Source organism: Protomyctophum bolini, assembly GCF_963924005.1.
Source record: "Protomyctophum bolini genome assembly, chromosome: 4".
Classification (NCBI taxonomy): domain Eukaryota; kingdom Metazoa; phylum Chordata; class Actinopteri; order Myctophiformes; family Myctophidae; genus Protomyctophum; species Protomyctophum bolini.
Window position 1 is genome coordinate 12,168,060 of NC_137865.1, and position 72,089 is coordinate 12,240,148.

Sequence of the window (72,089 nt, forward strand, 5' to 3'; positions counted from 1 at the left end):
ATTCCGCGAGGAGGAAGCCCAACAAACCCACGTGTCGTGAGGCCTTTAGGAGGGCTATTCAAGCCTCAAACAGAGCCTGCAGCACCACCGTTGCTACCAGGTGGAGCCTGCAGAACCATTGCGGCTCAAGAATCCACCACTCCTGAATGAAGTTTCTGGTGCTGGGAGGGAGTCTGGTGCAACGCACAGGTCCTGGACCTGATGAGAGCAGGAGTGGACCTGGTCAGACGTAGGAGGGGCAGGGACAGGAGTCAACCCACAGAGCCTAGTCCTTCCACACGCCAGATTGATCTACCTCCCAGTCCCTAGAGTTAGTTCCGGAGCAACGGATTGTGTGGCCCTGGTCTTTCCCTAATGGGACTGATCGAGGGTAGCTACTGGGACGTTAAGTTGGGACTTGATCACCCCGGCTGGGTCACCTGAGTGACCCGGCCGGGTCACTCAGTTTTTCTCTATGGATCTTAAATAGTCTCATAACAATTGTGGTCCAAAAATAAACAAACTGTCTCGGCGATATTGTCTGGGAGGTGTTGTCTGTATCGTTTACATATCATATGTCATATTTGATACAGTCTGAGGCCAGAGGAGCGGGGAGGCGGATGGGCGCGGGACAGCTCACGGCAACTGGCACGAGAATTAGTCACTCGCGTTGGGGAGGTGTCTCTGTAGTCTGTATCGTTTACGATAGTCAGTTCTTCATATTTGATAGTCTGTCGCGTGGTCGCACAAATGCGTGTTGTTCGTCTATTACATTATCATAGGTTTGTTAGGTCTGCTATTTACAATAGGGGGGGGGGGTCACAAATGCACAATGGACGGACAGGGCTCCATGTTTATCATCCTATACTTGTTCATTTAACGCCATTTACATCGACATCATGGTATAACTTCATGTTGTGATAATATCATAATAATATAGCAGCAGCAGTCTACTATACTGGGCTACAAAGTATAACTTCCTCATGCTATCGTAGCCGTTTTCGGTGTGCAACAGAGACAACTCACTGAGCACTGAGCGGCCCGGGCAAGTGGTGGAAACCTTGTATGACCAAAACCATTCCTTTACTAAATATATAATAATAAATAAATAAAAGTTAAAATAGCCTATCTACAAGAGCTCACAGTGCACCATATTCATAGATCTGCTATTTTCTACTGTGGACCACAAACACCGCAAATATAAAAGCAGCTGGTAATAATATGACTACCTGTATGTCATCAATTTTTTTTGAGTGGTGCAACCAGCCAACCACTCCCTTACGGAGCTGTGTGGGTGTGTGGGTGGCTGGGTGGCTGTGTCTGAGCACGAAAACAGCATTGTTGTTTTTCACCACCTGTACGCAACCTAACACACACACAAACACAGTAACACACATGCACATATTAACTGTATATATGATGATTTTGGGTGTGCCAGTACAGTACAGTACAGTAGAGGGACCCCCACACGGTAACTCTGTCATTTCTCAACTGTTTCGGACGCGGGCGGCACACCGGAACCGCCCCGGCCCCCTGGGCGCGTTCCTGGGGGTCTGGATGTTCCAGGGACCCCCCCGGGACCCCCACATGGTAACTCTGTCATTTCTCTACCGTTTCGGACGCGGGAGGCTCAGCACCCTGGATGGCTTTTACTGTCTTTATTGATAGGTTGAAAGTAATCCGACAGGAAATGGGGAGAGAGATGGGAGGGGAAGACACACGGCAAAGGCCGTCGGGATCGGGATCGGGAGTCGAACCCGAGGCACGGCGTCAGGCTGGCTCAGCAGCCTAGGCAATGTTCTTTTGTTCTAAACATGGTCAGAAGTTATAAACGCCACCATTTTGCATGTGACAGAATAAATAAACAGGTCTTATTAAACGTTTGCGCAGCTGAGCAGAGTTGTGAACTTTTGAGCAAGCCGTGAGAAGTCTGGGGTGGAAGCAGAAAAATAATCTCGCAAACTAAACCGGAGGGAGCAAACAACAATAGACTTCCTGTTCTACCGCTGACGTCATGTCACTTGGGAAGCTCCTCCCACTCTAAAAGCACTGACTCACTAAACTGCTGTTATCAATGGAGAGAGGGAGGGAGAGGAGAGACGGTAGTGAGTGAGTGTGTGTGTGTGTGTGTGTGTGTGTGTGTGTGTGTGTGTGTGTGAGACAGATGTTGCTACATTCAGTTCTTGACTAGACAATTGTTTTGTAATTGATGCTGTAAAGAAGGGGAAATTGAAGAATTAAGAAGAGGCGATGGAATTAGTCCCTCATCGAGCTTGTTACTAAGAAGTCACATGTGTGTGTCTATGTGCGTGTTTATGTGTGTGTGTGTGTGTGTGAGAGAGAGAGAGAGAGAGAGAGAGAGAGAGAGAGGGGGAGTGTGAGTGTGCACAAGGTGGTCTGTTGCTTCTTGCCAATATTGACTGTGATGCTGCCCACATGTACAATTGTACACGCAAATTGCTCAAAAATCAAGGCAGAAAATCAGGTAGGCCTATAAGCATTTTTTCAAACTGTTCAAAATGGCAGATGTGTTCCCCATGAGTCAAGGAACACACAAACAAAGCATTTTAACTGTTTTTCCATATAATTCAAAATGGCAGGTGATTTAAAGGTCAGAGGTCAAAAGTCAGAACACGAAAGTTGTTCGGCATGAGACATATGTGTATCAAAGTGTCATTGCCAACGTCCAAACCTTTCATGAGCTATGCATGTTTAAAGTTAGCATTTTCAATGCAGTGCTATAGCGCCACCCTTTGGCCAATGGTCATGGGCTTCGCATCGCCCCGCTTGGCATGGCCCTCTACCATGTTGCCACATTTCGAAAAGCGACTACACCGTTCAGCCAGAACAGCTATTTTTGGCGTATAAAGGAGAAGAAAAAAAACAAAACAATAAGTGACCAAAGTCTCTTCGTGACTTCTTGGTCCCTTAATAATAGAGAAAATATATCATAAATTAATACTGAAAGTAACCAGATCTAATCATTAAGGAAAGTTTATGCATGTACTGTGTACTATGTAAACTCTTCATTTCCATTTCCCAGCCATTCAGTTTTTTTTTAATAGTTTGGGGACCCCCAAAAATACTTTGGCGACCCCCAAAGGGGTAACGACCCACGGTTTGAGAACCCCTGCATTAGTGAACATCCAACCTAGCACAGAATTACAGTTACATGCAGCAGTGTGGTAAATTTCAGATGTGTGGATCATGTGTCATGCATTTCAGACATGCCACGTTGCAGACGAGACCGAGAGCTGCTTTCTTAGAAGTCTTGTGCTAAAACATTTCCTTTGAACTTGGGACAGACCTGAATAAATTGTCTGTGCATGTGGTCTGTGGGTGATGTGATGTATGCATCATGCCGAGCGCATTGCAGAAAGCCACGTCCAGTTTGTCAGACGGCTTCCTGGAAAGTGATTGGTGTGTGGTCCATGGTGAATTCTCAGTCATTACCACAAACACAAGTGTCTGTGATCACTTTGTCAGGTCCTTCCTATCTTTTCTCACATGTGTTATCTTTACCTTGCTTTGTTGTTCCGCTCACTCTCCTGTTCTCTTTTCTTCTTTTCAGCCGTTTCGTTCTTTTGTACTGTTCCCTCTCCACTCTTCTTGTCTACTCTTCTCTCCTTTCTCAGAATCTATCATGGGTGTTGGTAATGAACAGATAGGTTAGTGGTTAGTGCCTGGTTAAAATGGTAGGCACATGTCTGCCACAAAGCCCCCCCCCCTCAAGCTATCAGAGTTGGTAATGGCAGGTTAAATAATGACAATGAATGGCTAGCTTTGAGTGTTTGTGCAAACACAAAAATGTAATGCCATGGACAATGAATGGCCAGCTTTGAGTGTTTGTGTCAACACAAACATTGCGTAAACGCAAACATTGAAGACGAATGTGAGGACGCAATTTGTGAGAGGCCAGAATGAGATGTATGATAGGAGCAGTAGAGCACCCCTCACGGGTGTGATTTTTGAGGGGCGCCAGCCCCTCCTATATTCAGCTATAGTGTACTGTAGATTTTCATCTTACAATGGAGTAAAAATTGGGTTTGAAGTTACAATGGGTTTGTATAGGAAGGGGGCGGGGCAGCTAAAAAGAACATAAAATCTCAAAATATTGAATCAAGCAACAAACTGTCTGGGGTGTTCACATAAGCCTGAGTAGAAGTTTTTTTTTATAGTGGAAAAACCCCTTTAAAGTGGTTAATCTCTCTCGTGTTACTGTTGAAAATATGTTGTGTTCGTTGAGTATAAATAAGGTTTTACTGCTCTTTGGCTATAGAATGTGTGTTTACAAAGAATGTGTGTTTACAAATGACAGCATAGTAAAAAAAACCTTTATTCAGAAACATTACACTTGAATACTTCAACATAAGCAGCATTGTCAAACAACACATCCAAATTTAAATTTAAAAACATGATTAGAAAAACAAACATGATTAGAAAAACATCCATACCATATCAACACTGACTTTTCATTCAACCTGGGAACATTTCCCAAGTCCCGAGTAGTCCTCAGTGAAACAACTACATGCAGACTGGATTTATTTTCCTGTGGAGACTACAGAGACCTTCACTCCTCCCTCTCACATTATGAGTCTGAAGTGAATTATTCTTCAATAATGAAAACTGTTCTCTTCAAGAGACATTTTTATAGTTTCTCCCTGGATTCCTACTAGGTTGTGTTTAAATGAAAGCGTTATGAAATATAGATGTGGAATTGACAGCCATTCAAAACGTAAAGATTTCAAATTTTCTTGTCTCCGAGATTCTGAAAAGAACAGATCTTCAAGCTAACAATGCATCACAGTTAGATTGAAGGACTGCTGTTGTACAATGGAGAATAATTAGGCATAATTCTGCACTTCTGAAAATAGCCCAAGGGAGCAAGGGAAAAATTAAGGTGATTTGAAGTGTTAAAGGTGACAAAGTGATCATGAGAAACAGACTGAGCATCTCACATTTCCAACTGTTTCCAACAGCTCTCATTTTACGTCCTGCCCCTCTCATTTTGTTAAGCATTGTGAAATGACAAACCATGACAAAGTAACTAATGGCACAATACGCAGATCTTCTCAGATTTCTCACCACAACAGATGAGGAACAAATAGTGTCCATTTCCCATGAGTTTACTGTAAGTCAAACCTGATTTATGGAGAATATAAGGTTTTAACTTGCGAAGATAATGAGGCAATCTCCCTCAGAACAGAGTGACTGTTGAAATTTGAATGGTACGTCATGGATGTTTTGAGGTCTATTATCCTTAGTCATTTTGTGTCGATCGGTCGTCCCTGCATTGCTAAACATTGTCAATCAAGTGCCAGAGAGCTGTTCCTAGCCTCGGGTTCTCATCTCTGCTGCAGCTATGTGTTTTGTCAAAGGCTTCCAACCTCCTTGCTTTATACTGCATCACCCTGGCTGGACAACAGCAGCCAAACCGCTAAAATGTAAACCAACACCATGAAATACCCTGTTCTCAGTCTGCAGCTTGCTAAAGCCTGAGTTAGACTTGGTTGTGTGCCATGTTGAAAATAACCAAGCTACAAGCTCACACCGAGTTTGTAGATCTGTTATTTTCTGTGCAGACACCAGCGTGCAACTAAGTATAAATCACCCATAACCACTTGAACCCTGGCATCCGATATTCTGGTGGGAAGTTGGGAACATTAGCCAAAAAATAGCAGATCTACAAGCATTGGAAGCTTGTAGATTGTTTTGGTGTAGATGGGAAAAAAGAGGTCCAAGTAGATAGCCAAATCAACTCTAGAGGGTTTAAGTGGTTAACCCTACCGGTATCGTTCACCTCTGACCGTCTCTTCTCCGTTCAGTTCTCCATCTGAGCCTCCTTTATGGGCTTCTGGGGCTCTGCGAATGTAGGCCCCCCATCTCCGCTGTCCTGGCTAGGCGTGGACAAGTACTCCAGCTCGTAGCGTCCGTTCCACTCGACCGGTCGAACCTCGCTGGAGGGTTTCTTGTGTTCGCGGATCTGCTGGAGCTGGTGTCCTGCATAGGCTGGCTTGGAGGTGAGGGGCCCCACGGGGACATCCATACCTAGGATGTCAGCCACCATGTAGGGTCGCAGCCAACCCACCAGGGGGGTGCTGCCGGGGGTGTAGTGGGTCTGCCGATGGTAGAACAGAACGCCATCCACCTGATTGAAAAAACACCACAACAACAAAGGAGGAAATAAGTCTGTTGTAACATGGGCTTCACGCCACTTGTCAAGGACACCTTTAAGAGACGATTTGTCAAGATTTCTCAACATCTGCATTACTACAACAAGAAGATTGTAGTCAAAGTCAGGTAACAATGTGTTTATGGTACAATATGCATGTTATATGCTACTTGCAAAGTCACTGAACTGGTAGTGTGGGTCTCCAACTCAGCTCTCCTACTGTCTAATACCTTAGCTTTCCTACCGCCTGTCACTCCTTCACTGTCTCCCTGTCAGTTGTCCTGTCTCTCTCTCCCACATTATCTCCCAGTCAGCTTTCTGTCTCTCTTACACCGTCTCCCTGTCAGCTTTCCTAACGGCTGTCTCTCCTACACTGTCTCCCTCTCAGCTTACCTACTGTCTGTGACTCCTACACTGTCTCCCTCTCAGCTTACCTACTGTCTGCGACTCCTACACTGTCTCCCTCTCAGCTTACCTACTGTCTGCGACTCCTACACTGTCTCCCTCTTGGCTGCTCCAATAAGACAACATACCTGACAGTGACCTATGAAAACAAGGCACACATTCTGTTTCCAATTGAACTGTTCAAGCTGAAATTTAAGTGACGATATGAATGGTAGAGAAAGTGGCATGCTTTTCTTACGTTGAAGCTGTAGTCTGTGCTCAAGGCTTTCTGGATGGATTCTGAGGCGCAGTCAGAACTCTGGAGACTGACAAAGCGGAACTGTCCAAAACAAAACAAAAACATGTTATCAGTAGAACAAATAGGCATTAAAACACAAGGTCCAGTGTTCTCTCAAACACACACACACACACACACACACACACACAAGTGGAAACTTACAGGGTTGCGTTTGGCTATCTCCGTCAGGCCCTCTGCCTCCTCGACTTTGGTCTGGAGCCAGTAGAACCGGAACTCTGTCTGTTGATGTGAAAATATCAACATGAGCTACAGAAGGCAATAAACAGGCACATATGTGCTCCAGACATCACTAGTTGCTACCAAATTAGATAAAAGATTCCAGGGGGATAGATTTATTCCCTTCCATTTCAAAACATTATTTAATTAGAAATGTGTGCTACTTGGAGCACAGCCAGGCCAGGTTGGCTACCCACATTTTGGAAGTCAATCATAGCCAACTGGAATGGAATATGAAAAATCGGTCTGGCCTGGCATAGATAATTAAGCTATTACTGAAGATCTTTAAGAATGATGCTATATAAAACAGTTACAACTATTACCATAGTAAGTTGTATGTACTCAATTCTACCAAGTAGTTAGATGCCATAGTCGTTCTCAAAGTGGTGTCCGGGGGCCCCCCCAAGGTTTATTGACAAGAGTTCCAGGGGGTCCCCACCAAAATTAGGAACAGAAATGTTGGCAGCAGTGTTTCAGGGGTAGAGTGGCCGGTAGAGCAGCCGGGTGGGAACCCATGAGGTTCCCAGTTTGAACCCGGGCTCCCCCGCACCGCTGCGAGCAAGCATTTACCACCGGCGTACCGGCAGCCTCGAAGCGACAACAGTCAGCTGCTAATGTTATGAGCTGGACAGCATCGAACCACGCCCCGCACATTGTGGGTTTGAGCTGAGCCCTTTTTGATGTCAATCAATCAAGTCAACTAAATTCAAGTGGCAGATGCCAAAAATGCCTTTTTTATTTATTTAAATGATATATCTTTAGGGGCATGTCATGTGGTCTCCTGCACAGCCGAGAGACAGCGAGATTAATTCGTGGCGGTGACGACTCGCCACGACGTATTTTTTTACGCCATGACGTATTCTTCATTATCCGCCATGGCAGAACAAAATCCGCCGTGGCGAGTACAGAATCCGCCATGGCGACGACTCGCCACGACCTATTTTTTTACGCCATGACGTATTCTTCATTATCCGCCGTGGCGAGTACAGAATCCGCCATTGTTTATTTTTTTTTTGCGTGCCGTGGTGCAGGTTTTATTGTCCTAGTAATACTATTCTCGGAATTATTTCATCCTCTTGTAGCGTAACGGTTAGCGCTCTCGCCCCTATAGTCAAGGCACTGTGCCGGGCCAGGTTCGATTCAGGCAAAAAACAAACTTTTTTTTTTTAAAGTTATTTTTTTACCCGTACATACAGTGTGTGTGCGTGCGTGCGTATACAGTGTGCGTGCGTGTATGCGTGCGTGCGTATACAGTGTGTGTGTGTGTGTGTGTGCGTGCGTGCTTCATCGTATTTATTATTATTATTATTATTATTATTAATATGCAGGTAATAATAATAAATACGATGAAGCACGCACGCACGCATATACAGTGTGTGTGCGTGCGTGCGTATACAGTGTGCGTGCGTGTATGCGTGCGTGCGTATACAGTGTGTGTGTGTGTGTGTGTGCGTGCGTGCTTCATCGTATTTATTATTATTATTATTATTATTATTAATATGCAGGTAATAATAATAAATACGATGAAGCACGCACGCACGCATATACAGTGTGTGTGCGTGCGTGCGTATACAGTGTGCGTGCGTGTATGCGTGCGTATACAGTGTGTGTGTGTGTGCGTGCGTGCGTGCGTGCTTCATCGTATTTATTATTATTACCTGCATATTAATAATAATAATAATAATAATAAATACGATGAAGCACGCACGCACGCATATACAGTGTGTGTGCGTGCGTGCGTATACAGTGTGCGTGCGTGTATGCGTGCGTATACAGTGTGTGCGTGCGTGCGTGCGTGCGTGCTTCATCGTATTTATTATTATTACCTGCATATTAATAATAATAATAATAATAATAAATACGATGAAGCACGCACGCACGCATATACAGTGTGTGTGCGTGCGTGCGTATACAGTGTGCGTGCGTGTATGCGTGCGTATACAGTGTGTGCGTGCGTGCGTGCGTGCTTCATCGTATTTATTATTATTACCTGCATATTAATAATAATAATAATAATAATAAATACGATGAAGCACGCACGCACACACACTGTATACGCACGCACGCATACACGCACGCACACTGTATACGCACGCACGCACACACACTGTATGTACGGGTAAAAAAATAACTTTAAAAAAAAAAAGTTTGTTTTTTGCCTGAATCGAACCTGGCCCGGCACAGTGCCTTGACTATAGGGGCGAGAGCGCTAACCGTTACGCTACAAGAGGATGAAATAATTCCGAGAATAGTATTACTAGGACAATAAAACCTGCACCACGGCACGCAAAAAAAAAATAAACAATGGCGGATTCTGTACTCGCCACGGCGGATAATGAAGAATACGTCATGGCGTAAAAAAATAGGTCGTGGCGAGTCGTCGCCATGGCGGATTCTGTACTCGCCACGGCGGATTTTGTTCTGCCATGGCGGATAATGAAGAATACGTCATGGCGTAAAAAAATACGTCGTGGCGAGTCGTCACCGCCACGAATTGATCTCGCTCCACCTGGCACAGCCTTTGTGATCTACTGGTAGTAGCTTGGTTTGTATGGCCCCTTAGTAAGTAAAGTGCCTTAAGTTTACACTAACCATGCTTAAAGGCGACATTTGCCTTTGACTATACAGTACGTTGCAACATTAAGAAATAATCTACATATATTATGTATTGTTAACTGAAATATAAGCTTCATAAAGTGAATTGAGTCTTACAGGGCAGTCATACACAGGGTGTCCTCTCCAACACATGACGTCCAGAATGTAATATGTTCTGTCCATCTCACTGAAGATACAGTCCAGGATGGTATAGTCTGTACAGAGACAAAGGAAGACATCATTATATTAGAAAACAATAAATACAACAGCAGAATATAATTAATTATTGATAATAATAAGTGTTATTCTCTTTTATTGTTTGTGTGATGAAAGCTCATTATCACCAAGATATGAGACTTGTGAACCATACTAGTCCTTACCCGTTCTGAATATATGAACAGCAAATGATGTTCGCCAGATGGGGCCGTAGAGAATACTCTCTACTGCCCCATCTGGCAGAGTCAGGTTAATATCAAGGACTGTCTAAAGAGGACGAGACGCGAAGACCGTACGGGCGACGCCATGTTGCTCCATGGAAGGAAAGAAACATGCGCAGTTGAGACCAGGAAGTTGTACATGTCCAAATGTGTGCATGTACAACTTCCCGTGTTTCTTTCCTTCCATGGAGCAACATGGCGACACCTGTACGGTCTTCACGTCTCGTCCTCTTTAGACAGTCCTTGGTTAATATAAGGAAGTGTAGGCTACAGACAGACAGAAGGACTGACTGACAGAAATTTTTCGGTGCATTAACAGAAAGATGACTACTGGTGCAATTAAAGTAGCTCTTACTTACTTACAATGATGTACTTAGAATATACTTCATATTACCTTTACAATAAATCTTAACACCCTGAGTCAATGGCCGTGTCCGTTAACATGTTCACGTGGCCCCGCCTACCTTTCCCCATGGCTGAGTTGTGTCTGTTTCCTCCAGGAAGCAGCGATGGGAAGCGGTTCACGCAGTAGCCACTCTTAGTGTACGCTGCCGTTGAGCCCTGGACAAGAGGAGGAGCACATAACAGGGATGAACGGACCACAGGGACACACACAGGACACTAGTCTGTGACCCACAAATCAATATGACAGCTGATATTTTTAAAAGACTACCAGGCCAGTGAGGTCTACTTGATATTCACCACTGACCTATTCATCATTAAAAACACAATCCCTATTATGCTTTGCCATACAACCAATAGTGCAAATAGCCAAAAATAGCATTTTTGTTATTTTCTGAGGGGACATTATCACCTATAATGACATTATAGGGATACTCCAAATAGGGATGTCAGTTTGGAAGTGGTTAATACACATAGTAATTCAATCAGTGTGGTCACCGTTTTGCAAAAGCAGGAAAGATGTCTGCCCCGTAACACTTATGACATTTCCAGTTATAAAACAGGAAATGACACACACACACACACACACTCACACTCACACACACACACACACACACACACACACACACACACACACACACACACACACACACAGGTGTCGGTCACAAGGGTTCATCCAGAGTTCAGTCAGCGTTCAGTGGTTGAGGAATTCCGTACAACAGGGTTGAGATCTTTGCTTCTTTTGTAAAACTGCAGCCACATTTGTGACTAAATTACAGACTGTGTCATCTGTCATCTGCTAAGATGATACACACTCACACTGGCATGCCTTTCTGAAGGTTTGTCACAGCTCTGAATAATTTTTCTGGTGCAATATCCTTGTTTAGATCAACAATATTTATAAAAGTAATGGCTCACAATTATTTAAAATAAGAATTTAGCAGATACTGATACAGATATTTGTTTATTTCATTTTTGGTGTTCTTATTTCCCCCTTTTGTGCCAGGGAAACGTAATTGCCTTGATGCAAGTAACAACGACTGCTCTGAATGTCAACGAGCGTCAGCTGGACAGTGACACACACACCTCAGCTGTTAGTATAAAATATGAATATGACTTGATGTTTACTATGATTATGATAAACTTACATTTCATATCATATATCTGTTGTGACAAAAAGAGAGCTGAGCCAGAAGGCAAAGCTCTATGTCTACCGAGCAATCTTCGTTCCTACTCTCACCTATGGTCATGAAGTGTGGGTCATGACCGAAAGAATAAGGTCACGAATACAAGTGGCCAAAATGAGTTTTCTTCTGCGGGTGGCTGGCATCTCCCTTAGAGATGGGGTGAGAAGTTCAGTCACGCGAGAGAGACTCGGAGTAGAGTCGCTGCTTCTTCGCTTGGAAAAGAGCCAGCTTAAGGTGGTTCGGGCATCTGGTTGGGATGCCTCTCTGGCTCCCCCAGGAGGAAGTTACTAATGTTGCTCTGGATAAATATTGTATGAGGGTCCCAGGCACAAAATATTTTCTGATGGGGGTCCAAATACATATTAATTTGGGACATTAATTGGTCATTAAAAGGAGAGTGTTTGCCATATACCTTGGAGGCGACAATGAGGGATCGTTTCCCGACAGGACAGACCACCAGCATCCAATCAGAACTCAGGTCTGATGGAACATCTACCAACCACTCTGACAACATCAGCTAGAGAAAAAACAAACAAATATGACAATGTTTTAATATGTTAAAGCTGCACTATAACGTGTTTGTTTTAATGACGTGATGATAAATTACATTACCGGTACATCTTTTTATAGGCTGCTAATTAGAATAGAAGTATCAATAATGTTATTATAATATAACAAAGAATGAGACAATTTAATATGAATAATAAAAGGTAAAATAAACTCTGGAGAATGGTCATGAACTGTTCATGAACTGTTCATTGAATGAGTGCAAATCTCAATCAAAATCATATTAATTGCCATGGACAATGAGGGCAAGGCAATCTGTGTTGTGATTCAGTTTCAGTGCAAACAAACAATGTAGGGACAAAAAAAGAAAAAAGGCACACTATCATCCTAAAGACACGTGTGCCCTCTTGTGGACAAGACAGGCAACTGAAACAGCCAACATAATGGCTTAATGCACTGTGCTCATTGAACAGCAAATTCAAGTACATCTATAGAGAACCTTCGTAGACAACCTTTCTTACACTAGGTAAAGAAAACATACTGGTACCTGAAACATATGATAAATAATACATAATACATTATTGCTTCAACCAAAAATGACCAAACTAGTAATTATCATAGACTCCTTACACGGATGTCTGAATGATGTTGGAAAAACAAGTTAAACATGCACACTCAATAAACCGTCATTGGATCAATTAGGTTTATATAGCGAAATTAGCAATTTTTCCAAATGTCCGAAGCTTCCAACCACTCAAATTCACTTTGATACACATCACACTGACCAATGCCGCAATGACAGAAAACTGTTACACATTACTTGCTACTACTAGTAAAATGATTGAGTTTGCACATAACTGACAGGCTACAGTGGAGGCAAATATACAAGGCACCAACGCAACCTACTCAATGTATGACTTTATGCACTTTAAGAAGTTTTGGTATACCACTTTGTGATAAACTGTGAACTTTATTGGTATATTATGCAGTGGATGTACATAACACTCACTTTACTGAAATGGTTGTTATTTTTGTTTTCCATGGCAACATTACTACTCTATTTTATATAATGTCACTGAACTCGTTTCCTTTTGTCAGCCTTATTTGTAGTTTTTTTTTTTTCTTTGTTTGAATTTTGTTGTACATTAACCCATTTAGACCTGGTGTAATCTATACGTTGTTATACCTTTCTCTATCTCTGTGTCTCATATAGCAACATCATTTATTTTTTTAATACAAATTTGAAGGTTTTCGGGAAAACCTTAGGTTAGGTTATAGAAGACATTTTTAGAATCAGCCTCAAGGCCTAAATGGGTTAATAAAACGTATTTGGAATAATAATAATAATACAACCCTCACCTGGTTGGCATAATGCTTTGGCAGCTTCCTCTTCTCAACCTCCATCCCTTCATCATCCTCCTCCTCCTCATCGTTCTTCTTCTTCTTCTCCTCCCCCTGCTCCTTCTTGTCCATCCCTTCATCCTCCCCATCGCTGTCTGCTCCTGTCCAGTCCCCATCAGCCAGGTGCCGGCAATGGTTCACATAGTTCAACCGCTTCCTGACATTTACAGAGAACGAGTGACATTGTTCAACAAACCTAATGAAGGTTAATTCATTATCATCATCATCATCGTTATTATGAGACTAAAAACCAGGGGTGACCGTGCCTTTGCTGCTGCTGCCACCACACTCTGGAACAGCCTACACCTCGCCCATTAGAAGTGCTGAGTCTCTCTCTCCTCAAGACTAATTCATTTTCTCTAGCTTTTAATGTTGTTTGAAATTTAATCTTTGTAGTTTACCTCGGTTTCATGTTTTTAGTTTGCTTTGACCTGTCACTAATCACTATGTTGTTGCACAGGCCTTTTCTGTTGCCTTCCATGTACAGCACTTTGATACATTTCGGTTGATGTAAATGTGCTGTATGAATAAAGTTTGATTTGATTACCCTGCCCGCAGCAATGAATGTGAATCTAGGGATGGGACGATAATCATGTGAAACACTCACAATAATCGTATTGCAGAGATTTATAATTATCATGAAATTGTCCTTTGTGAAATTGAGTACCTCTTGGCTTAAAGCCTTAAACCCTCTAGTATATACTAGATAAAACAGACTTGCTGCTTCTTCGCTTGGAAAGGAGCCAGCAATAGGTTGTTCGGGCAACTAGTAAGGATGCCTCCCTGCACGTCCCACTTGAAGGAGACCCTGGGGCAGACCAAGGACCAGATGGGAGTATTATCTCCAAACTGGCCTTGAAACGCCTTGGGATCCCCCAGGATGAAGTTACTAGTGTTGCTCTGGAGCTCTCTGTTGGAGCTGTTGCCCCCGCGACCCGACTCCAGATAAGCGGTTAAGATGGATGGATAATATTGTTAATCGCAATTATTTTTGCCATTTATCGTGATGTGTAATTTTCATATTGTAAAAAAGGAGGAGATCCGCACACCGCCCTAAAAGCTCCCAAAATAATCCACCGACAGAGCGGACAAAAAATACAACGTTTTGGCCTCTGGAGATTTTTGGGCGGTGTGTGGAACTCTCCGTTCTTGGTCCTGCACCTGTTGCAGTTTGTGGATGTGTGTGCAGTGCACCTCTTGACCATTGTAATGTTCATATTGTCCCATCCCTAATTGTAACAGAGATGGACTTGAGTCCAGAACTGGTAGTGTAAGTGTGCTGCTGACGTTTTCTGCAGGTCAAGGAAGCGGCGGCGCCTCTCGCTCTGCTCCAGAACGCTGTACTTGGTCTTGTACTGGGCCAGACGAGGGTGGGCACAAGAAGTACTGTTGGGCTCCTTGGACACAGCGAAGCTGGCCGACAGGGTCTTGGTCAGCTCATCCATGATGGGGGAGTCTGCAGGACAACACAGCAGATTAGAGATGAGGTGAACAGTGAAACTACTAACAAAGCACTCTTGTTGTATACTCAAATCTATGCCCACGGACAATATAATTAATCCATGTAATTTCCAGAAATTATAAACACACTGATCATGTGATATTACATTAACAACTTTCATTATTTGGCTACTTTTCACTACTCATAACGATTATTATTATTATTATTGTTGTTGTCACTCCTCAAAACATAACTGGGGACTGTAGCTGAACTAGCCTAAGATTTAGGCTCTCGTAGATGTATTTTATCGATTGAAAATCAGAATCGATCAAATACATAGACATTCAAAAGTCTAAATCTGAACTACAGTTCTGAGGGTTTTACATAAGATAGTTTATCCTTTAACAACCATATTACTTTATATTATTATTCATGAAACAGCAAGCGACATAAATGAGTTACTAGTCAAGAAGAGTTGGATGCACATTGCACACTTTGCTACATCTCTGCTTATGTGGTAGCCCCGCGAGTCAGAACCCAATGGTAGTGAAGTTTCTGACATTGTTAAGACTTCGGCACGATAGATTGAGCTGACCTAGCCCTGATACATGACTGCCATGATGATTATCATGAATACGAGAGTCAAGAAACAGGGCTAGAGCTGACCCAGGGAGTTCCGAGAGGGGCTACTTATGTGGCTAACATGACGTTAGCACAATGCTAACTAAGGTAGTAGTGCAAAGAATAAAAGACAGATCCACGTTTCGAGTCGACCAGACGACGTGGTCATTTTAGATGTTTAGTTTTTACATGCACATGCACCGGCGTGTATAAAACAGAAACCTTCGTTAAATCTTCAGATAAACAGCAGTTTATGATCCAGTTTAATGTTCGCTACCTTGCGTTGTTTGAGCAGAGACTAGCGCAGTGACGTCAGGCTGCAGTCATATTTCCCTCCACTGTTCTTTTTTTTAGTTGGCCGATAAAAAGCGACAGAAGTTAACCCGGGGTTTTGCAGCTGCTGCAGCAGCCCTGCTGCCTCGCTGTTGCATGCACAGGGCTTTAGTTTTGATTCACTGTTCACGGAATACTTTATTAACAGAATTAACAGGTTGCAAATAGTACAGTGATTATACAATGGTGCTAAAAGTATAACACAAAAAGCCCTGAGGTCCAGTGAGGTCTTATTATTTCCATTGTGGTGGTTTTCCTGTGTATGCTTCAGTTCACATCTGTAGGTTTGAGGGCAACATTATGGTGCTTTTCCGCCACCTTCTGCATCGGAGTGTGTATTAGACTAATATAATTCTATCTTGAACAATAACCATGCTTCTCGTGCTATTTTCATCATCATGCATAATAATCAGTCCACTATACACACACCACCATAATAACATGTGCCAGTCAGTCCCACTGACTTCGCTGTCACTCTCACATAGACATGCATGAGGCTTTTTTTTATTGATTGATAGAATACTTTATTAACAGTTTGCAAAAAATACAGTGCTACAATTATAAAATGCTAAAAAGGACAACACAAAAAGCCACAAGGGCTTGTTTCCATTTTGGTCCTATCCTGTACATTCAATTAACTGGACCCCAATGGAAACAAGCGTTACAAGCCAATAGGTTTTGTTGGCTCCATCATTTTAGCAGACCTTATTACCGTATTATACCGTATTATAGGCGACTGTACTTTCCTGTGCTTGTCCATGAAAACTCAGATAAAGTATAGGCCTATTCAATCAATCAATCAATCAACCAATCAATCAATCAATCAACCAACCAACCAACCAAATTGAATCAATCATCCAGCTGCAGCCAGAGTTTCTGCTCACTGCTGCCTGTCGTTGTTCAGAATAATTATCTTCACATAATGATAATTAATTATAATAGGCTATTTGTGATTGATTTGGTTGGATCTACACAGTAAAATTCTAAATAAATCAATACATTCAGTAGTAGTATTTGCACAACAATCGGTTTGTCCCATAGGGGGCAGTGTGGAGACGGTTTCCCCCCTGCTTTCAAAGAATGAGGAGGAGATGAAAAGAGGGGGAACTTGCTTCAATTGTGTCCAAGAAGCCTCACGTCATGGAAAGAGTTACTTTGTTGCGGAGAGAGCGCATGATGGATACATTGTGAGAAAATAACACAGGTCTGTGTGGTGGCGTGTTGATGTTTTGGAATCGTACATCATCATCATCTGCATCTGGCAAGTAATTCCCTATTTTACACGCCAAGGGCCCGCGAGGGAAGATGCGCAAGAACCTGTTTACAAGAGAAAAAACAGGACAAGTTTGTCTGTGAGGGAATGTGGAGCAGCACCATTATACCCATCTATTGCTGCAAAAACGGACCGCTTTGTCCTGGGAATATGTGCGTCAAGGAGTCACTTCTAGCCATCTGCGGCGATGTGAAAACTAAGCCGATGATTGAGGAGTGAACCGCGCAAGGTCGCAAAACAAATCACCCAGGATTACACCACCGACCATTGGATTGTTTTAATGACTCAGGCTTGGCTTTTGTTTCTTAACCTGCGGTGTGTTTTTGGGGATGTGCACGGAGCGGAGGACGGGAAATATCACATTGTCATGCGCTATGACGCCGCTATAAAGTTATCGATACGCTTTTAAACAAAATACGCGTGAAAAGGTAAGCTTTTTTTTAGACCAAATGGGATGAGAGATAGTCACTGTTGCACGTATAGTTGATGCATTTGAGCAGTTTGCTTTTGTCATTTGACTCTTGTCTCCTGTGTCAGATAATTACCATATCATTAATTTTGAATACTCTGTCACGCCATCGCGAACCCAAAAAACAGCTGTCATGTAATGAGAGACAGCGATAGAGATGAACAGATACAAAATGTATCAAGATACAACAGCGTCGCACAATAGGTTGTAGAATTGTTTTTTGGGGGGAGGGCGAGGGCTGCTTTGGGTGAAATTAGAGAGCATTAACAGCGTTATTAATTATCAAGATGTCGGGCAAAGCCAAAGCCATCTACACATTCCAAAGCGAAAACAAAGAGGAGATCAGCATCCAGGAGAACGAGGAGCTGGTGATCTTTGACGAGCACTCGGTGGACGGCTGGCTGCAGGGCGAGAACAGCCGCGGCCAGCGGGGTCTCTTCCCGGCATCCTATGTGGAGATCATCCGCCCCCGCTCCAACTCCAACCTCACCGACTGCTCCATAAGCCCCGCCGGCTCTCTGGGACACGACTCCCCGTCGTCCTCGTACTTCCCGTCGGCGCCCAACACGCCCTACCATGGTGCAGGTTACTTTGACGACGAGGATGACGATTGGGACGACTGGGATGACAGCTCCACGGTGGTGGAGGATGAGGACCACAGGAGGGGGAACGGTAACGGCGGGGGAGCCAACGGGCATGCTCATCCCCAGAGCAGCCCCATCTCCACCAACCCCAATGTGCACTACAGGGGCAAGCCCTTCATGGAGCGGCAGGACAGCATCTCCAGCTCCAGGAAGGGAAGCATGGTGGGGAGGAACTTGAACCGGTTCTCCAGCTTTGTGCGGTCCGGTGTCGAGGCGTTTGTGCTCGGAGATGTGCCCATGATGGCAAAGATTGCAGAGTCGTACACCATCGAGATGGGCCCCAAAGGGCCCCTGTGGAAGGAGAGCCCACAGCCCTTCACCTGTTCCATCGAGGACCCCACTAAACAGACCAAGTTCAAGGGCATCAAGACGTACATCTCCTACCGGGTCACGCCGAGCCACACGGGTCACCCCGTGTACAGACGCTACAAGCACTTTGACTGGCTGTACAACCGCCTGCTGCACAAGTTCACCGTGATCTCCGTCCCCCACCTGCCGGAGAAGCAGGCGACTGGGCGCTTCGAGGAGGACTTCATAGAAAAGCGCAAGAGGCGGTTGATCCTCTGGATAAACCACATGACCAGTCACCCTGTCCTCTCCCAGTACGAGGGGTTCGAACACTTCCTGATGTGTGGCGACGACAAGCAATGGAAGCTGGGCAAGCGGCGAGCAGAGAAGGACGAAATGATCGGTGCCCACTTCATGCTGACCTTCCAGATCCCCAACGAGCACCAGGACCTGCAGGATGTGGAGGAGCGCGTAGACTCCTTCAAGTCGTTTGCCAAGAAGATGGACGACAGTGTCCTGCAGCTGACACACGTGGCCTCGGAACTCGTGCGCAAGCACCTTGGTGGGTTCCGCAAGGAGTTCCAGCGGCTGGGTAATGCCTTCCAGAACATCAGCCAGGGCTTCATGCTTGACCCGCCACATAGCTCGGACGGCCTCAACAACGCCATCTCACACACGGGACGCACATACGAGAACATCGGGGAGTTGTTCGCAGAGCAGCCCAAATACGACCTCTTCCTCATGCTGGACAAGCTGTCTCTGTACCAGGGTCTGCTCTCCAACTTCCCTGACATCATTCACCTACAGAAAGGTAAAAGACCAAAGGCAAAGCATCAGTGCATTGTTTGTGTTTATGTTAGGGTGTAGTGGGTGTTACAGGGATGTTTCAGAGTCAGACTTAATGAGGAATAGCATATAATAGTCAATAGTCAATTCAAGAATGAGCTCTCCATCCATCCATGAGTATTAGGGCTCCAGAGTGCACCCATTTTGGGCACATATGCAAAAAGTTACATGAAAAAGTTAGGCACACCAGTTCAACCAACAAAGAAGCTTGTCTTCGACAATTTATTTAAACTTACCAGATGTTATTAATCATTGGAGAGGTAATAAGAACTAAGTCATAGTTTTTGTGTTTGGAAATTTGATTGTAATTGTCTCTACATGTCATGTAATATATTCAGTGCCAAGATGAATAAAACAAGCAATGGAGTTGCTATGCACCAGGCCCCATTGCTTGTTTTCAACATCAATCTTCACCAAGGTAATAAGCTCTTCCCTCCAGGGAGTTCGCTAGTGATCTGGTGATTTTGCTTAATACGATGTGAATGTGCTTTTAATAGAAGTTGAAGGTGAAAAACATCCACCATGGCAAACTACCATTAACCACTTCCTGTAGATGTCTGGAACAATTTCAGCTGCTCTTCTTCTTCCAACATTCCTTCAGTCTTATCTCACAATCACATTATGAATTCCATGACCAAGCAGATTGTACAGTAGATGTTTGTGGAAAACAAATGAAGGCTGTTCGTCGTCATATTATCAGCAACTAGGTGTAGTCAGTCAGTCATGTTTAAAGGACAGTAATCATGGATTATTGTCGCTGATTGTGACTGTTTGTTACTCAAATGAACCTCGATTGACTGAAATGTCAACAGTGATCACTCAGTAACATTGTTACTGCAGTGGTCGTCTGGAGTTGAGGAAGAAATGAGAACAGCTCTAGTGGCGTGCACATAGGGGAAAATGTGGCAAATGCTGCATACCATTCTATTTATTATTTATTTATGTAACCTTCATTTATCCAGGTTGGTCCCACTGAGATCCACGATCACTTTCTTTCCAGTGGGAAACAGCTGCTGTGCATTTAGTTAACAGACAACAGAACAGCAATGTTTACTGTTCTGATAAAGAAGAGACAGTCTAAAAGAAAAGTGAAAGGAGAGACAGAAAGTGGGAGAGTTAGAAAGGGTAGACAGAAGTAGGAGATTTTGTAAAACTCTGCCACAGTAAGATCTGCCCTAAAATGTTTACAGCTCAATAGATTCAACTGCTCCAAACAAATGTTGTTTTTTAATTCCAAGTCAAGAATAACACCAATAGTTTGTGTCAACGTGCTGACAGCCTGTTTCTTAAAGACATTTTTCGAAAGTCCTCAGTGTGAACAAGCATTCTGTGTCAGTCTGTAAGTAATGCCTGACATTTTAGGTCAAAGGGTTTTGCCTCCAGCATCTCAAGTCCTGACACACACGCACAAGCGCACACACAAGCACGCATGCACGCACAGACACACACAGACACACACACACACACCCCCCCCCCCCCAGTCTGGTGGTGATATTTTTACCAGCTGGCTGAAGTAAAGCCATACTGTTTTGCTTTCTAGTTGCTGATGTACATATTTTCTTACACAAAAGGAATTTTGACAGTAATCTGAAACACTGAAACACACTGGTAGTGTGGGAAGCTTCAGCAGTTTAAGAAGCCCAATAATAATAAAGCTATGATAATAAGCTAATAATAAAGCCTGATATACTGCAAATATGTACATAACTATTCAAGTTCATACATTGTTCTGAACGGGAAATTTTGCAGCAGGCAAAAGACAATCCATGTTCACATTCACAATAGATACAATATTCAGTTTTAAACACAATTAGAGATTACACTCAGAAAGGAAGGTCAATTATTATTATTTGTCACATTGTAGATGATCAGGATTACGCAAATCTGACGGTGTTACTCATTCGGTGTAAGAACTGATGTGTCATGTCCAAGTCATAAAAAAGTGTATGTTTGTGGTTAAAGGGATTGCCTCTACCATGTAACAACCTTTATAAGCATCAGCGCAGCAAATGGGCTGCATTATATTTCTGACATCTGAGGGTAACGTATGGGTTTTATAGAAGGTACAGGAATGCAGGACTTCAGGCCAACAAACCAGCATTCTCAGACCTTTGGGGTTCATTTCGGTATTTGCCACATATGGAGCATCTATATAATCAGTGCCATATTATGTTTCAAGCCTCTCTTGGCAGTTAACTTAATTCAGTCCTGCGCTAATGGCTCTCAGGGATGTAACCCCTTTGCCTAGTGGCCTCATTGGGAAATCATGTAAGATCTATTCTAGACAAAGAAAGCCGTAGCTCAATAACAAACCATGAGGATTAAGTGACAAGAAATGACTTGACATGAAACTGCTACACCTGACAGAAAGGGCTATATAGGACTTTAGAACTGTTGAGGTCATGCATGGGTCCCAGTTTTAACAATAAACTGAATGTTTCTCCAAAAGACAACATCAGGCATTGGCACACTAAGGGTTGCCCAACTGCCCCTGGCAGGTAAATAAAACTTTCGGGCAGATGGAGTTTGTTTTCAGATTACCTGAACGGGCAAGTGCTCCATGCTTGTTTGAGAGGGGACGCAACCATCTATAAACACACCACGAGATATCTGTCTAAACTGAACGTGGCCAGAACGCTCTGTCTTCTGGTCTGTGGAATGTAAAATAAGAGCACAATTTACCTACAATGTGCTGTTTTAACTGTTGCTACATATAAAATAACAAGTGTGAACCCATAGTCATATACATTATATCCAGGCATTTGGCATACACATTTTAGACATGCCATTTTGTATTGCACGGCCCCAGAACATGACCGCCTCTGAGACCTTAGTGTCAACCCTTGATGTAACATATTTGCCATGTATGCACACTAGCAAAAGTGGAATTAAGGTTTAGCCTAAACACTGCTATCAGCAACTGCTATCATTCCAGGAAAAAGCATGGTTAAGATTTGTGCTTAATGCTTTATATTAGATGAAGCTGCTGCCTGCTGTGAAGGTTATAGCTGAGGATGAAAATAAAATAAAGAGGAAATTATGAGGCGGTTCAAAACTTTGTTTTGCCATCAAAGCTAATGGGGACATCATTGAGTTTAATCTCTTTCGAAATGCTGTGATTAAAGTAACCTAATCTGAAAACATCTGCAGCATGCAGCTGATGCTGTGGACTTTTCATCCCTCCAGTCAGGTGCACTGGCTTAGCTCTCCCTCGTACAGGGAATCTTGGAAGGTGCATCTGTCTGTATCTCAGGTCACTAAACTTCCCAAATCCCCTGAAAACTTGACCTCAGTGTCCTCAATAGAGGGTATGCGCATGCTTAAAGTGAATGGCACATCGAGTGGCAAAGCAACATGCAAAGTGAGTTTAACATTGTTTAATGTTGTTTAATGCAATCAGAGAGGACTTGGACGCATGGGTTGTCAAGGCCAGAAAGTAGTTTTTTGACACTTTCGGGTTTGATGATGATGTCACGCGCATACCCTCTATAGTAGCTATATGAGCATGATGCATGTCTTGACAAACAACAGTAATTTTATAATGGTTAAAGTCAACATGGACTCCACCTCAGTACCCGCAAAACAAGACAAAGTAAACACTGAGGTCATTGTTGTGTATTCTACTGTAACTGTACTAATAGTTACTGCTCTTTGACTTTGTAGGCCAGAGGTGTCTAACGGCTTTGTTCTTCTCACACGACATGTCACAAGCAGCCATGTCTTGACATGGTACAGTATCAGTGGTAGGGAGTGGCACCGATACTGGTTTGTCAGAATGAATAGCATGTTATCTGACTGAATCAGTGAGTCTGTGTGGAAACGGCCTGCATTTCCAGTAATCCCAGTCTCACTTTATGCAAGTATTCCCAGTGAGGGACGCAGTCACCGCACGCACCTGAAAACTCAACAATCTCCTGTCCTATCCTCTTTTCCTCATGGTGTTGATAAAGGTCAGCCCAATCAAAACATTTTGCTCGTTTTTAAAATAAACAAGTGCTGCCAAAAAATTAAATCGCTAACGTACCATTTGAATTCAGTCACGGTTTAATAAAGCCTATTGTTTATACAATAAGTATTGTTTTAACTCGCCGCCAGCAGCTGTTAGTGATAGTAAATTCATTTTCTGGGCCAATGGCTTCTCTATGGCTTAATAGCATTCGTTTGACCAATTACAGCCCTAAAGGTTATGTAACGGTTTAGGCTGATACAGCCCTTTTTTCATATCTCTGACAGTAAAATTTAGCCCCGTTGGTGGTGGTGATGTCTGTCTTTCTGGCCCTCAAGTCAAAATGTCAATGTTGAAAATGTATGGTTCTCAACCAGTGGTCCAGCTAAATGATGGAGAGTAAGTTGGCAATGGTAACAAAATGGATCCTTAAAGATCTTTAACTTCTGAGAGCGTAAAATGAAACCAAATGGTTTGGTTTCATTTTACAGTCAAGAGTTTGTTAAACATCTGCATTACTTAATTTACTTGAAGTCTACACAATTAGAGAATGTAGAAGAGTTATTTTTATCAAAGTTTACTCATTATTCCTCCTATGGTACCACATCAATACAGCATGTATATAATGATAATGGTATTGTGGACAAAATCTTATCGACGATAACAACATATTCTAAGGTTTGGGTCTGAGAGGCTAAATCTCATTAAATGGTGGTCCGTGGCTCAAATGCTGAATAATGTGCCCCAGTGACGACGACTCCGTGGGGGCGGCGGTGAATTAGACCTGAATATGTAGGCCTACAGTATATTCGCCTAGTCGGTTCGTCCCATTTGTACCGCGCCAGGTCGCGCCCGTTCGTGCAATTCTCGTCTTTGCATTGACTTTGTATGTAATCGCGCAGCTCTAACCATCCAAATCTGAACGCACGTTAACACCTCTTTTGCCTGTCCCCTTGTAGGCTACTTGTTCACAATGAAAAGGAGTAGCCTACTTCCAGATGACTCAGTGCTGCAATCATGGCATTTAAACAAACATGCTCTTATAATCTAAACACTGTGACACGTTTAAAGAGTTACAAATAAGTTGGGGCTTAGCGGGGGGAGGAGAGGGGCGCCCCCATGACGATTATAAAAACATTTCGTCTCTGATGTGCCCCATGGGCATTTAGATTATTTGTTAGTACTCCTACTTTTAGAGATGTTTCTGTTGGAGTGATCATGACCGCTTGTGTACTTGGAGTCAGCTCAAAACACGCTGTATTTGTTTTTGGGGCGAGGGCGGCTAACTTAATTTCGAACAGACTTCTGAGAATCTCATAACAAATCGCTGTAATGACCAAGTGGCTATACCACTGAAGACGAAAAGGCGACCAGGCCTTTAATTGTCACCAGGGCCCCCAGACTTTGGAATGACCTGCCTAAGGAGATCAGATTGGCAAAATCAGTGTTCGCTTTTAATCCACTTACCGGGAACATACATAACATAACTATACCTTTAACTCCAGGAACCCCTTTTGAGGTTGTTGCTAGTATGTACAGTACTTAACAACATATATGTTTTGTAATTTTTAAATCAATATTTGAAGTTTTTCAGTCAGGTTTAAATTGGCTAAACCTGACTGACTTTTTAAACCAGGCAAAGCTGACTGAGGTCAGATGCGCTTACAGTCTGGTACAGCCTCAGTCAACCATGCAGAAGTATGCTGAAATGAGAGTTAAGTGCCTTGTGCAAGGGAAACTCAACAGCATTTTCCATGTGTGAAGTGAACATTTCGTATTTATTTCTGCAGCTCTAATTGTCCCACCAGTCTAGGGATTAGTCAAAATCCCACTTTTCTAATCTCTACTGTTGCCCCATATCAGGCAATTGGAGTTGGGTAGGGACTCAAGGGAGGCAGGCACATTAACCTTGTGGTCAGCCTCCCTAGGTCAAGGCCAACCTGCCCCACACAGACCGTGAGGAATCTAAGTCAGTGGATAATGCCATCACTGTCTTGATTTTACAGGACAGTTCTGTCTTTGGTAACACATAGTAGGGAAACTCAGAGGGAAACAGTGTACAGTAGGAGTCTAGAGACAGACACTAGCAAAGACTTTAGGCTATAGGAGAGACAGGCTGTATGAAAGCCAAGAAGGAGGATGTTGGAGAGAGACAGTGTAGGAGAGAAAGACAGTAGGATAGCTAAGTGGGTGACAGTGCTTCATAAAGATATTAAGAATGTTCTACAGATCTAGGAACAGCTGTGACAACAGAACAGACACAGGCCCATTACAAGATCCTCCTGTCTCATCTTTCTCTAGAGAATCTTGTCCTCTCTTCACCCCTTCCTTCAACCACCTAATAATCTTCTCAGTTTTATTATTATTATTTAGTATAATTTAATATGAATATGAATATTATTTAATAATTAATACAGATCATTTGGCAACAAGCATCTATCTCATGAGTCTATCGACCAACGTAAATAAATAAGTAACTGGCAAGCAGATGTGAAATGCTTGTTTGTGTATCAATATTAAGATTGTATCCTTAATCTTCGGACAGACTTTGAGTTTGTGGGTGGTCTTACTATGTTGAAAATCATAATAACAACAGAAGGTCTTGCAGAACTGAGAAGATATAGTTTTAGGACCATTGTCCAATAGTAAACCAACATTTCCACATTGTTCTACACAGTATCCAATAACAATTTCTCATTAAAATAGAGTTCACAAATATTTACTATGGAATGGAAACACAATTACATTCCAATGAATATGAATTGAGTACTGTACATAAGTAACTATAACAGACGGTTGTTTTCATCTAACATGCTTCTGGACACCCAGGGTCTCTGGTGTTGAACCTGTGACCTGCAGGTTTGGGGTGTTTTAGAGAGGCGAGCTCCATCTGGACTTAATAAATCAGATTTAAAGAGAAGATTCCATAGGGGTGTATACGGCACTTCTCTAGCAGACACTGATATATGTACAATGAGTGCAACTGTAGAAGAAGGTCACATAGTTTGATAAGTTTATTGGCAATAATTACAAGGAGGAGAGCAAAGGTCAAGGAGGGAAAAGCTTTAGGTAATAGATGAAACTACATGTTCTTTTTGATGACATGAAGCAGTAGTTTTCAACCTTTTTCATATCAAAGTCCATTATGTATTCAGCATTTGAGACACTGCCCACGATTTGATGAGATTTAGCCTCTCAGACCCAAAACTTAGAATATTTTGTTATCGTTGGATAAGATTTTGTCCACAATTCCATCGATGCTGCATTGATGTGGTACCACTTGTAAATTTAAACTTCTTGTAAATTAAGTTATGCAGATGTTTAACAATGATTTAACTCTTGAGAGTGTACAATGAAACCAAATGGAGTTAATGGACCAAAGGGTCCATTTGGTTACCAACTCTCCATCATTTAGCTGAGGATCACCTGGAATCCCTTCAAGGACCACCTCTCTTCTCTTGGTCTTTTCTTATGTCTGCCTGGGTCACTGTTCTGGTCTGTTCTGGTTTCAATAAGAAAAGAGTAAATCTAGCCTGAAGGTATTTGGACTCCATACTGCTTCACCTCTTTCAGACTCAGCCAAGGCACATACATTTATTTATGACCATCAGGTAGAGACGCTTCACGCAGGGTTGACCGTTGGCATTGACCAGTGGTGGAAGAAGTACTCATATTTCTAACTTAAATAAAAGTAGCAATACCACGATACTGTAAAAGGCCTGTATTCAAAAGTCTCACTTTAATTTCCACCACTGCCATTGCTTAAAACGTTATTAGTTAGTGCAAGAGTGAGGTCTAGCCAAAACCAACTCGGGATTCCTGGATCGCTGCCCTCCACAATTTCCTATCTAATAGCTCTGTAGTGTTGTTAGCTAAGCTGTCGCGCCCCAGTATGTCTACATAGGTGGTACGCTTCTTTCCCCTCCTGGCTTTGCCCTGGGTTGGCTCCCATAGGGTCCAATTTCTTTGTCTCCAGTCCTCAATGTCATTGATTGCGAGTCTCAGTGCATGGTCCATCGCTACAATGAACAGGAAGGGGGCCAGAGTGAAACGTTATAGGCCTGCCCTCCATCACAACCGTGTGTGTCCTTGAGTGAAATGGTGATAGTTATGAAAACAACTGATTTGGAACCGAAAATGTTTTTCATTTTTCATCTGGGATGAAGTACACTATGAAGTATGAATTAGTACTATCTTGCCAAAAACAAGGGCAAACCAGATGTTGAACATATAGATACATAACCCAAGTTAAATGTATTGGGGCCCTGTCTTGCCTTACTCCTTACCCCTAAACTTCTTTGCCATTCTTTACAAATTTTTAAAAGCTTTTTAAATATTTCAAATAGCTGATCTACAAGCTCACAAAGTGCCGAAGTAGGACAATTTAAAAATGTTTTTCAAAATAGTAAAATGTGGCTACTAAGGATAATGGGTAAGGCAAGATAGGGCCCCCAATGTATACATTTAACTTAGGTTACGTATCTACAGTATATGTTGAACATCTGGTTTGCTTTGACACCTTGGTCTCGTCTGAATAAAGCTGATGGAATAATGTACTAGTATTATTGCAGAATAGAGATGCAATTTGTGAGACAGATGTGAGACGTTGTTGGTACTGTCATCGATGCACATTAGTTTTTGTTATTGTATGAACATTTTTAAGAGATATAATGCACTCCACTCCATTTGAACCTGTTCCTATCAGTGTTATTGTTTGAGTGGTGGAGCAGGCCAGTCTGGCCAGGCTCCCTGGGCGCATTCTTGGAGGTCTGGATGTTCCGGGGACCCCCACACGGTAACTCTGTCTTTTGATCTTAGTCAACAAAATTAACACTGGTTCCTATTTATAGGCAGTATAGGAAAGCTGAGGGAGAAAGTGGAAGAGAGACAGACAGAAGCTAAACTGAGAGGGAGACACTGTAGGATAGACAGACAGTAGGAATACTGAGATGCCTAAAACATGGAAGCAAATGAGACACTGAACGACAAGATCCTTCCTCAAATGAATGTCGATGAAAAACAATACGTTTCCTTGACGACAGCACTCCTGCTAATCGACCGGACAAAACCACCTGTTGAAAGTTTGAACGAGCACAAAAGGGGAACAGAGTGATGTGAAACATGATCGTGCTGATCTGGGAACCCGTTATGTAAGAGGTAGGCGTTGGCCTGCAGGAGTGCAGGTCACCTGCGGAAATGTGCTCAGAGTCACATGGGGAAATTATGATGCCGTGTCTGGCTCTCAAACTTCTTTCATTTCAAGGACCTCCATAACTCTGAGTGTACAACAATTGTTTACAATAATTGGAACAAAATGGACCAGGTCACCCCTGTAAAAACGTTTTCATCCACTTATCATATTCCCCCTGAGATGTTGCGAGGAAAACGTAGCCATTTTCCATTGGAAACCTTAACCACTTGAACCGCAGCATCCCTATTCTTGGATAGGGATAATAGCAGATCTACAAGCTTACAACGGGTCCATTTGGTTCCAATTGTACTCTCTGAGTTCCAGACCTTGTCCATGTGGAACCCCCTCAAGGAACGCTGAGTGTCCGTGGACCGCATTTTGAGAAACTAGTTCTGGATCACAAAGTGAGTTGCAGGAATCAAGCGTGCCTTCGTGCCAGATAACTGGCAGACGCGGATGCTGATCTCCGAAGCTCTGAATAATCGTGAATGATACAGTTCCAAAATGTAGGCTAATTCATTTAGATAGCATTCACGGCTTGCGGCCATCTATGTGCTCCGACTGGAGCCCCCCTCCTTCCTTGTGTTCCATAGTGAAGTCCAGTTGACCCTCCGGGGAGGGCTCTGCTCTGGCAGGCCCTCCACACTGTAATCTGGACAAGAGGTTAGCTGTCTCCCATATGGCAACGCATTAGACAGCCACATGCAGCTGGGATCGCTTAGAAAGGGAAAGATGCGTGTGTGTGCCCAGATGTGATGCCAAGTTATACCTCTGTATCAACAGCCGTGACACAAAGTGTGGGGGGGGGGGGCTATATCTTACTGGTGTACGTTTGTGTGTGTGTGTGTGTGTGTGTGTGTGTGTGTGTGTGTGTGTGTATCTACTATGTATTTCCCATGGGTCAATATTACACCAGAAAGATTCCACCCAGACTTATTGTCCTTTCACTAGGCATTACAAAACACTCTGTTGTTGTCTCACCATAGACACACACAGTACAAATAGAATAACATAATGTACTACTATGTAGTAAAAACAAACCAAAACATTTATTTTGCACACCTAACCATATTTAGTGGAAAACAAGGTAAATTTTGTTTTAAATCTTTTGAACAGTTAAACATGTTTTTGACTTTAATGACATGCCCAAAATGGTAATGCTGCTAGAAGTATTTCCCTCTACACAACATTTCTTAACCAAAAATAATAGCCAATCTACAGGCTCACAACTTGTCGCATTGGGATGTGTTGTGAGCTTGTAGATCTGCAACTTTCGAGGAATGTTTTCTGAAGACTAGGGATGCAAGGGTTAAATAAATGTAATATATTTTAGTAACATTGGCAGGCTTATACACATAAACAACCACTACAATCTAAGTGGCACAACATTGACTGCGGTCCAAGTTGTCAACTTGCACAAGCTACAAACCAATGAGTGCTCATATATTCTCTCTCACACACACACACACACACACACACACACACACACACACACACACACACACACACACACACACACACACACACACACACACACACACACACACACACACACACACACACAAAACACTGTCCAGTTAATTATCAGGTAGATAAACCAACCTGTGTCACACAGCTTGGGTTTAAGACCTATGGAGTAGGTAGCTACACACACACACACACACACACACACACACACACAAACGTCTGGGCAGAGCAAGTCTGGCTGTGCTGTCACACTGTGAAGCAGAGTACAGATGTCTGACGGTACGCCATGTTTTCTCCCCCAGAAATACAAATTTGAGTTTATTTTACTAATGCCGAATTATCAACATTCCGACAGCTACAAAAATAACTACCGGTAATCCATCTTTTTTGTCATGATCTTCATATTTGCTTGCTTATTCCCTTTCTTTATTTTTCTCCCTTCCTTCCTTCCACCCTTCCTTCCTTCCTTCCTGGTTCTGTCATTTGATCAGTGAACATCAGTTGCATAAGCTTCTGAAATGAGTATAGGCCTAGCTGGACGACGGTGTTTGGCCATACTATAGAGTCGACTCCACCCTGAATCTAGCTGGTCTCTGAAAACAGTTGAAGTCACTGATGTTTCAGTCCCCCCCACAGTTTTGTTGATTAATTTCTTCATTCATTCAGATTTTATGCTGCAAAAATTGTTCATAAGGAATAACTCAAAAGCTCCATACATGTCCTGTATCCAGTACTGTCCATGTACACTACCTTTTCAGATTGAACCGTTTCATGAGAACATGCTTTCAAGTGTGGCAATTTAATGCTCGCCGCTAAATAGATTATTCATTCAGCTTACAGCCCGACAACCAACTAGCAAACCTTGGTGCGACCATCCCAATCCCTGTTCATACGGGCTGTGATTTAGACTCTCCTAGAGAGTCCAATTGTGTCTGACAAGTTTTTATGATAATAAAATAATAAACAAATATTTACTGGTCTAATTTGGCTGTTCTGGGAGTTATCCTACAAGTCATTCTGCACTATATAGCACCAGTAGAGTTACTTTGCTTCTGATTTGGCTAAAAGCTGCATGGTGAGGTATAGCCAAGACCATTACTTTCAAACTGTATACAACCTCTCTAACTACTTCTCTCCCATCTCTCTCTGTCCTCCCGTTCCTTTCACCTCCCTTCTCATCTCATTCCTGCTCCAATTCTTCCACCCCATTCACCATCGTTCTCATATAACTCTTTTCCTCTTTCTCCCCTCTTCTCTCTCTTTCTCTGCCAGTATTACCTTCCTCCAAACAATCTTACTTTCCTCTTCTCCTTTGCTCTTAATCTTATACCATCCCTGCAATCTCTGTCTGTCTGTTCTGTCTAGCTCCGGGTTTCTCAAAGTGGGTGCCATGGGAGCAAGTCCAGGGGTGCCACAGAATACTTTTAACCCTCGATACTTAGTAAAAACGGACCTGAGTTGCACTGTACTCGGTGTGTTCTATTTCAATCTACACCAAATATCTTCGCCACAAATAAAAATAGCATATCTACAAGCTTACAAAGCGTTGTAAGCTTGTAGATATGCTATTTTTGGTGAGTGTCCCCCCCAGAATAGGAATGCTGGGGTTCTTGAAGTGGTTAAGGTTTCTATTATGGAAAATGGATACGTTTCCTCGTGACATCTCAGGAGGAAAGATTTTACATATTTACGTACCGTAAAATAATATGCCATAAATGTAAGGTGCTATAAAGTAACAATAATAATTCAGGGGTGCCGTGAATGAAAAAGTTATTTACAGGGGTGACTTGAGCCAAAAACGTTTGAGAACCACTGGTCTATAGCTCTCTCTCTCTCTCTCTCTCTCTGTGTGTGTCTCACTCTTTTACTCGCTCGCTCTGTCAAATGTTTCCTACTTGGCTTCTGTCCTATTCTGCCTGATAACGCTGACAATGCACCCACACACCACCATCCATCAAACACAATGGAGCCGACTTGTCTTATGTGTGACATCTCTGCACAGACGTGTGCATAATGTCTCCTTATGTGTCCCAGATTAAAAAGATAAACACAATGTATAATTATATGGTTGACAGTTGGCTAGCATAGTTGGTGAGGTAATGATTGATGTAAATTTTAGCTACTGTAGTGTGTGTGCAGTGATTTATGACATCATATACATACATACATAGCAATCAGCTCAAGTGTGTTGGCGTCGTTGCTCAGTCCTTGACTGCCATCCTTGAGGGAGTTTTACCACTGGCAAATCCTAGCCAGTAGCCATACATGCTTTTTATTAATTGAAGGAAGGTTTGATTTGTTGCATCATGATGTTGAAGAAGATATATTATCAAATTTAGCCAAGCATAGCAATAGTGTTGCCAACAGCCAACTACAATATTGAACCCTGCAGCTATTATTGAACAGTCCAGTCCCGGCTCCAACACAGAATTATTTCTTTTAATTCCTTTATTTAGGCCACATCCAGACAGAGACGTTTAAAAAAAGGTCAGAGTCGCTGTGAAAAACTTTACCGTACACAGTACACACAGAATCATCACACAAAAACGCCCAAAACGCACTAAGGACGCTGTAATGTTCCTTCCTTCCTTCCTTCCTTATGCCCGGCTTGTAGGTGGCACTGCAAAGCTGCCACAAAAGCACCAAACAGAGAGAAGAAAACATTGACCAATGCGCATTCACCGCATTGACAGCCGTTTTCATCCGAAGCCGACATATTGGCTGACTAAATACGCTATTAAAAAAAAAACAGGTCCCAAAGTGAATGCAAACCTCACGCCTCCGTGTGTATAACCAAATATGCATATTTCCTGAACCGATGACGCCATAGCTCGAACTCTCATTTAACGCACATGCGCCACCCCCGAACAACAATGACAACAAAGATGTTGGCTCCTTCGTTTCCGGCAGGCTGTATGCAATATGATTAAAACCCTTTGCGGATTCACCTAAAAATGTCTCTGTCTGGACAGCACCTTGGAGTAGTAACTATTTTCCGTCCTCTTTTACTCCCTAATTTAGTCATTATGCCAATTAATTCATCCCCCCACACACATGTTGTTGCTACTGTACCCTACTGGCTCACCTGGCTGTCAGTGAGGAGTCCCCACCTCCGTACAATGGGTACTCTGACTGACGACAGTTACAACAGGTAGCCTATAGCATAACCTAGTCTTGCATCATTCTCGACTCACATTATTCCAGAGTAGGACGTCGTCCCAACGGGCAGAAACAAAAAGGTTCATGCCGCACAGCGACTATATTAGAGCAGGTGTAAAAGTGTCAGCAGATTCAGTTACCAGAAACTCTGCCATGTCCTGGCCTACTTTAATCTCCCGGGCAGGACAGGTTGATGTCCTCCTGTGGGATTATTGGCCGTGGTTCCTAACAAGTGTTGTTCCTCAGTGCAGGGACGTGAACATTCCAGTCAGACTTTTGTTATCCCTTAGCTTTTCCGCTCCAAAGCTCGATAGGATCCTTAATTAATTTATAAGCACTCATCTGTTCAGCAGATGATGTGTTATATACATGCACGGACACAGAGCTGACACAGGACTAATACCTTTTACTGGCACATTACCGCAGATGTCTGTAAATCAGTTTCTCATTAGTGAATATTAGGATTATGAGATCTGTTTATTACAAAAGTATTTGACCTACGGTGTTGTTGTACAGATTGGGAGGAATGGTTATTTTACTGCTGGCCAAAGCTGCTGGTTTGACTTGAGGCACAAAGGTTTGTGGTTCCTTTGATGTATTCCCTGTTTAATGTTAGTATGCCTCAGTGTATATGGAGGGGATTATTATGAGGACATAAAAATAAGTTTAATGAAACAAGTATGGATGCATTTGTATTTCAAAGTTTATTCTTGACTTGGACTAAAGGGATTACAAGCTAAATTGTGTTCTGCTGTTACTGAGAATTGAACTATTGCCAAAAGAAACCCACGACAATGTTTGCACAGATGCCATAAAACCCTGACATCATGCAGTATCAGCTAATAATAGTGAAAGAAGCTATAGAAAACCGTTGAGCTACACAGGGAATTAAACCCTTAACCCTGTTCGTGCCATATTCAATTCTATACAGTGTTTATCCTGCAGCAGAAACTTTGCATCTTGTAAATGATAATGCCCTACATCATACACACACGCAAAAATATTTACAAAAGGGAATAGAGCCTGCTGTATTTTTACAATAATTCAAATACAGCAGAGCTTTTTCAGCATCACATTCACCTGTATGCATGCAGACTCTATTATCTTTTGTGACTTTGCTTGTGTACTTGCACCTGGGCCACGTATGTGCATACACTACCTTCCTCATGCGTCCTATAAATATTTAACCAGTGAAAAGCATTAACACAAGCTTGTGGCTAAATAACAGTGGATCCACTCGAACTCGGGTTCTTCTAAGGTTTCCACACTTGACAGAGACGACCTGCATTAACCTTTAAAATGTCATGTGAGTGCACACTAATACTGTGCAAGTGCCAAAGGAAACAAAATCATCAAGTGTAAAGAGTTGCGTTATACGTAAGCAGCCAGCTGTGCTACCGAGTATGTTTATTTTTCCAAATACAATATATTCCATATATATTGCAGGGCTTGACATTCACTTTTTGAGGCACTTAAACGTTAATGTCCCATTCACTTTTCCGGAGCATGAGCACACACAAATACATTATTTTTTTGATAGACATGAAAGAGGGAGAGAGAAGGGGAGAGACACGCAGCAAATGTTGTCATGAACGGGACTCGAACACGCAACATGCTGTCAGGCCAAAGCCTAAATGTGGCATGCACCTGAACCACTTGGCCAGCGGGTGCCATGCGCCCACATTTTAAATCAATTAACTGTAAGTTGGTTAGGTGAATACATTGAATATTAGATGAATATTCTCAGTTTTCTTACATACATTACATGTATTCCAAATACACAGCCTATGCACACATGGTTAGCAGACTGACCTCATCTCTGGTAGCACTGCGTGTGCACTCACCCAATAGTCGTTTTGGGGACTAGTGTAATATTCATTTGAAAGTGCTGGTAAAAACTGTGTATTTCGCAAAATATGTCCACTTTTCAACGAGCTGCACACAGATGACATTCTCTCCACCAAGGTGCGTGGAATGAGTGCTATGGGGCGCACAACCTAGGTGGTGTGATCAATAATGAGTACCACAGACGAAAAACAGTCTAAGTCCAAATGTAATTCTGACCCCTCCACGAAAAGGCCTCGTTGTCCTGACCCCTTATCTATCATTTATGCATTATGGATAGATAGTGTGGACTTAAGACTGTTTTTCGTCTGTGACATTCACCCCAATCGCAACACACCTGTCAATTCATATTCATATTTCCACACACACACACACACACACACACACACACACACACACACACACACACATATATATTATTTTTTTCTTCGTGGAAAAGCGCCGATATTTTACTTAACACACTTTCTGTCAGAACCTTCAAATGGATATGAAACTAGAGGACAATATCTGACTCCAAGTCTTAGGAATTAATTACTGGGAATACACACACACACACGCAGTCCTACAAGTTCATTGTCAATGTGGTCAGTCTGCTAACTTTGCGTGGATATGACCGATCTATGGCTGTGTATTTGGAATACATGAAATGTATGTGATATCACAGACATCCTAGGGCTATTACCAATTAGCCTGGCTAATAACCCAGACTCAAATCACACTGTCGGCTGATTCGGTCTGGCTTATTAGCCAGGCTAATTACCAATAGGCCTATTGGAAAGGTGATTATTAGGGAAGCCAGACAATAATGCCAGACAATTGTTGGCTGCTAGGAGCGTCAGAGAAAAAGTGAAACCAAGAATCACTTGTAGAACGGACAAGTAAAATGTGTTTACTTGTCCCAGAGAACAGGACAAGCCTTAATGTCAAGCCCTACATTGAGAGGCTATTTAAAAGGGCAGTGTTTCCCTGATGTCCTGTGCCGCGTTTGTTCCTGGACATTCCTTGTCGTTGAAGTAATGAGGGCTAAGGGCTTTGACCAAACTCATTTGGGTGTTCCCTCAATGTGCCTCAGAGCAACAACAATCCTCTTTGAACAAGAATAAACAGAGATATATAAAATGGAGACAGTAAGCATGTGTGCACACATTCCAGCTCTGATATAAACTCTAGTATCACTGCTGTACATGATTGGCTTCAGTAATGCTGACACACAAAGGGGCTGACTCGTCAGAAAAGTTGGGGCTTTTTACAGATTGTTTCCCCAGAAGGTTAAATGCATACTTTGAACTCTGGCAGATGTATTGCTGATTCACTAGTCCTTCTCTTCTCTAAAGTTCTCTTCTCTTCTCTTCTCTAAAGTTCTCTTCTCTTCTCTTCTCTTCTCTTCTCTAAAGTTCTCTTCTCTTCTCTAAAGTTCTCTCCTCTCCTCTTCCCAGAGTATTAGGCAATTCATCTACTACTTTAACAAGACATATTTTGTGTTTTGAGAAAAAAAAGTACAGAGACTGTCAGAGAGACAGAAAAGAGGAAAGGGAGACGGAAAGAGAAAGCCAATGATGAAAAGAGAGCGAGAGTTTACAGAGAGAGAAAGAGTCATCAGTTCAATGTGGTGCTTGACACGGACATCAGTCCCTGCGTGCGCACACACGCTAGCCCTGAGCCATTGGTCTCATCTGTGTGATTTGTCTTTTTTTCTTCAGCATAATGAAAGCAGGATATCTGGTGTTAAATCTTTTCATCTTTCTGTTGCTGAGTTGTCAGCTCTGTAGGTGGGTCTTGTGGAATGCATCCAAACATGTCACCATTCAGTCCACAGACCTGGATTGATTCAGTGTCTGGGTGGTTCAGACTTCAGACAGTATGTGTGTAGCTGAGACCACAATACATGCTGGGAGCTGGCAGAAGGTGAGGTGCTAAACTTCCAAGCAATCCATGTCCCAGGGCAGGGTTTAACGCAGTGTAAATTGGGCGCTGATCCTGCCAATAAGCCACTATGACAACTTATTTAGTGGATTGATTATGTTTATGTTTGATGTGGGATGTCAGTCTGTGTCTTGTCCAATAATCAGAAAGCAGAACGTCAAGTGTTTAAGCCATTATTTAAAGTTACCGTGACCTTGCTTGACACTCATACACATTTACATCTGACACCGGCCCAGTACAACCATGGTCTTTTATTCTTCAATGTTTATCTAGCCCTTCAACATGGTAGATTGAGACACAGGCTGTGGCCCATAGGACAGGAGCCTATAACTATAACATGGTGTTATGTCACAGGGACTTAACACCAATCCAACCCTTGATGCTGAGTGCCAAGTTTCATGCAGGCACTCATTCCTGCTTTATAGTCTTTGGTATGACCTGGCCGGGGGCCACTCTTGTGGCATTAGGATAATCTGGTAGAGTCCGACGGGTCTGGCTGATACTTCCGCAATTATTTGAAATTATTTGAGTGGTGCAACCATAGACGGCTATGTGTGCTATTACATCACCTAATTGTTATTATAAGTGAATAGACATGGATTGGATGACCATTGAATAAAGGAATATTTATAGCCGATGTTGTAAGATGATAAGAGCGCCCCTCACTTCACACAGGTGTGATCAATTAAGCCCTATTCAAAACCAAGATCTACAAGAAAGCTGTTTTAGAAACATTTTGAAAATGTATAAAAACATTGGCAATCAGTGTGCTAAGAATCTATAATCTTGTTACAGTGAGTGTACGTACAGTAGCAGAGCAGGTTTGGCAACATTGTTATGCCAAACATTAAGCACATTATCTAGGATTAGGAGCAGAGTTTTTGCTACTGCCACAGTGCCACTACTTCCTGCCAAAGCCTTTTCTTTTTCCACTGGCACTAAACTCTTTACATGTCACATCTAGGATCAAAGGGAACTCTCTCACCCCAAAGCTCCTTGATGTAGTAGCAAAACAAACAAACCTGCCCTTAAGGCATGCACTAATGCAATGCAACTATTAAAGATAATCTTATCAAAAGGTCTTGAGTCTAAAAAGCTTGTGATTCGGGTGGTATGTTGTTCCAGTTCCATGTGCTTGTAGCATAGCAGCTAACGGCAACTTCACCAGCTTTTGACCATTCAACAACTAAACAGCCTGCCATGGTACTGTGTATTACACCTTTGGTTAGTTGCTCTGCATAAGAGCATCAGCATCAAAGCATCAATCAATGTACATGAATACATGAATACTATAGAGTATAGACAGCAAGTGGCCTGGCTGTAGAATACTATTACGGCTTTAATAAGTCACACATTACAGATAAGCACGCATGCAGCATGCACGCACGCACGCATGTGCATGTGGACCTCCATGCACATGAATACACAGTCACATCACACCCTTACACACACAGAGTTGCACACACATACTGTATGGGAAAAAAGCAGATGTACAAGGCACGAAGTGACATGCTGTGAGCTTGTATATATATTTTTTGAATAGCCAACGCTAAAATATAAAATTACACGGATTTGAATGGGTTAAAAATACCACGAACAGTGCAAATAGCAGAACTGAAATAAAGATGCAAGGCAACATTTGACTGATTGTCATCAGGCTGATTGATGTGTTTTGGCTGGAGACGTTATCAGAGCATAGTAAAGTCAATGTGCTCTGAATGATGACGTCTCTGGACAAAATGTGTCTGCCTGATGTAGCATAATAAAAGAATGTGCTTCTTCTGAGTCAATGCCGTGCATTTTGCGCACCACCTTTTTGAGGGGCAGTAGTAGGGGAAGTACAGTACAGTATGAGTACAGCACAGTACGAGTAGAGTACAGTACAGCACAGTACGAATACAGCACAGAGTACAGTACAGTACAGTACTAGTACAGTACACAGTACAGTACGAGTATTACAGGAGTAAAGTACAGTAATTATAACAATAACACAGTTCACACAGGTGTGAAACTTGTGAAACAAAATACAAATTATTTTGGGGGACCTTGACATGAAAAGGTTTGAGCACCACTGACATAGAAACATAGGATTTTCAGAAAACTGTCGTTTTTTAGAATCAGCCTCGGTCTTAGTGGGTTAATAGTGAGATACACAGTGGGATATGTTTATTTTTGAGACCACAGGATGCCAGGCGTTTTATCCATTAGAGTTCACCTTGCTTGACACATACTGTACAGTACATTTACATCTGGGACCGGTCCTGTCTTCTTCTATTCTTCAATGTTTAGCTAGTGCTCCAACACCGCTGGGGGCGGATGCCAGTTTGGATTTGAACTGGTGACTCTCCAGTCACTGACCCACTCTCGCAGGCAGTAGGATAATCATACTGCAAATACATACTATTGATACATCTGCCTTTTTTAAATCCATTAAGACCTCAGGCCGGTTCTACAAAATGCCGTTTCATATAATTCAAACACATTAAAAACATTTTCAAAATAGCAAATGTACAAGCTCTAAAATGACACCCGATTTTAATCGTTTAAAGATGATATATGCAGTAGCTGATATGTCCTGATTTTAAAGTAGGCTATAATTAAGACATACTGTAATAAGACACCTTCTTCAAGTTCAAACAAAGTCGATCTACATGCTCACAACATGTATTATGGTGATGCATTGTGAACTTGTATATCTGTTGTATTTTTGGAACGTTTTAGAAGTCTTCTCAAAATGTATGAAATGACCACGAAAATGTAATGTCCACCGCTGAAAACATAATTTACAAAATATCATTTAGATGTGTTTTTGCTGTTCCTCAAAAACAAATTATTTTGATACATTTCAGAACATATTTGCTGTGCGGCCACACTGGGCCTCCCTCCCCTTAGTAGAGCATGACTGAAGTTTCATGTACTGACGAGTTAAACACACAGAATGATTTCATTAGGCTAGTTTTGCATCAGAACAATGAGGCGTGGACACAGGATCTCACACACACATTCTTTTGTGACCGCCACATTTCTCATAAGAGCCCCCCCCCTGCATTCCACTGATATGTGCTTAAATTGTTGTACTACAGCTGTAATATGTTTAACATTGATTGGATTTATAGTCACGTATTGTATCGTCACGTGTTCTAGGAACAGGAAACTTCACTCATCTGGCCTTTGGGTTCAGTGTCAAACTTTACTGCCTTTGGCCTTTGGTGTGAGCTACCAAGATACCCCTAAGTGGGTAGTTTAACATTAGGGAGCTTGCATAATTTCTTCAAATGAAATGGACCATAGGTCTGTAACTCTGCTTAACAGAGTTAAGTTTGTAGTTAAATTAACAGAGGATCTTTGTGATGTGTGAACTCTCAGTCGAAAGCCAAACACTTTATTGAGGTCCCACTCTAAATTATGCCAATGAAAGCCAAAGAGGTGTTGAAATAGTTTTAAAGAGGGATTCAGACACTTGAACTTGTCTGTTGACAGGCACTTGTTGGCTGTTGTAGGGATCAAGCTAGGTAGGTTAAGGTTTTTGTTGCAGTATGATCTCTGTAAGCACTAAGCAGTGGCAAGTGGAGGTTCAGTGTGGCCAATTACAATTCTAAAACGGTTAGTCCCAAAACTTGATTCTGATTGGCTGGTTACCGTGAACGTTTAACCCACACCTTCAATCACTTTATATCAATCCCAGCTGATTCCACAGCTCTGTAGGTGTACTGGGGAAGGGGAGCGCTTGATTGCCTTACAAACCCATGCCGTGCGGGCGTCTAAGCACCGCCCGGCTCATATGACTGTGAATGTGTGGCTCCAGGCAGCCCCGTAAAGACATCAAGCGCTATTCTCCCGTCACATAGCCTACTGCAAAACAAGGAAGTGATGTGGCTCACTCTGGTGGCGCAAAGCATAGCTACTTTTGTGAATTTAATAGTTTTATTGGGTTAATATTGCTATATGTTTGTAACCATTTTAGAAAAGCAATAAGCCACTCAAGGCCCCAGCTTACCGGGTATTTTACAATGGCCGGGAGGGTAGAAGACCCTCCGCTGCGCGTCGGGCTGCCTACGCCTCCCAGCCATTGTAAAACCTTTAACCTGAGACCTCTCGTGGCTTATTGCTTTATTATACTGATGAAACAGCCATCTAGCCGTGCTTCAAAGAAGCCCTAATCAAAACATAGAAATCAGCTGCTCTGTTCTCCCAGAGTGCAGCCGACTGGGTTGCTAGGATAGAGAGTTTCTTGGGACATTTCTGGTCGTAGTGGCTAATCTGGCAAATATCATAGTTTTAAGGGGAACTGTATAATTGCAATATTACACGAGAGGGTGTGGTTTACCATCATGAATGCACTTATGCACTGCCTATCGGAACTTCCCTGCAGCATCGCATTAATTACGGTAAACTACACCCTCTCGTGTAAAATTGCTTAATTGTATTACACGGCTTAATGGAATACTCGATTCTGACTAGTGGTCAATCATACTGAAACAAGAACAGCGTCTGTTGTTTTTGATTAAAAAACAAAAGAACACACAAGCCTGAGCGAGCACACAAATCCTTCTCCCACCCACGCCCGCACGACACACAGACACACATACACACACACACACACACACACACACACACACACAGATCCAGTTAGCTGTAGAGTAAACAAACAGTGACTATCAGTAAAGTGGACATCCTGTCTTAGATCAGAGAGGAAGAGAGGAGCTGCTGCTTCTCTAACTGGTTCCCTCCGTGACCTTTGACCTCTGAAAGGAGCACTGTGGGAGTGAATGAAGAATGTAGCAGATTCCTGAAACTGCCCCCACTCAATCTCTGTCTCTCTCTCTGTCCAAATGTCTTTACCTCTAACATTTTTCTCTTTGTTTTTTCTTATTTTTTACTCTCTCCCATTAATGTATGTATCCGTTTACGTCTGGAGACTCTTCCACACAGGACAGGCTCCAGACGAGCCACCTCAGGAGACTTGGCTCCCATTTGTTGCTTATTCCAATTCATTCCTCTCCTCCTGTCCTCTCTTCCCCTCTCCTGTCCTCTCTTCCCCCTCTCCTGTCCTCTCTTCCCCTCTCCTGTCCTCTCTTCCCCTCTCCTCTCCTCTCCTGTCCTCTTCTCTCCTGTCCTCTCTTCCCCTCTCCTCTCCTCTCCTCTCCTCTCCTCTCCTGTCCTCTCTTCCCCTCCCCTCTCCTTTCCTATCCTCACCTCTCCACCACAGTAGCTGTCCATTCACTCATGTGACACAGTGATCTGCTCTGTCTGTTTAGGACAGATAAACACATCCAATGTGAGCTCGGGTCATTGGCTGTAAATCACTGTGGCTCTGTTAGCTGCAGGAGCCACATTGACCAGTGGCTGTTTGTATACAGATTGCTTCAATAAGTGTTTGGCTCTTCCAGTCTTGATGGGGCTGACAATGTGTTTGTATTATGCTTAAGTCATGCTCTGTCGTACAATGGCGTCGTATTGTACAGATATAGCAGCGTAAAATAGACAAGCTCACACGGTCATTTAGGAACTTGTAGATCTGCTATCTTTGGCACGTGACACCGGCACACAGCAAAGTGTCAAACTGGCTTTACATACATTAAGTTGACCATTGGTACCTCTGTATTCACACTACTAAAGTGAGAGGACAGAAAACAAGATATAAACGAGTATCTCAAGTCTTCAGAATTGGCTGATCTGGCCCTCCCAGGCCCCACACACATATTTCGTTGTTTTGTTATTTTATTTTCGTGTGTGTGCCTAACCCTCATTGGTTTATAACACACCATTTCACGCTTACAGCTTGTACTCATATAATACATTCAATTACCTCTCTGAATTATACAGTGTTCTGTCTTCTCTTCCAAGCTTGAAAAACAAAAGCTCCTCTAACAAAACACATCTCTTTTCATAATCATCTAGCTCAAGGAAATCACCACAAATAGAAGACATCTTACTAACAAATACCTCTCTTATATCATCATATTTATGGCAGTAAAACAAAAAGTGAACCTCATTTTCAATTTCACCATGTTCACAAAACAAACAAAAGTATCTCCCTGGGGTGACATTTAACCTGTCAGTCTCCAGAGCTAATGGTAATGTCCCTGAGCGTATTTGTGCACAGAGAAATCACTGTCTTTTGTTTAAATTACACACACAAACAAACAATCTCTCTCTCTAACCAAAACCTTACCCGTACCCACCAGCACACCCCCTTCCTTGTATTTCTTTTTGTGTCTGTCGGAGTCAGACATGCTCTGACTGCGGTGATGCACACACACTCTCATCTCATGTGGAAAACACAGCAGAGAGAGAGAGAGAGAGAGAGAGAGAGAGAGAGAATGTAGGTCAGCTGTACCACAGACTGTATGGATCACACATTCTGCAGCCTGCTGGAAGTGCCCTACATGCCTTCCTCAACACTTTACTGCCAGGAATTCCATACACAAATCCAGGGCACTGCACACCGCTTTTCTCCCTAAACCTGTTGAACCACTTAAGCCCTATTTTGGACTTTGGCTATATGGAGAAAATTTAAAAAAAAAACGACCTCACAAGCTCACAAGGCATTGCGGTGAGACACGTTGTGGGTCAGAGATTTTGGAATACTTTTTAAAGAATTGTGAAAATCTTTCATTAAAGCAAATATGGTGAAGTGAATATATATGTTATGTAAGATTTCACATACTATAGAAGCAGCGAGCAGAAGATGTCATAAATAAAGCCAAGGTGATACACTTAGCCAAGGTGATAACATCACAATGACATCAACACGATAACATTTTTATAGCAGTTTGTCTCCATTTCAAGCTTCTCGACACAATAAAAGCAAATCAAGCACACAGAAGAATTGTAACATGGGCTCCATTAAGTCTCTCGTTTAGCTTGTTAAGACCCTTATTACTGGAAGCATCGCCTCACCTCAGCATCTCACATGAGCCTGCTGTTCTCCCTGGCACAGAAGAACAGGGCAGACCTATTATACAGGAAATGAGATTTGCACAATGAGTTAGCCTTTGATAACGGCCATTCATTATTAAAATGGTTCAGTTGATTTAAAATGTATTTAGTTTGAAGGGGAAAGCAGCAATGTTGTGAACCGTTGTGAAGATAATTAAATGCACATTTGAGTGGGCCATGGACTTATTATATAAGATCTCAGAATGAAGCTGCCCTGCCCCTCCACTGGGAGAGTGATGTTATAGACTGTGATGTCATTGTAGTCTGAGGGAATGTGGTGTTCTTAAACTATTATTACGGGGTTGGTGATTGGTATCCACGGCAACTAAAACAGGAATAAAACAATGTCATGCTGCTGTTGTAGCCATGCAGGCCATACAGTACCTGTTTTTTTTCTGAAGCTTTTAATAAACACTATTAATGTGGGTCTGCGGTTGTGATTGAAGGTAAAGTTATTCTATTGATCTAGAAAGTACTTATATAACAAAACACTTTATAGAGCAACATAGCAGGAGTAGTTCGTTGGATTGGTGTTTATGAAACCTCAATAACCTTCCTTTGTAGGAATAGGAATATATTTTTATTTTGATTGAATACTAGTTCTGTAGTTCAGGAGGAAGAATATAAGCGTAAAATCACAAACATGACGAGTCTTTTAGCAGTTTCCTGTAAGTGTCTTCACCATGGTCGCGGGGTCAGATCTCCATAATACAAATACTACTACTACTAATAATAATAGCTCTGTTTGCAGTGAAATGTCTACGTACATTAAAGTATTGCAGCACTAGTTGTACCTCATCTCATTCTATGCTGTCTGCCTTCCTCGCTGTCTCTCATCCCATAGCCTGAGGCAACTGACTGAGGGATCGCTTTGCAGTAATTAATTCACAAAAATAACACTTGTCATTGACCACTTTGACAAAATATACAGTAATTGAGTCTCTGAGTCTCACGAAATATGAGACTGATTGCCTAGTAGTAGTAGTGTGTTAGCTGTGGACAGAGTAGACACACATGTCCAAATGCAAGAACCAACTGCCCTGAGATTAGGAAATTAACAAAGGTGGTTCACAGAACAATAAAGGACAAAATAACCTTCTAGTAGATGGGAGAAAGCGCACACCAGGTGGATTAATGACATGCTGGTAATACCAAATGAAATACAAAAAAAAGGAACCTCACACTGTGGCTCCATTTCATGATTTATTACATCTCTTAACATCTTGTCTAACAAAGTGTTTCATCTTTTCCTCCTCCAGGCGCGTTTGCCAAAGTGAAGGAGAGCCAGAGGATGAGCGACGAGGGGAAGATGGACCAAAACGAGGCGGACGGCATCAGGAAGCGCTGCAGGACGGTGGGCTTCGCCCTGCAGGCCGAGATGAGCCACTTCCACTGCAGGCGAGAGGTGGACTTCAGGGACATGATGCAGGCCTACATCAAGGAGCAGATCGCCTTCTACCAGCGCATCGTGCAGCAGCTGGAACGCACACTGAGGATGTACGACAGCCTGTAACACCACCGCGCGGATCCGTGTGCGAGGGACCACCGAGGCAACATCTGTCGGCCATAGGGTAGACGACCTTACGTAAACCCCCTCCACTCATCAGCGACATGTGATCGCCACGAGCGGTCGACGTTCCAGTCCACGACTTGACTTCCAAGCCTCGGGCTCGGTGGTTGAAAAATAGTGCTTCAACTGATGGGGTGAAGTCAAAACGATGTCAAACACTTTACACCAACATTCCTGCCTGCTGCGGAGGTGGGACTTGAAAACATGGCTGCCTATACACGGCGCGCTGGCGCTCTTTGTGGAGTTGTCATCCATTTTGATGGATTCAAAGGATTTGGGTTCCAAATATTTAGCCGCCTACCCAGATGCCAAAAGATAAGTACCATTGTACTTTTTTTTAGATGTTTTGATGATTATCTTGTCCACAGAACGTTAAGTCCACTGGAAGGCTTACTCAAGGACACAGGGATGGACATAGAGCTATTGATGTCATTATGTGTTAGCCGTAAAGGGATTTGTACTGCTTCCAGGACAGCGTCTCTCTATCCACTAAGCCGACCTGCCACCAAATATCAGAAGAGAACAGGGGAGAGTTCTACAACCTACCAACCACCCCACCAAGAGGATTTGGTACTTTAATTAATTCATGGAAAAACTAGCCGTTTGTCTCTGTGGAGCAGTCCTGTGCTTTCAAGAACTCAGCCATAACATCTTCATTCTTAAGAGACCTACTGTATGCGGACATCCACAGAACATCACTGTCTAATTTAGGACCTGTTGTTCACTTTGCATAAAGGGGACAGTTTATTTAAGAGGTTTGATGAAAATATGACCGTAGAGTCTTGGCGGATCTCTAGTTTACCGTTCTGTAGTGTAACAATGATGGAAAGCCATGTATGTTTGTTTTTTTCTTCCTGACAGCCCCCTTTTCTTTCTGGCATCATGCACTTTGGCCCCTCCTTGGGTGTAAGTTTACTCGATATATTTCCAATATGGTCAGTTCATAAAGGAAAATCACATCTGCAAGGTAATTTTCACCATCCAAGTTATTTTGTAATTCCTATTTTAGTTGTTTGAATTGTCTCATACATTACGCTGCCCTGAATTTAACTGAAATGAACTCAGTTGAACAGAGAACAAATATTTTTCAAATAATTTGAACAGACTAAAAGTGAACTGGTCCCATTCATTCATGCTTGAAACAAATAAACCTTTAAAAAGGAAAAATGGGTTGAAATCTGCCCAGATTCTTTTACAATGAACCTCCTCTTTTGGTCAAGACTTTTCCTTGCTCAGGTGTTCACTGTTACCAACCTTAACGTCTTTTCCACATCCTGTTCTCTGCTCATATGAACCATCTGAGCTTTGCACCGCACATAGTAGAAGAATGTACTGGTGTAATGTCATTCAGCAATAATTTCATTTTCCTGTGGTTTCTAAATCAGCCAAGTGCCTTCACGCAGCTAAGTGTATAAACCTGTGCCACAAAGCCAATAGAGCAGTGTATGAAAAAATAAATGTTGGTAGGTACAGAACATAAATGAGATTAATTGGCAGAGAAAGTTTTGCACACACAGGAAACTGTCATCAGAGTTGTACACATCATTAGGAGCAGTGGGCACCTACTGAACAGCACCCAAGGGGTTCAGTGCTTTGCTCAAGGACCCGATGCCAGGAGGAGACCAAGATCCAACCAGGAACCCTGTGATTCCCAGTCGACCACTCTACCTCCTGAGCCACTGCCACCACTAGAACTGGGTTATTTCTGAGGGGCGCTATACCCCTCCTAACATACAGGTTTAACCCATTTTGACCTGAGTTTTCTGAAAAAGCTATGTTTCTATGTCAGTGGTTCTTCGATGTTTCAAAAATAGCAGACCTACAAGCTCGTAGCGCGCCACTCGGTGGTTTACGTTTGTTTTGTCTGTCACTGAGCAAATCTGCATATGCGCATGTTATGTTATGATATCGCGATGATGCAACATGATAAGGGTTGGTAAAGCGACCCTCACTTCACACGGGTGTGATTTTCATTATACCATAAAGATGCATTTATGGGTGCCATTCACGTTGATGTGGAATCTAAACCCTATAATCATGACCTGTGACCTCTCAGAGCAACCAGAATGTAGTTCCTGCTGTTGGACAGCGTTGGTTGAGGTTTGCAGTACGTTCTTCTGTTAACACTAGTGACATGGATTGTACCCATAGACAAAATTGCACAAGTTTTTAAATATTCGTAGAACTTTGTGTGTGTGTGTGCGTGTGCGTGTGCGTGCAAGTTGATTTCTCTTCTTTGGTGTGATGCAAACAAAGTTTGAAATTCTGCAATTATATTCTACTCAAATGGAAACTAGTCTCGTCTGGTGAACTGGATCAACTGGTTGTATGAGTCATAAAACCACATGCACTCACTCAGAGATGTATTCAGAACAGTCTGTTCATGTGTAATCAGAGCAAAACATTAACAGCTGACTAGGGTACCCGCTGCACGCAAACGGTAATAATACTGCCATAACCGATGATCAAAATGTGCAAAATGTCCAAAATGTGTCAATGCAATGTATTCCTACCCTTTTCACTTTTTGAGTGAATGGAAAGTCATCTTCGAGAGAAAAAGTTATATAATATTTTCTTCAAGAACTATAACTAATCCTCTACAACTATAGTATGTATTAAACAACTCACTACTCAGAAATCTTATTCTTAGCAATCTACCATCCATGAAATAGTAGTAGACAGTTTTGCGTAATCTTGAAAATAATTGTTTCTTGGGGATGGTTCCTTGTGCAGGATATCTCCAACACAAGGAAGCCTGGAATGAAATGTCATTAATGTTGAAACTCCTGATGCAATGAATGTTTCTGTGTGAATTGAGCCAGTATGATTTTATAATATCTGTTCCACTAACATTGACTCATTCCATTTTAACAAGAGCAGAACGTTTCACTGGGACTTTGTGGCTGCTAGATGGCGACTATCTTTAGACTGGTGTCAACCTCAGAAGGTTTATGTGTATCCTAGCTTTGTACTGAGAAGCATTACCTCAGGAAGTGTTGTCACTCAGGCTGTTTAATGCTCTGCTAAACCTGGCATGCTACCCTTTTCCTTAAGGAAAAGACATGAATGCTGTAACAGTAGCTTTTTATTTTTGGTGACTGATATGGAATTATGGATATAGTGATAACTTTGATTGAAGAGTGTCTGTATTCTAGGAAAATGTAGGATGGACAGTGGGATAAAAAATACAACATTTTAGGCATTTACAGACAGGGTTCCCACGGTCATAAAAAATAAATAAACATGTCCCAAAACATGTCTAGCATTACATTAAATACATGTGGCCTAATGTATAAATGTATACATTATACGTTTATATACATTATACATTTATACGTCACGTCATCTAAAATATTAGATCTACAGTACAACATACATCTGTATGTTGCACTGTGTTAGGTTATATTAGCTTGTAGATCCGTTCTGTTTGTCACAACATGACACCTTTGCTAGAGTCTGTCTCGGTGCATTGATAGAGCACGGATATAGCCTCATTATTGTACCATATGATTGCTATGGCCTGGAAATGGGGTAAAATGCTTTGGGAAAAGTAATGGAAAAGTTTTGAAAATTCATCCTTAAAAATGTGTGGGAACCCTGTACTGTAGATATAGATGAAGCAATATCCAGGGAGTTAAGTGAAACCACACAATACACGAGACGTTTCTCCATCACTTGCATTATTTACAGTGAACCAATAGCATGGCGTACAAGTTGCAAATGACTGGCTGGGAACAACTGCACACATCTTATTCAGGCAACCCTCTTTACAGTACTCTCAACAATCCATGTAATTGTCATTGTCTTATTGAAAAGGGTCAATTTAGCTTCATTTTGTTTTAAGTTTGAACCACAATGTAGTTTTTGCGTGCAAACAAATTCATCCCCAGACCAGTCTCTGAGTAAACGAATGGTAGGACTGTGTGTGAGTCACATATGAGTGTTCACCACTGCTCAGTCCACATCCTCAGCCTCGTGGTCCTTTAACCCTTTAGCTCTATTTGTGGGACATGAGCTTGTTTTAGTTGGCAACACAGTTTGCAGTGTTTCCCAAAACAGTGGGCCGCAGGACACAGTTTTGGGTGCGCGAGTACATATCCCCTTTCTTTAGTTTCCTATAAAAACATTGTTTTCTAAATAAAAATAAAATAAATCAAAGAAATGCCTTTTTGTCTTGAAAATAGCAGATCTACAAGGCATGAAGGACGTGTTTGAGCTTGTATCGACTATTGTCACTACGTTGGGTCCAGGGACAAATTAGGGGCCCTTGGCTCTCAGGGGCCCTTCGGGGGAAATTGGACCGTGAGGTACTAGGTTTGACGCCCTGAAAAGGGCTCCTGGGGCCATTCATTGGCTGTTGATTTAGTTAAATTTAGGTTAAAATGATGATAAAAACACGGAAAAACACGACGATGTCGTGCACATGCGTGCTATGGGGGCCACTCCTAGAGAGAATCTATTTCTCTTTTGGGTCTTGAGCTAAAATGACAAAATAATCGGTTTCCTGTCCACGTTTTCCATGTTCGATGATGTTTTATGTTAAAAGTAAAACAACTTTGTTTCTGAATTCAGACTGTTCCTACCGTGAGGAAATTGTTTGTGAAGACAGCATTTTGAGACAATACCATTCCATGAAGACAGAACATGCTAGGGGGCAAAAGACATGCAAGCAATTATACAGGGACTAACAAAAGAACAATTCAACCTTGTTTAACAACAGCAAACTCAATGATCATGACTGCCAATAGTTTGAGTCTAATCTGCACCGCAAAGACCAACAGCAGTTGACTACATTCCATGTGTTTTACATAAACAAGGTCATGGCAAGGGTCAATTTCTTATAAGAATTAATCATACCATAAAATACGACCAAACCATATAAACTATCCACTTCTGTAGCAACAACCCTTTTGGCAGCACCGGCGGCAGGACTCAGTTTTACTGCAGTTTCTGCTCCTTTGGTTTTTATCAAGTCAAGTCAGATTATTATATAAGTACAGTACATTGTAAACACTGTCAAGGGTGACCGACGTGAAGATTTAACAAAGGATTTGTAACAACATCTTCCTCTCTGCACGTCGATGTGTTCCAATGCTGCATGACAGATGCAGAGGAAGTTATTTTATTTCACATAGATGACTGTTGTTTAACATGGATGTGTGGAACTGGATGGAGGATGATGTACAAGCTTAACGAACTAGTCATTTCATACTGGGAGGGGGATGACCACCTAAGTCTTAATAAAAGTGATGTGATGGAGACTCGACTCTCATGATCTTTGCAGGTTTGTGTTATCATCATCATCATAACCTTTATTTCAGCTCTGAGTACATTTGTAGCTCTGAGGGGCAGGCCCTCGTGTATCCGAGATACAGAACACAATAATCAACACGAACGACATTCACATACAGCATCATCAAAATATGTGAATAAAAAGACAGAAAACACACACACATAACGTATGTGAAAGGGCATAAGTGTGTTGGATACCTGGTAAATAAATTAAATTAAAATGAATGGATTATATTGGTAAGGAAATAGTTACTAGGAAAGGAAATAGATAATTATATAGAGATTATACCATTAATGTAAGTGAGATTCCATTACATGTGTGACATTTATATTAAACCTGATCCTACAGAATGTCTATTTTTTGTTATAATTAGGTTGCTTCTTGGAGACAGCTGACAAATGCCGGACCGTACCGTGATATCCTCAAGTACAAACACAGACCTTCCTTTTTAATTTGCTCCAGATGTTTGAGAAGAAAACAGGGAGACAGTACAGTCTATGATAGACTGCTTGGGGAAGCGTTGGTGAGGTGCTGATCGAGGCTCCATTTTCAATTTATGACTTTAATTTTAGCAACTTAATTTTCAACTGAGACTCCTGCACACAGCCAGTTACAATGAGAACCATGAAACACTTGGACAGTCAGTATATGGGATATAGAAACATATCTATTAACTACAATGAAAAGTTAATATCAATCTTTATGGCAACCACTTCAAATCAGACCAACTATAGGTAAACTTTACATTCCCTTGGCTTATCCAAAACCTCCAGTGTTCAACAGTTGCAGAGTTTTCACAGGCAACCCATGCAGTGCAAGGAGGAGCCTAGTATAGTGCAAAGCCATGGTGCCTAGACTATAGAGTGGCATGTAAATCTAAGTTATAGAAGTACTAGAAATAAGTGCCAGGGAAAGAGTTATGAAATGGTTATTCACAAGACCTGATGAAGTTAAAGTAGAGTTAATTAGAGTTGAAGAGAATAATAGCCTATATGATGTGTTAAAGGGAATGTTTAGAAGATTTTGAACATTTGCAGGGGTCTTTGTGTGTGTAATATGTGGTTTTAGATATTTTATATTTTAGCAGTGTCCATGATGTCATGGACACTGGGCTCACTTACTTCCTGGACTACATGTTGGGCTCCCCCTATCCCCAAGCAGGAGCAGTTGACCAAAGCATTATGGGAATTGTAGTCCAGAAAGGAAGTGTATTACACACAAAGACATAAAGGGTCGATGTGTCCCTTTAAGAGAAGTGTTCGAGGCATGCAAACAAGCTTTGTGTATTTAGGTCCAGGTTTCTCAACGCTTTTCACTTAATAGCATGTCAAGTTAACTGACAAATCAATACCAATCACTCTCTGGTGGTAAAATGATAGCGTGATGAGAGCCCTATAACAATCACTGTTGACACAATTCTGTCACTATAAACCAACAATATTTGCCAACAGACATTACACAATACACCGTAACACAAGCCTTTTGATTACTTGCATTTTTCATCTCAGTTGTTTTTTTCTCTTGTAAAACCCCCAGATGTTTTTGTTTCCAGCCAGCGTCTGGAGGTTGTGGCAGCTCCTCAGACCCTCCCGGGTTTTGGAATGCGACCGGCGGGGCTGGGTGAATGATGTCACCTACCTGATATGTGTGCCAGTGGGCAATGGTGGAAAAAAACTACTCAATGTTTTTACTTAAGTAAAAGTGTCAATGCTGCTATGTAGAAATACTCTGTCTGGGTAATCAAAATAATTGATTGCTATCAAAAAGTACCAAAAGTACGAGTTTTGCAGAATATCCTGTCTAAAATGTGTAAAAGTAGTAAATACGTAAGTACTTAATAAGCACATTACTTAAAATGCACTTAGTTACTTTACACCACACTGGGATGATGTCACCTAACCTGATGTGTGCCAGACAGTGTGGGGGCGAGGTTGTTAGGCTCAAACACAAAGCCACAATTAACAGAGCACATCAGTCAAAAATAAATAATACATTATGTGTGGTAATTTCAGGCCTTCATTATACTCAGAAGGTGCCAGATTAATCAAGTTTGTCAAACACTTCCATGCTATGGTGGTTGATTGGTGGTTTCGGTTGTTTGCATGATGGCAACCAAGCAAAGCAAAGTAACGAAATCCGATCCTATAATTTGTTGTTTGTGCTGGTGAGATTTATAAAAAAAGAGAAAAAAAAGGGGGGGAGAAAGGGGGTTCTTACAAACATCTTATGTGAACTCACAAGCAAAACAAACAAAAGAACACCTCTATCTTTCACCTATCTTATCTATCCTTCTACCTTATCTACCTAATCCACCGATGGCCGGCCTATTTTTGCTAGAGCCCAGAAGATCTCATTCTCATTCCACGTTATAGACACCTTCAGTGACGCAATTATTCTAAATGCTACGAGTTAGGATTCTACAAAAATATGATACCTAGGTCTATCAACCCATCACCTCCAGAATATACTGGATGAGTACAGTATATATCCGTCCTTTACTTCCATGACAGACCCCATAGGCTGTTAATGGAGCAAGGGAAATCTCAACAGCAGTAAAAAAAAACTATACTCTTTGGAAAAAGCTGTGGAGGTGTTGCTGCCAAAGGAACGCTAGCGGTGTACTTCACCACCACGACCCAGTTCTTCTGCGAGCGAAGGAGCGAGGAAGTGGCGAGATGAAACGCAGTGAACGTCGTCTCCTTTTTGCTTTCTTTTCCACAGGACGCAGCTGAAGCTTGGATGAGTGAACTGAACCCTATACCTCTAAACCAGGACAGAGGGAATCTTTCCAAAATGCACTGAGTCGTATGAAAACTAAAAATCACACCCGTGTGAACTGAGTGGTGCAACTCCCCCTCCGCACCTCTCTCTCTCTCTCCCTCTCTCACTCTCTCATTAGCAGCCAACAGTGCAGCACTATCGCTCTCTCTGTTTATGGCACAACAGCGCCCCAACTGGCCCCTATAGGTGAACACATAGGTGAACACGGACATTGCTGTTCCTTGGAGTGGTTGCACCACTCAAAAATGGTGGCAGACAATTGGAGCTGTTATCTTCATGTACTACTACTACTCAACCTGCTCTCAGTGGGCAACTTTGACTCACTCCAAAGGGCTACTACAGTAGTTCCACACTCACTCCAGAGGGCCACATTGCATGTATTACTGTCTCCGCAAAAATAGACGATCTACAGGCTCAAAACGATCTGCTATTTGTGCTATATTTTAAATCAATAATATATCAGTGTTCTGATATTAACCTGAGGGCCACATTAAGTGAAGGTGGGGACGGTATGTGGCCCCCGGGCCACCAGTTGCCCATGTGATCTTTGTTCCTTCTGATCAGACGAACCACCAAATGTTCCATTAGGTTTTCACCTATAGAAGGAATTTAACTTGGTGGTTGGACACAACTGACACAATCATCAAATACCAACAGTATATATATATATATTAAAAAATAAAGGAAATGACAGAACACAAAAAACTAGAAATTGGGGGAAGGGTGTCTCATGCATACAACATTTGTGTCTTTTTGATGCTCTGTTGCTGCAGTTCCTACGTCCTATCTGGATTTTAAAAATACTTGAGAATGAAACTCAACTCACGGTGTCAGATGATATAGGATAAATTGCAGGGAATCCATCACAGAACTAAAGATCACTCCTGTGTGAAGTGAGGGGCGCTAATATATTAAAGTCTAACTCATGTTGGTTAGGTGATGTAATGGTGATGTAAAACAAACGGTGCCAAGTTGCCAACACAAACATTAAACGACATTAACAATAAAGAGACAATGTGACGTAATGAGGCACATTATGACGTAAATTTTCCCTTCATTGTCAATGGCGTTGAACTAAAGACAAACATTAAACCTGTATATAAAAACAATGTGATGTTTCAGGTCAAGGTGATGTTTCAGGTCTAAAGTCTAAAGATGCATTTTAGAAAACCAAACTGTAACCCCTTGTTTGTTCTTCAGTGCAGAAGCAATACAAATGTATTTCTTTCTCTGTCTTGCTTTCTTGCTTTCTTTCTTTGTCCTGCACTGTTCCTGATGGGCCACAGCCCTAAATATTCACTTGCACCTTTTCAAACGTTCCTAGTAACTGCAGAAGCAGAATGCCGGCACACTTTCTCCTCTGTCTGAGAACAGTTTGCAGTGCTGCTGCAGAGGGACACATGGTAGAAGCGTTACGGGGCCAAAGTGCCAGCAGATGTCTATAAAATGCTCCAACACACAGAGGGAAGGAGTAAGAGAAGATAAGATGAGGGGAGAGGGCAGCACTTCTCATCCAGAGACGCCTGGACAGAACATTTTATATTTCTCATGCAGAAGAAGGGAAGATAATAGCCACTGTACGAAATATCTGACAATGTAACGAGAACTTACTACAAAGAAAATGACAGAAAGCATGACATTAGAATCGTCTATTGAAAGGAGAGAATACAATTCAAGCTCGCCGACGCTGACGTAAGGCATTTAGAGACGAGAACGGAGACCCATGTATGATATATAGAGATAAATGATGATAACCTCAGCTAATGCACACATATTTCTGAATTGTGAACTCTTCAACTCTTCCCTCTAGCCTGGTGTTTGAATCCCACAGAGGACATAATGTACTGCACCAGAGCTCTCCTTAATGTAAAATCAGTGTGAGCTGGGAACCAGTACACCACCAAAGTGCTTTGGACACTGGACTGACTACACAGCACTGTGGTATCCTAGCAGCAGTAGCACTAATTGAACCCAGTAGCTGTTTTCTGTTACAATTTATTGACTTTTAAAGTATATTCCATTCCATATTTCCTTCCTATTCCCTTAACTTATTTGCTTCCATCTTCCGTTCCTTATCGTGTCCGCCAGGCAGAAAGGCATGGCCAAGACTATGTTGTGCACCCTGTCCCGGTCCGTCCATCCGAGGCCAAGAAAAAAACGTTACCCTGCATTTTTCACATCTGCCTTTTATAGATGATCTGGAGTTTTCATATTCTATCCTGATTGGCTAAGTTTGCAGGAGCTAGTGGCCGGCTTTTACCAAAATGCTACAAATCATGAACACAGCGTCCGATTGCGGTGAAACTTTGCATGAACATTTGCACTATGTTGAGGAACAAATGCCAGCCCTTTAACATTGCCCTATTATAGAGGGTATGCGCATGACAACCGTGAAATCATCAAAAAACTTATTTCTGGCCTTGACAGCCCATACGTGCAAACAGAAAAGTCTTATATGATTCCATTAAACAACATTAAACGACGTTAAACTCACTTTGCCACTTGATTTGCCACTCACTTGCATGCACATACACTCTATTGCGCCATCAGTACACATAAGCTCTATAGTCAGGTGATCTGTCCAGTTTTTCATATTCCGAACACAACCTGGCAGAGTCCTTCCTTCCTTCCTTCCTTGTTCACTGTCGATTCTTTTTTTTAAGCGTTTGTTTAATCGTTTATAAGTGGGTGATTAGTTTTAAATAATGATAATAATGATAATAAAAATACATATATTTGGGATGAATTGCCCAGCCCAGCTGTGATGAACAGCTTGGGGTGACATTTGGGCAGATGGATCAAACATGTAGTCCTCAGACTCCTGGAGTGACGTGATGTTGACCTCTGTGTCGTCATGGTGGATTATAACACTGTCCTCTTGGCACCGCAGTGAAACAAAGACAGCAACAGATGGTCACGCACGCACGCATGCGCACACACACGCACGCATGCACACACACACACTCTCACACACACACACACACACACACACACACACACACACACACACACACACACACACACATGGTAATCTATCCTCCCCCTGTCTCCTTCTTCTTCAAACTATTCCCTCTCTCCTCTCCTCTCCAAATGGTAAATGGTGCATTTAGTAGTGCCTTTACAATGTGCTTTACATTCAACCGTTCACGTACACATTCACACACCGATGGTACAGGAAACCAATGCAAGGCACCAACCTGCTAATTGGGAGCGGTTATGGGTTAAAGTCTTGTTCAAGGATCTAAAGCCAGGAGAATGAAGGGTCCCTGGGTGACATAAAGAACATGTGAGTTGTGAGGACCCAAGTTCAAACCAGGCTCCTGTCATGTCTCACATGTCTGTCTGACCTCGGTTTCCTGTCTCTCTAGAGTCCGGGAACCAATGGGTGATTTTTGGCTGAACGTGGTTTCGTCAGATAAAGTTTTTTTGTCAACTGATTCTTGTAGCTTTGGGTCACCTCTTAATAATTCAAGAGGGTGCCCAGTGATATCCATTGGGCATTTTTTGTTATTAGCCCCTTAATGCCAGAAACACAAAAAATCCAGTTTTCATGCAAAATACTTGGTCTAAATGCATCAAGTTTGATTTCTACAGTGTTTGTTGAGATGCACAATGTATAAAATGTGTGAATAATGCATGATTTATTAATGAAAACTCCAACATGCCATAAAATATATCTTTTGAGAATGAGATTGTATGCACAATAATCAAGTCAAATGTATCAAATCTGCTTTCTACCATCTGTATAGTGAAACTGTAGCATATTTATTTTCAGGTGGTTGCATATTAACCCTTTCAGATCATCCATCTTGGGCATCTTGCACCAAACATCCACCGAACATTTCCCCCCAAAATAGCATTATGAGATTTCATTACTTTCTCCCAGATGTATTCATACTGTAGTTACATGTGGTCGTCACACCAGTTGTCAATGTAGACACAATCTGGCAAGATGTTGAAAAGACCTAGTTAAAGGTATTTTACAAGACCATCCCATCTAAAGTGAAGATGGTGGCAACAACAGCCAAATCCAAATTCAAATGATACACCCTAAAGTGTATGACCTAAATTCTATCTATTCAACGGTACTCCTGTCTAGTGACTGTGATGTCCATGTGGAGGACGCCCTTGCCTATGAGCACCAGTCTTAACTGCCATGTTCACAGAGGATGGAATGTTATATACCCTTATTGAAAGGATAAGACCCTTGAGATGCATCATCTCATTTTAGAGGGGGTTCTCAACACAGATGAACAGTACATACAATACATCCATTACACAAACAATACAACAGTACATCCATACAGACAAACGGAACAAAAGCTCTCCCAAAGATAGCCGCTCTCACCACTCTGATTTAACCCATAAATAGATACACCCCCCCACCCCCCCATGAAAATGCATAATGGAAAAGAGGCATGCAGCAGAAAGTTGTAGAAAGAAGAAGCATGAGCACAGTGCTAGAAGATGAGTGAAAATCGATTCTTTAAATACATTGAAATGAGTGATTGATCTGAGTCTAAGTAATTCAGAAAGCCATGTCCACATTGAAGACGTGACATGAGGTCGGGAGGAATGCTGCCGATTGATGGATCAGACCTTTGGACCATCCAGCTGATGTCAACCACATGCCTGTCAGACAGTGATGTCTATACCTAATCTCTGAGATAGGTCTACTGTGATTACAATACCAGGTCAGTCAGCAGAGTCAGGGAGACGGTGGTCAGCTAGAAATTATATATCTCTTCCAATCAACAATGTTTATAGCCCAGAAGGCTGTGTTCACATTTAATTGGAAACAGACTCCATCCAGGTCCTTTTCCAGCTGTACTATGAGGGTCAATGTATTGTCCCCATATGGCAACACTGACTCCACTCACTGTAGCTACAAACAGCCACCTTTTGAGGTCTGATTTCCACACTCTCCTCATCTTGTGCTAGGCATTCCAGGCAAGTGCCATCTGGACCTTCAGGTCCTGTTCCGTTAAGGAAACTATGGAGGAAACTAGCCTACTATTCTGGGAAAAGTATGGGAAAGGTCATGCATGTACTTCAAACCAGCTGCACTACCACATTAATTGAGAATGTAGATCAAAAATGTTGATGGGCATCTTCACCAGCATGAGGCCGAGAGTAGTTTGGATGGAAAAAGACAGATCTATCAGGCCACTGAGCCCTACCAATGTACCTAAAGACCTGCCCCAGATGACATTTGTGCAATTATAAAGTGTGTTAATAAAGTATAAGTAATAAGTGTAATAAAGTAACAAGTAAGACGCGTGAAGCGAACGCAGCTCGTAAATTGCAATAACAATTAGAATAAATTACTTTTAAAGATTTTTTGAAGTTCTCTATTTTTTAAAGATATTCTTTTAAGTTTTTTCTTTTAAAGTTTTTTCTTTAAAAGTTTTGTGTGTGTGTGTGTGTGTGTGTGTTTTGTGTGTGATACAGCTGCACCCTCTGGTGGCAGGCGGGTGGCGTTACAGCGGGACACACAGACAGACATGTTCTGAGGTCTCATAGTTAGTGCTCACTGCGTTTGAGTGAGTTAATTCATAGGAAAGGAGGTGTGGTGGACATGACCACTTCCAAATAAGCATTTATTTTGGAATGCAAATTTGTTGCATTTGATATATTTTATGGGATTTGGGAGTTTGCATTAATTAATAATGCATTCATCATAAATCTAATACTTTGTGCCTATCCACATTCATAAACACATTCATGTGTTATAAACACAAATTTGATGCATTTAGACCAAGTAATTCGCATGATATACCATAACACTTTATTTTCAGGGATTTGTTAGCATTTCAAAGGCGTTTTTAAGGGGTTACTACATTTGCCCAAGGGATATCACTGGGCACCCTCTTGAATTCGTGAGTGGTGACCCCAAGCTATAGAATCAGTTGAGAAAGAAACTTTATCTGACGAAACCATGTTCAGCCCCACGGCTCCGGACTACTACACTCTAGTCTAGTACCTCCTAGAATATCTGTATGAGCAATGCTTTGGGTCAGACAACAGATCACAATTTATCAGTTTTCCTGATGAAGCAGATTCTGCCCTTTAGTTTACAGGGCAGAATAAAGCACATAGTTGCACAAATATTTTTTCACTAACCATAATGACGTAATGCTGAATGAGATCATTGACCTATATTATGTCTTATTGGCAGAAATGGAAATTACATTTTAAACTGTCTGAGAGCAAGCTGACGGACAGGAAACGAATAAACAATTTACAATTTGACAATTTAGGCATTTAGCAGACGCTCTTAATCCAGAGCGATTTACATCAAGCAAGAACAAAAAGGCATGGGAATACATCACATATATAAAAGCGGAGCAGGGGACACATTCTGCTCCGATTGCAAATGCAAGAAGGCACTTCACATTATCACATGTTGTAAAGAAGTGACTAGGGTTGGGATCATTTAGGATTTTAAATATTCAATTCCCTTTTAACAGTTTGACGGCCGCTAATTGTTTAATCCAGGGTTCCACCGCGCGTAAAACGCTATACCCGATATTTGTTTAATGCATTTAATTCGCCGTTGGGACACATTTTTGGGACAAAATGCCTCAGATCATCCAATTACCATAAGAAGAAATGGCAGCCTTTTCACATTGGCCTATTATAGCACCACCAGGAGGCCACAACCTGACCTGGCCTGGTGAAGTAGCCTGGCTAATAAGCCAGACCGAATCAGCCGGTGTGTGATATTAGTCTGGCTTATTCGCCAGGCTACTGGTGGAGACCTGTGCCCCGAGGGGCACTGTATCTAGTTACAGACTGAAACGCCACAGCTCACAGTCAACAGGAGCCTTGCGTAAGTCTTCAGTTCCACTACAGAGTTTTTGTATGTTTGTATGGTTTTCATACGGCAGCCATAGCTTAGTTAGTGGGTAGAGAGACTAGAGAGGTCTGATAATAAGGTCATAAGGTCACTAGTACGGCCCACCCAGAATGTGTGTCAAAGTGTCCCTGAGAAAGAAACGTATACCCCAAGCATTCATCATGAATGATCTGAGCACCCATCAGCAAGGTGAAGCTGAAACTTCCATATTACCCCTAATAAAGTCTACCAGTTCGCCCTTTGACGGGGCAGAAGTTATGTAGAGCTCATTTTGATTTCACCCACCATATATGTGATGGAATTCTGAATGACAGTACACATGATCTCAAGTAAGACACCTCCCCTCTCCGCAGTCTATTTATGAGCAGGCTACATTAAAACAGGCTAAAAAAAATAATCAGTGATGTTACCCATGTTTTAACCAAAGTGGAAGTACAGTAAAAAATAGTTTGTACCAGCATCAACTAAGATGTTGAACGAGGCTCTGAAACAGCAGTAACTGTGTGAGGCTAGATTATCCATGTGTGCAATTGTGTAATGTTGTGTCTTCCTCTGTAATGTATTTTTGTTGTCATTGATGTTTTATGTGTGGCTCGCTGTAGCTGGGATGAAAGCCCAAGACAAATTTCCCTTGTGGACAATAAAGTTTACCTTGACCTTGTATCTCACTCGTTCAAATCCAGCTGGACACCTGTGCTGCATCACTCTGATCTCAGCTTTAGAACTCTCTACACTTCCTTGGCTATATAAAAACAATTTAAATCCATCTAAAAATGTAAAACAAAACAAGGACATTCTGAATAAAGTCATAATAAGAGTTGATATCTGGATACAAATGGAAATACAGAGTCTGAAAGCCGTCGGATGTTGGATGGCTGTTCAGGAAACTTCTCTCCAGAATTCCGACAAGCCTGTATCTGACGTTTACTCGTCATTTTATGTGTCACGCTCCAATCAAAGCCTAGAGGATTCCAATACGTCACTTTCGTAAGCATAACAGAACATGCTTATTTTCTCTGTGCTGTCGGGGTGCTTTTCAAATCGAAATGTGGCATTTTAACTGGTTTCAACAAGTTCCCCAAAGGGCATGACATTCACTCAACACATAAACACCCATGTATAGCCATTCAGCTCAAGTGGACAAAATAAAAAGAAAGTAAAATAAAAAAGGCACCTATTGGGGTGTATTTTATTTGATCTGTCTGGGAGATGTTTACTTCCTTCAGACTCGGAGGAATGATTTAGTCCCCAGTGACATGAGCAGCAGACTGGAGCTGCAGCAATGTAACCACATTACTGTGGTCAATGGTGTTGCAGCTCTGTTCTGTCAATGTAACCACATTACTGTGGTCACTGGTGTTGCAGCTCTGTTCTGTGGAAACTGTCACGGGAACACATCATCTACTCTGTCTCCCTCGGTCTCTCTCTCCGATTTTGATGTAATTGTAATCATGGTCTTTTGAATAAAATTGCATTTAGTGTCATATTTTAGTCAGTTGATTTAGTTGACAAAAAATATTTTGGCGGGCCTTGATGGCGTCGTAATGCCCAATTTTTACACTTAGTTGCATGCTGAAAACAGCCGATCTACAAGCTTTGTAGATCTGCTATTTACAGAGCACAACACCTGAGCACAACCAAACAAAATTACTTCTTCCATCTTCTCCACTAGTCCCTCCCTAACGTTTTTGTTTTTATTAGTTTTTTCGTCACAGTTTTAGTTGACAAAATTAACACTGCTTTACAATTGTTATGATAAATCTTAGGGTTAGGCACGTTACGGTAACACTTGCTATGCATCCCACGTTTATAACACATTATGAACAGACTTAAGATATTATAATCTTCTCATAAACATGTATAATTATATTTATAAGCGTTGATAAATAATCATTATACTTTATAAGCTTAATCATAACACATTATAAACTTTATTATAGTGACTTATAATATCAAGTATTATAATACTTCATAACTTGCTATGTATTCCATGTTTATAACGCATAAAAAATCTTATAAGACAATATAATTTTCTCATAAACATTGATAATTATATAAAAAAGTATTGTCAAGTAATGTCAAGTATTATAATACCTAAAACACTTTGTTTGAAATAGACACTCCATAAAGATGAATACAAAATTAATATGAAGATCTTTATACTGTCCAATACTTCGATACAGAGGGGGGTGAAATTATGACAGGCATTTTTGCTGTCAAAATATGACCCCCACAGTCAAAAAACACTTTGTGTTTGAAATGGACACTCGTGCTTTAGGGTATGATTATTGATTTGGGGCCCTAAAGATGACTACAAAATCAATATCAACATCTTAATACTGTTCAATAATAAGATAGGGAGGGGGGTGAAATTATGACAAAATATGACCCCCCCCCCCTCCCCCCAGTCAAAAAACACTTTGTGTTTGAAATAGACACTCGTGCTTTCTAGGGTATGATTTGTGGCCCTAAAGATGAATACAAAATCAATATCAACATCTTAATACTGTCCAATACCTAGATAGGGAGGGGGGTGAAATTATGACAGGGAGTTTCTGCTGTCAAAATACGACCCCCACAGTCAATCTTTTTTTAATGATTGTACAAGTGACAACCAGGAACAGACTGGGTGACGAACAGTGTGGTGACAGTGTGCTGGAGAGACAGGAGGACAGCCGGAGAGACGGCAACCCAGGGTGGAGAGGATTGGCAGCCCAAACCACTTCTTCCGTGAGGAAACACCCAAATGCTACAGAAGAAATAATCCATCATGGCAGAATTAGATACTTCACTGGCCACTGGCCAGAAGCAACAACGACACAACCCACAGAAGTCACTTCTAGTCAGACGAAGGAGGAGCCAGGCCCGGAGGCAACCCGCAGTGCCCAGTGCCAACACCTGCTCACCTAGGAGGGTGTCTGTTGCAAGACACCGAAACACCCAGTGACTCCAGGAAACAACACTGATGATGTGTCCAAGTTATTGCATCAGTAGATGTTTTACTAACTTAAGTACAGTATTCAAGTTCATTGCTGTCCACCAATGATATTTATCCGCTTAACCAGTAAATGTAGTCATTCACTCTCATCTGCATACTGATAAAGCAGTGACCATGGTTTATTACTGAAATTGTGACATGCTTACACAGATGTGTCGATTACAGAGCAAGCAGCGAGCTCAGAGAGAAAAATGACACCAAGGCAGTATCACACCGAAAATATTGTACTGGACATATTTCTTTATAGGAGAGATAGAGAGAGTCATAGAAAGAATCATAGAGAGAGCCATAGAAAATAATGTATGTATCTTGTGCCATTGTGCTTATGTGTCAAAGTGTCGCCATGTAAGCTTATGAGAGTGAATCAGTACATTTACTGGTCAAGCAGATACATGTAAATCTCATAGATTTATCACAACACCACTATTCCTTTCTTTCTCTCCTCCATCCGTCATATCTAGCCCCTCTATCTCCGTCAGTCTCTCTGCTCCCCATGTGCATGCATGCACAAACATTCAACTCAAACGTAACTAGCCCTTCACTAAATCCCACCCCAAAAAGTGATTGTTCAATACCAATGCCAATCCAAATAGTTTAGCAACGGTTGCTATGCAGGTCAAGCTTTCTTCGCTTCTAACGTGCCTATTGGACAAGGATGGGTTGGGGAGGGACTTCGTGAAGGGCTAATTGAACTTCGTAAATACACTGAGGTGCTGAAATGCGGAGAGACACAGTGGAAAAACATGTGAATTGCACACATCGTTTCATTTATTTGTGTAAAAAAAAAGAAACACGCCCCTACATAAACCACAACAAAAGTCCCTTTTAAAAGTCTCCCCATAAAGTCTCTTTTTATAATGTACGTATACCTCCTCTGCTATCCACATCCTCAAAACCCACTGTATGTTAGAGAAAGGCACCAATGCTACCAGGGCTAGGGGTTTCATTCCCTGTGAAGTTCAGCTGGTTGTAGCCATCTGTCTCCGATATATTCAGAGAGAGAAATGGATATAAGATGATGATGTTAAAATGGCAATAACCACTAGAGTTAAGAATGTATTCCCACCCTCATTCTTGAACCCGTCCCCAAACCACATTCTATGTCCAACCAGGCTTAACTGTAGTTCTTCCCCTCATGCCTCAGCTCAGTCCATTACGTTGCATCTGGGGTTACATAACTTTAAGTTGTACAGTTTGTGTTGCGCTAGTTGTGCGTGCTTTTGTACTGACTGTGAAGGACAGAGTATGAAATTATCCCATACACATGAAGGTGACTTGAGCAGCATCAGATGTATTCTCTGGGCTTTGGTCAGTCCAATCATGATTTGTTGATATGGGCATTATCTTTCTCTCACACAGCCAGAAACCATGCAGAGACTCTAACTGCATGGATGACACATTTATAGTCAGTAAATGCTCCATACATAATGAATAGTAAATTACATGAACTGCAAGAAGAACCCAATGAACTTGAACAATACATGAACTCTAGTTATGAAATATAATCCACCCCCCACCCCCCAAAAAGAAATCACAAGATAGGTACCTGATAAGTACCTGCACTACAATAGTTCACCATATGTTGTGCCATGACGAAATAAACTCATAAAAAACAATGTGTATATTTGTTAATGTAACACACACACACACACACACACACACACACACACACACACACACAGAAACGTAATCGATGAGGATAACTGGAATAACTTTTACATAAAATGACCTTCACATATTAAACTTAGGTCATTTGTTCCAAATCCAAACCACCAAATGCTGTTTTAAACATGGAGACATGAATCATTCTGACAACTATAACATTTTTTTTTGCATCACAACACTTTTCCAATTTATCAACTACGTACTTTAAAAGCCAAAACAAGCAACAGTACATCTCTGAGGGAAAAGTTCATCTGCTCTCTTGCGGAAAGTATTCATGACATCACCTTCTGTGTCTTGGTACCAATAGGTCAGTATGAAAAGCTGCATCGCTACTGTAGGTCAGGTCAGATACTAGAGAGAGACAAACTCCTCTTCCTTGTTTGGGATGAGAGGAGCTCAGGACAATATATAAAAATATTCTGAAATTCAATGAATTCAGAGCAGTACAGAATTGATTGATAGATGTAGAAGTACAGTACAATACAAGGTCTGCAAAAGGATTTATCCAAAACAGTCTAGCCCATGGTTTGTTTCCATTTCGGTCCTTTTGTACTAAATTCTGCCTCCCCCTGGCCAGGGGGAGGCAGTTTAGAGTCCAGGATTACTGCATGTTTTTTGTGAGGGTACCTACACTAGGGGACACGGGGAGAACATGCCAACCCCGCCTCGGGTATGGGCACTGATGACGCGGAGGAGGAAACACGCCGCCAGCACCCACAGAGTCCCCAGCGAGAATCGAACCCAGGACCTTCTAGCTGTGAGGCGACAGCACTACCAACTGTGCCACCGTGCCCCCCTCCCTGCTCTCCTAATGAAACATTTAGATCCTGTCCTGAGACTGGTTTGAACTGGTTGACAAGTGGTACTGACGGAAGGTCAAAATTCAGTTTCTCCCCGCAGTGTAAACAGGCAGGCTCTATTAGCTCAGTGGTAAAAATGTCAGCACGTGTGCAGGGGACCCGTGTTGGAATCCAGGGTATAGGACAACTTCTACAAGATTTTAGATCAGCTATTTTACAAAACTTTTGGGCAACACTGTAAATAAAGAAGTATTAACTTATATTAATAATATTAAATTAAATTATTATAGTATTAAAAAAAGATAAAAGGATTAAATATGCATGGAGACAGAAGGTTTCTGCCCAACAATCGACGACATCCAGTGGAGAGAAACTGGAGTCGGAGAGAATAGAGAGAGATGACATTATGGGACGTGACGCAAGTCGTGGGCCGATTCTAACTGATGACATTCTGCCTAAATGGCTGAACCACAGGATGAACCAAGCCTTTACGACTGACATTTATAACGATGATTTTCAGCATCACTGGCCTTTCAAATCTCAGCTGGCATGGCGTTATGTTCTAGTCCAGCGCTGAGGAAATTCCATCTTAGCTGTTGACATTGTAAAGCTCTTGAAACAACTTGGAGGTGGCAGAGAAAACACAAGAATTTGTATTTGTATTTTGTATGCCTGTGTAATGTGTATTTATGTGTGGTTTTTATTATTTATTATTTTGAAACGTCTCACATTCCACCACGCCACAGGCCTGGGCAAGCACCGAGCACGTTGCATGGATATTTGTGTTTGCTGTGAGGATTCCGAGGATGTCACAGCGACATGCAGAATGAGTTTCTGCAGAAGAGAAGAAGAAGTGGTTGTGAAGTCAATCCACCACTCTTATAATCAGACAGACAGAGAGAGAGAGAGGTTACAGACAGACCCGATAAGGATAAGCTATCATTTCTGGGAAACGCAAAGGGGAAATGATAATGACCTACCGCACATGAGCACAGAGTCAGATACACACACTAATGGTTGGATACCAGCTACATTCATGAGCACAGAGTCAGATACACACACTAATGGTTGGATACCGGCTACATTCGATGATTCCCGTCCACAGAGACCTGGGATAATACAATTAACTTCTACCTGCTCAAACACTGTAAACCACTTTGGATCAGATGATCCTCCTAGAGACATTCTACAGACAGACAGACAGACAGACAGACAGACAGACAGACAGACAGACAGACAGACAGACAGACAGACAGACAGACAGACAGACAGACAGACAGACAGACAGAGTTCTTGGTTGTGGTCATAGAGGGGGGGGGGGGAGGGGGGGCTTGCTACACTCCAGAACTTTACAGAATGCCTGTACTTCCTAGACCTAGACAGTCCTGTGTCATCTGACAAGTCCAGTCGTGTATTATGGGATTTTGTGACAACCAACTATTTAACCAATTAGATCTCGTCTAAAGAAAATTGTCTAAATCTCAGATCAAATGCCTGGCTATATAGTGCCAGCCTTCAAATCTGAGGGGGGGAAAAGTGTCTTGCTTTCTTTGGCCCCTGGTCGTGGAATGACCTGCAGCTCAGACTAAAATTGTCATTGAAAGTTCCTTTGAGAAGTTTCAAAAGGATCATCTTAAATGTACAGTCCAATTACACTTACACTTCTCCATTGTTGGAGATTTGTTGTATACTTTGTATAGGTTTCTTGAGGTAGGCCAATGTCATGGATACATTATTTGGCTGTTGTGTAATTTGACATGTACGATGTAGCATTGAAGTGTAATTTTGTTTCTGCTTCTTGACCAGTTCCCACTTGCAAAAGAGACTCGGTCTCAATGTGTTTTTACTGGTTATATAAAGGTTAAATAAAGTAACAAAGTACATTGTAATATTAGGAAAGAATCTGAGAGGGCCCATTCAGACACACAAAATCTTGATAAATATCAAATTCATGGTGGAGCCCGTTTAAGTAAATAGTATCAGTACTTAACTTGAGTATTTTTGGATACTTCACTACACTCCACTACATTTAATAGACAAATATTTGTCTTTTGACTAGGAGATGAGGGAGAAAAGAAAGTATGAAACCCAGAGAGGCAATGAGAGCTGCCGAGGCCAGAGAGGAATGGAGAGAGCTGGTCAACAGATCAACCCTTCAGGGTTATGTGATAGGATAGAACATCATTACTTTGTGTCACTGTGCACTCATTTCCCTCAATATAGAAGAACATTCTGTACCGTATAATATATTCTAAGCACTTTCATTATTATATTAGAGACTAGATATTTACATTTTCCCCTACACATTTAACAAAAAGCTTGCAATGGGACACATCCTGTGCTTGTTCCTCTGCTATTTTTGCTATTAATATAGATGTGCATGTCCATTGGTGTGTATGACAGAACGCAGTGTGAGACCTACAGTACCGGTACCCAGTGTTCATTTTGGAATAATGGAAAATGTTCCTCGACTACATTTTTTCACTGACTAATGGAGAAGAGATCCAGTAGAACTTATTTAATGTGATTTTATGTTTGTTTGCGCTCTGTGCCATCAAAACAATTTTTTGTCGACTAGACATTCAGATGACTAAAAATATGACTAAAAGTAATTCAAAATTTGCTGACAAAGTCAACACTGGACCAGAGAGCTCCTCACATGTTTATGATCTCCTTGTACAGAAAGAGTAAAAACTGCAAGCTTATGGAAATTTGACTTCACGTCCGGGAACAGAGCAGGAGCGGGCTTTCTGAGACGGTTGCCAAAGATTGCTCATCTATAATGAAGTATGGTTGTGTCTTGCTGCTGCGCGGCCAAATACCGTGACAGTGCAGGCCAAGCTAAACGAGAGCATACAGGGTAGGACTCGGAGTGCTTTCATTAATGATTTGCACATTTTCAACATAGTGGCTGACAACGTGATGGCCTTTGAAGCACATCCTGCGTTAACCCATTTAGACCCGAATTAAAAACAAAATCTAAATGATGACAATTTTCTGAAAAACCTCATGTTTCTGTATCAGTCGTGCTCAATATTTCATGTCAAGGACGCCAAAAATGATTATGTATTTGGCCACCGACCCCCATCTGAAAATATGTTGTTCCAGGAGCCTCTCAGAAGCAAAGACTTGAGTTAGAAACGTTCACTCTGAAAGAATATATATATTCAAAGATTTGAGACACATTTTCAAGATTTTTCTAAAATAGCAGACCTTCAAGCTTGTAGCGCGAAAATGATTTAAAAAAATAGCAGACCTACAAGCTCGTAGCATGGCACTCGGTGCAGCGCTATGAGCTTGTAGATCTTCTTGTAGATAAATAGCTAAAGCATAACATAATGCTTAAAACACCAAAAGGGGTTCCCGCCCCAAAATGGGTTAATCATGTTCAGATTAATCTATACCTGATTGCAAACGTTTTGCTCTCATAAAATATGCTCTATAGCCATTAAGGGTTATGGGTTTGTGTCCCACAGGGCATGTTACCCCGAGTGACGTGCAATTACGGAACAGGTATGGTTTCTGCACTGTGTCTGCTCAAAGACACTTGACAGGAAACATAGCTGTTTCTATTAGTAAAACCCATTTTTCTCTTTTTCTTTTTCATCCAATGAACTCCCCTACACTAGTACACCGATACACATGTGATGGACCTATGCTGGCCTGTCAGAAGTCATTTCCCGTCCCCCCATGGGACAAGGACTACTCCCTTTCCTTAACCAAAACGACTTAAATCGGTCCAGCAACATTCCACTTCATCTTCACTCACTAGCACACACACCAGCGCTGGGAAGAGCCCAGTAACCACAGATGCTTGCTGGAGGTTGCAGTAGTACAGCCAAGGGCCAATAAGTACGTTGCTGATGGATGACAGAGCATATCGTCAAACCTTACATAAACCTCTCCATATTTCTACTTGTTTAGGTAAATTAATGCCCTACTTTGTCAAGAGTGTCAAACAAAAGCAGTGAAAATAGCCAATAAAGGTCACAACGTGTTGCATTGGAAGGTGTCGGGTTGGGGTATTATAGATCATATTTACAGTATGCTGCTTTTATTGCGGCTTGAAGGGGCCTCCTAAAGGCCTCACCGATGGTGTGTTGGGCTTCCTCCTCACGGAGGATGCAGGCTGGGGCGCTAACCCATACTGCTCACCTGGTTGCCGTCTACATTCCGGCTGTCACCCGTCTCTCCAGTGGTCACCAGACTATACCTGGTTGTCACATAGTCTATTCCTATGAGTCACTATGAATAGAAGAACTACAGTATAACAAAAAACATGGATGCACCTGGGACATATCCTATCCTCAGTGATGTATCCCAATGTCATTGGGGTTTCGGGTCTCGCAAACGTCATCATGACCCAGCCGGGGTGATCAAGTCCCGACTTACGACCCATTAGCTACCCTCGATCAGTAGTATTATTGCAAGTATTATTGACCTTAAGTTAAGTAACTCCTATGTCTGCATGTGATATGATAGGAAGATGTATTCTTGCTCTTTTGTACTATTGGTCCATGTTTTTTTATTCGTAAACAGACATTTATTTTATATAGGTTAGCGCTTTTCTCCAAAGCACCTCCTGGTCCACTACCTGTTAGTGATCCCCCCCAACCCTGCCCGGGGCGAGGACGAAGAGAGGCTGAGAGTTTCCTCTGGAGACAACAATCATTTCCTCAGAACAGAACCCATCGAGTATGCATTCCTCAGACTCCATAAACAACATTCCTGTTCAGAAACAGTCATCACTCACAGTCACAATCACAGTCTTTTGTTCGCCCCCCCCTGTCCATTTGTTAGGTTCTCTCTCGCCGCTTGTTAGTAACCTGTATTGAACCAGATTGCCCCAAGAAAATTACCCTAATCTGTACATCAGGTATATTTTAATAGGCATGGATAGCACACAAATGTGGTTCCACATCCACATCACTGAAGAAGGTGGCTCTACCAAAATAATATGTTTGTGTGCTGCCCGTGCCTATATGTAAAAAGAATAGTACCTGATTGACACTCACAGTGCTGGTATTTTCAGATTTTGGTGAGCTCTTCTGAGCCGTGCCCCCGCTATAACAGACTATTTATTACTGTATTTGTGAATGTGTTGTGCTCACATTCTTTTACGTGCGAATGTCTCTAGCAACACCCATGTTCCTGGCCGGCCTAAGATTGACTCATACCAGATAATCAGTGCACCCTGTCTCCCTCTCAGCTTTCCAACTGTCTCTCTCCTCCACTGTCTCCCTGACTCCCTCTCAGCTTTCCTATACTGCCTGTCTTTCCTCCACTGTCTCCTTCTCAGCTACTCTACTGTCCGTCTCTCCTAGTTCGTTCTGCCTCTCAGCTTTCCTGTCTCTCCTACACGGTCTCCTCTTAGCTCCTCTACTGTCTGTTTGTCCAATACTGTCTCCCACTAAGCTTTCCTACTGTCTGTTTGTCCAATAGCCTACTGTCTCCCACTAAGCTTTCCTACTGGCTTTCTCTCAGATTTCCTATATAGCCCAACTCTCCTACACTGTCTCCCTCTCAGGTTTCCTACAGTATGTCTATCTCAATAAGAAAGTAACAAACAGAAAACAAAAATATTCTAACAATAATGATAATGAAACTGTTTCTGAACATTCATTACAGAGGAAATGAGAAATCTGCGAGTCCCATTAAAGAACCAGTAGGAATGTCTGTGGTCAGTTTTACTGGAACGTGACAAACATCTCCCGCGGGCGTGTAGGGAACATTTAGTACTGCAGGTCTGCATGTCTGTCTCACTCTTAATATGTACGCCATCCCTCCTGTCTCATTCCCTCTACTCTGATTTTATATATTTCTCCGTACAACCGCCTCCCTCTCTTTCATGCTCTTTGCCTCTCATGCAGTACGTCTTCCCTGCCTCACTCTAAACCCCTTTAACTTAATCCACTTGTCTCACACACGCGCAAGGCCCACGCATGCACGCACACCCTGCTACTCACTGTCTTTGCAATGCACAATGCACTGACTGTCAAATTGTTGAAACATGACATCATTGACTTTACAGACAAATTAAACACGCACCCAAACAATTATCTACACGGGAACATTTTTCACTATGACAAATTGACAATATATCACTAGATCAATCAAAGACACTGGAAGCCAATAT

The 72,089-nt window shown here is 42.0% G+C and overlaps 2 protein-coding genes across 3 annotated transcripts; one reads left to right on the forward strand and one right to left on the reverse strand.

The window, feature by feature from the left end:
* Window positions 1-4,294: 4,294 nt before the first annotated feature.
* Window positions 4,295-15,967, reverse strand: snupn (snurportin 1). Of its 2 annotated transcripts, none has more exons than XM_080760962.1 (9): window positions 15,939-15,967; window positions 14,887-15,055; window positions 13,558-13,756; window positions 12,104-12,208; window positions 10,567-10,663; window positions 9,783-9,880; window positions 6,996-7,073; window positions 6,795-6,875; window positions 4,295-6,127 (listed from the first exon to the last, which is right to left on the reverse strand). In XM_080760962.1, exons 2-9 carry the CDS (start codon window positions 15,042-15,044, stop codon window positions 5,801-5,803), a joined length of 1,143 nt encoding a protein of 380 aa, XP_080617088.1. In that variant the 5' UTR covers window positions 15,045-15,055; window positions 15,939-15,967; the 3' UTR covers window positions 4,295-5,800. The 2 variants fall into 2 exon arrangements, with proteins under 2 accessions (XP_080617088.1, XP_080617087.1); XM_080760961.1 differs by having other exon boundaries at window positions 15,884-15,954.
* A 1,123-nt stretch (window positions 15,968-17,090) lies between these two features.
* Window positions 17,091-50,816, forward strand: snx33 (sorting nexin 33). The gene is made up of 2 exons (XM_080762414.1): window positions 17,091-19,479; window positions 45,247-50,816. The coding sequence occupies exons 1-2, from the start codon at window positions 18,024-18,026 to the stop codon at window positions 45,498-45,500; spliced, it is 1,710 nt and encodes a 569-aa protein (XP_080618540.1). The 5' UTR covers window positions 17,091-18,023; the 3' UTR covers window positions 45,501-50,816.
* The last annotated feature ends 21,273 nt before the right edge of the window (window positions 50,817-72,089 follow it).

What these genes read in the sequence shown, in the direction of transcription:
- snx33 (XM_080762414.1), top strand. Translation starts at nt 18,024, where the DNA reads ATGTCGGGCAAAGCCAAAGCCATCTACACATTCCAAAGCGAAAACAAA. An exon ending in CATCATTCACCTACAGAAAG is followed by an intron (nt 19,480 to 45,246) that starts GTAAAAGACCAA and finishes TTCCTCCTCCAG; the next exon opens with GCGCGTTTGCCAAAGTGAAG.
- snupn (XM_080760962.1), bottom strand. Translation starts at nt 15,044, where the DNA reads ATGGATGAGCTGACCAAGACCCTGTCGGCCAGCTTCGCTGTGTCCAAG. An exon ending in CAACTCAGCCATGGGGAAAG is followed by an intron (nt 9,881 to 10,566) that starts GTAGGCGGGGCC and finishes GTCTCTGTACAG; the next exon opens with ACTATACCATCCTGGACTGT. An exon ending in GCACAGACTACAGCTTCAAC is followed by an intron (nt 6,128 to 6,794) that starts GTAAGAAAAGCA and finishes TTTTTCAATCAG; the next exon opens with GTGGATGGCGTTCTGTTCTA.